Genomic DNA, 72,089 nt, shown 5'->3' on the forward strand with positions numbered 1-72,089 from the left:
ATAAAAGTTTTGGGAATCTATATACAAGGGTACGTATCTAAGGAAACAGAATATTTTTTCAGATTTTTATGCATATTTTTTCGGCTAAATTCCATAGCAACGCTCTATTTAAAGAGATTAATTTGAATTTTTTGAAATGTGAAAATAAGGGACACACCAATGCCTTTAAAAAATGATCCTCAGTTATATAGAAATACGGTTTTTAACAAGATAGGGTATGATTAAATCACTAAGAGAGTAAATTTAAAATCCATTTGTGGTATCAAAACCATGGCAACAATTGCCAACCTATAAAAAATATTATATTTCGCCCTTGGTATATGTTAGAAGGATTTCTTGTCTATTATTTGCTTGCATTTGAACCTATAATTGTTTTTAATCTTAAGTGTATGACTTTATAAAATTAAATGAACAAAATTATTATATCTGAATACTTTGTTTTCATAGTAATGTATATAACAGTTGATTTACCAAACAGGTTTATCATGCATTTAAGACACCAGGCCTTCAACTTTCAGAAACAGTCATTGCCACTTGTTTGCTTTGCTGCAATCGTTAACTGTGGGACTCTGGACATGTTGAAAAATGGTATTTTTCAAATTTTAGGACATGCTATGGTAACCATGGCACGTAGCAACCAATTTTTGCCTGATCTGAGTTTACGGTATCAAAGACTTTTATCATAGAGAGTTTGGAGAAATTCTGAGACTATGCGTGCCACAACTCCTATATAAAAGTTGAAGTCATTACAGAGAATGGCTCTTAAGTATTTATAGTATATATGTACACTCTTATTATAATCTACTCTTAACCCACTTGTACATATATTGTACATATATTTCTGTTTTGTACTCCTTTGTACAGATGACTTGAAAAATTGGTAAAGAATGGAACTGAACATGTATCACAATTCTCAGAATTATTTGTTTTCCAACTATAAATATGTCTATTTTGATCAATGTTCTTTATTTTCACCTTTTTCATTAAATCAATGTTTTATTGGTTTGCCTTTCTTTTCTTTTCATTGAAACACATTAAAATTATTTATATGAAACAGAAATCAGATGATCAAGTAAAAAAAAAAACTGGAGGTATTTTTGTATTTTATATATATATTTTATATATATACCCGGGGAGACAGAAGACGATTTTCAAACAATTAATGTATTTTCAGTATATAATCAATAGAGCTCTGTCTTAGCTCCTGAAGCGTAGACCCAGGGGCTGAGAAACTCACAATTTTGGAAGAAGCAACCTTACTCATCTTAACCATACACTAAGTATATTTGCTAAATACCCAGGGAAAGAAAAGATATCATTTTCACGATATATGCAACAGAGCCCTGTCTTAGCAACAAAATCCTTGACGCAGGGGCTATGAATCTCATAATTTTGTAACAGGCGTCCTTACTCATCAATACCATACACCAAGTAAATCTGTAAAATACCCAGGGACAGAGAAGTTATTTTAAAAAAAGAATATGCATTTTCAATATCTGATATATAGAGCCCTGTCCTAATACTAGAACCCCTGGCCTTGTAGGGGCTTTTAAATTCAAATATTTGGAAGAGGCACCCTTGCTCATCATAACTATGCGCTTACTTTGTTTGCATAAGACGCAGGAACAGAGAAGGAGATCAAATCAAACAAATTGTCATTTCAGTAAGATATTCAGAGGGACGTACTGTACTGGATTTCTTTCTTAAGTGAAAAAGCTAATACCATGCTAGAAAAAAGAGTATTCCATACTATTTTTTACCGCCCTCAAACAAAGCCTAATAATTAATTAATTGATCATGAAATGAAATTATTTTGCCATCCTTACTCACATAAACAATGTGAATAATTATCGAGGGATTTATTTATGAATCAGTTTTAATTTATAGACAAGTAATTTAAAAAGTACATTTATTTGAAAAATAAACATTTGAAAATATCGGGAATTCTTATGTCTTATTTGTTTTGTTTGTTGTACTTTGTGTTTACCTAACCGATTAATAAAAAGCAATACAATTGTATAAAATGGTGTCAACACCTGACGTTTCAATCGCCTTTGGGCATGATTAGCAGAAAGTCAATGCATGTTATTTGGGTATCAGTGTTACACATCACTGAACATGCTGATCAATAATGTCACTAATTTCAATCTATGTACTGCAAAATATCTTTGTTTCAATAAATATGTATAAATTTATTTCGGGATTAATTAATTTTGAACATAATCTGAGAGTCCCTTTTGCGTAATTTACAGATGTACACTCGAATGCTTGTATAATAAAACACTTAAAACTAAGTGTTATTGTTTTCTGTTACATAGAGAATCTAACGATAATTAATTTGTCAAGTTATTGAAAATAACCATGACTGAAAAATAATATTCGACAAAACTTAACAAAGAATTTTTCAAAAGCTCCAATACTTAAGAAAAATGCGTTCAGTGTATGGGAATCGGTCTTGCTCTATAATCATAAGATACATGTATATTTAGAGCTAATTCTGGTAGAAAATAAACAATTCAAGGTTAATTTTCTCTTTAAAAAAATAAATAAATATGGGTTTCAAGATCAATCACAGAAAAAAAAAGGATTTATTTTGGTGAAAATTTAAAATAACACACAATTGTGTTTAAATACTCATGTTATTTAAAGGTGTGAACGTCTTCTTCGTTCAATTATTATTTTTTGTTTCTATACGCGTACTGTGATTTTCTTAACAGTTCAGAAATGACTGTCGCGTAAGAATTGTAAATATTTGTTGATACTACTCAGAAAGAAATGCATCATCAATTTCAACTGCCTTTTATAGTTACATTGTTTATTGGTAATCTCATTTTTGAGTAAGCTCCGCCCATTAAATTAATTAACCCTGCCCACTGGGACTGCTTTCTGGGACCGCTGTGGGACTGCTCTGGGATTGCTTTAGCAGTCTCAGAAAGCAGTCCCCGGGACTGATCTGGGACTGCTCTGGGACTGCTTTTTGTCAGGTTGGGTCTGGTTGGTACTGTAATGAAAATGATTTGACATTTGTAAACAGGTGTAGCATGATATTGAAATTGCAAAATAGGACGACATTGTGACAAAAGTACAGATACAGTAACACTATATAAGTATCACCTCCCCGCTAGATACGTGTGCTTGTCGCAAAGCCACTGGGGTGGACTATTCGTAATGAGAGCCGCCTTAAGATCTGCAGACCTTTATTTCTCGTTGAGTCGAACAGTATCAAGGACAGCGTCCCGATTCAACCTCCCCGAATGTTAACAAAATTTTGTATTTATAGACATGATTGGTAATTGACAAATTTGAGTAACATATGACATTAGTTATAAGTGCAAAAGTGTTACTAGATTTTGTGACTTTGTAGCCCTATAGCGTACATGTAAGTACACTTTCATAAGTTATAAACATAAGATCTTAATATTCATGTGTTAGAAGGCAAACCTTTATTGTCAAATATTTCAGTAATTTAAAGCATTATCTACGCATGGTTAGCATGACCTGGTTTTTTTTTTGTGTGTGTGTAAGGCTAAGCACGTGGTTTGTGTTGAAATCATTTTCTGAGATTTACACAATCTAGTCACTATGTTATACTTGTATATGTGAATTTGTAAGGATAATTTGTTGATTTCTTGCTGAGTTATTATTACATGCCGGTTTAATTGCTTATAAGTTGATTGCTGTTACATTGTAAAAGAAAAAAGTATGGAAACCCGGTTTGGTCATAAATGTAGCATAACAGAGTCAATGTTTTAAGTCAGTCATTTTGTATGTAATTTCTTATAACCTTTTTTGTAATTTACAGTCTTTTACTACGTCGATGCTGAATAAAAACAATGAGTCAGTACAGGAACTGTGTCTAAATTGTTATTTTGTAGTAAGTATTTTGAGTAAATGATCTTACATTTACTTATATATTTTATTTCACCTGTCAATTAAGGTTAATTTCAATCTTTGATTTTTCCCAATTTGACACAAATGTCGATGATTTTCCCAATTGTAAAGGCCCAGGCCCTGTTTGAAAAATGTAGAAAAATCACTGTCATATGTAAAATTAATGCAATATCCCACAACATAAAAATTAACTTATTAATCTTTTGCATATTTTTGGTCACAAGGGTTGGGTTGGGGGATGGAGGTGGGTGGGCTGGGACCCCCTCTAAATCCGCCAATGTTTTTAATGTATTTTGCATTATCTGCTTTGTAACAATGATCTTGTGAATATCTTCATTACCAGCTTTTTAACAACGACCTCTTTCCTATCTATTAGCAGTATGAATTAAAAAAAAAGTATCTGTATTATCAGAAATAATGTTAAGATTCCTGAATTATCGGTTTTCTATTATAAATATGCATTATTTGAATCTTTTTTATTTTAAAACTCTAAAAATATAATATGCACATATTTAGAAAACATATTTTTTGACAAGTATGGTGCGTCCTTTATCCAGCAGTTAAGATCAGTGTTCTGGAGAAGCTCGATAACAAGTATACGAGATCCACTCATAGTCCGAATCAAATTCATCCAAACCATTGTAAGACTCATTCCTGATCCAGATCATAGCTAAACTATTGTAAGATCTACTCATAGTCCGGATCAAATTCATCCAGACTATTGTACGACTCATATCCATAATCCACATCATGTTCATCTTAATAATTGTAAAATCATCTCGGACATGTAGTCCGCTTCAAATTCATCAGAACCACTGTAAGACTCATTCACAGCCTGGGTAAGAATTATACAAACATTTGTAAGACCCACTCATAACCCTTATCAAATCCGTCCAACCATTGTAAGACCCATTCTTTGTGTATATCAAATTCATCTATACACTGTAAAATCCAGTCAGAGTCCTGGTAAAAATCATGCAAATTATTATAAGATCCACTCATACAGTAGTACAGAAAAGAATTCTTCATAAACATTGAAAGACTAATTCATATAATTATGTAGTTCAAACCAAATTCAAGATCCACTAATGATCAAGGTCAGATTCATCTGAAAAACGTAAACATATGATCCAGACCAAGTTCATCAAAACCATTATATGATCCACTCTAAATATGGGTCAAGTATTTATCCGAACAGTTGTAAGAGACAGATAAGTCTGGATCAAATTCAAACATTTCATATTGTAAAATTCCTCTATGTCCTATGACCCTTATGCTCAGAGCATAATTCATCCAAACTGCTGAGAGTTCTGAATTATTTTTGCTTTCCTGTAGAGGGTCCTTCTATAGTCCGTTTCAGATTTGTCAAACCCATGGTGGAACCCACTCAGCGTTTGAATCAAGATCATCCAAAGTGTTATAGGATCAAATTGTAGTTTACGACAAATTCATATTAGTCCCGGTTACTCCTAATGGTACAGTCCCTGAAACGTTCTACTTTCCCACTTGAACGGTGAGCGAACGGCGAACGAACGCTGAACGAACGCAGAGCGAACGGTGAGTGAACGATGTGTGAACGCTGAACGCAACTTGGTGAACGAAGTGTGAACGGTGAACGGTGAGCGAACGCAGAACGCGAACGGAGCGCGAACGCGAGCGCAAAGTGAACGGTGAACGAACGGTGAACGCAAGATGAACGATTTATTCGGAATGCCTCTGATCTTTTCCTTGCATTGAAACTGTTCTATTGTATTCTAATGCCTGGTGCTAAAAAATAAATAAATAATAAACAAATTAACAAATCAATGAAAATTGTACTAAGAAAGACGATACATACACATTAAGCAAAATTATTATTCTAGCTAAGTTTCTTACAATACTTTCTGCACATATGTACGATGTTTAAATTCAACTTTTAATAACACGATTTTTATCGCTGTAAAACATTGTAATTGTTACCGAACGCTGTAGTATAAAGATAAAATTAATCTAGTTGTAAAATAAATATGTTTATTCTTATTTGATAAATAAAACCATTACAAATAATGTGGATTTTAGAAGAGAAAACTACAGACTTATAAAATGAAATGCAACGGTTGTAACAACCATACATATATTTCCGTGCCAAGGCGATTCAGTGTAAAATAATGAGAAAAAAAAATTAAATATTTTACAAAGGTATGTGGACGTTTATTGCATAAATAAACGAGTATTTTCAAATTTTAATTCAATAATATATTTCGCGGCTAGGATAAGGCTGTCCGAAGAATGTCACAGTGTACAAGCAGTAGTAACTTCTCTGAACTACCTAGATATGACGTCATAATGGCATATGATGTCAAGTCACTGCAGACATGACGGGGAAAGTGCCATAACTTTTACATTCCTTTCACATGACATGTAGAATTATTTTTACGTTGATGTTTAATTCATGTGCCTGGATTGTTGTTTTAAGCTGCAGTATGTTGTTATAATGGTGAATATTTGCAATATAATATCGTTATTCCTTTATATTGTCTGACATGTACGTATTCAAACAATTACAGAAAATGAATGTGGAATGCTCCCCTTTATACGTCCGTAGACAGAGTCAGAATTTATAAATCGTGCATAAATTAGACTGGCACAAGTGAATAATAAGTATAGATTAAAGATGTTCTCTGTGAATCTACTAGAGAAATATATCCTCTAACTGAATATTGCTGGGGGATTGTATGTAAATCATCCCATGTTGTATAAATTGCAACGAAGACTGAAAAATACCCCCTTGTATGTGGGTAAGTTTAATTTCTTGTGAAACTTAAGAAATAAAATTCAGACTTGCCCCAGCACTTTATATATACCCAAGGATATGTTGACTTGATTTATGTAACAAGCCGTTCACAATAATTTTGTTTTTCACTTGTGCCGATGCGATTTTTGTGCAACATTTAAGAAAATTTGTAAGTGTCCGTGATCAACACAGTCATGTGACATCACAAAAATGCTTTTTTATAATACCTTATTCAACTCTCTTAACAACTTAACTGTGCATGTATACATAGATTACAAATTGAAATCAAACATAGCTCAAAATTAGATAGTATATATCTTATGCATATTAAGCGTTCGGACAGCCTTAACATAGCTGCGTTATGTGTCAGTTTTATTTTTTATGATGATTTATTGAGTAGACTTTTACATGTATCTGTAGACATTTCCCGGCAGTGATTATACTCGGACAAGATGATACAAAGAGGCATTCATATTATTTGTTATAGATTAAATTTTCACAACTTGATATTTTAGTAATATGCTGTCATAGTTTTTATTAAACAGACAAATGAGAGAAAGAGAGATAGAGAGAGAGAGATTCGGTTTTAGCCACCCCCTTTCCTCAAATGTATGTACCAATATCAAACAAAAATTCTTAATTTATTTCTAAATATATCAGGCAGTGAAAGTAACCATTTTTATCAACAGTTTTACAGTCATAATCGTTTTTTATTTTCCTGCTTCAAGTTCACTTGAAGTCCACGTGCTTGACCTGTCAATCAAAATCATTCGACACTGTGCAGGTGTGAAAATCTCGTCACACTGAAGGCAAAGTGTTAATATTTCCAAGAAGTTTTAACATTTTTTTCTTATCATTTCTTATCTTTTCTAGATCTGATTCCAACATTTCTTAAAAAAAAAAAAAAGTAATAAATGAATAAAATACTTTGGGAATAAACACTTGGAATGATTAAGCCGCTTGAATTTGAAACATGCTCCTTGCTAATTTAAAATATCAGCGCCGGCACATGTATATTTTGAACTACTATTGTTTAATGACTTTGTTTAGATGCATGTTTGTTTTGAGACTGAAATTTTTGTGATATAAAGCACATTAACTTCTTTTTTAAATGTTAATTAAGATATACTGGAAATACTAACTAAGTAACCGATTTAGGGGAAAGGGGGGAGGGGCTCTTAATCATGTCGAATGCCAAACATCTACAGTCCCTGAAACGTTCTACTTTCCCATTTTTCCGTTCGCTCACCGTTCGTTCACCGTTCGTTCAGCGTGCGTTCACCGTTCGTTCAGCGTGCGTTCACCGTTCACTCTCCGTTCACAGTTTTGCGTTCACCGTTCACCGTGCGCTCGCGTTCACCGTTCACAAAGCGTTCAGCGTTCGCTCTTCGTTCCGTTCACTTTGCGTTCACCTTGCGTTCAGCGTTCACCTATCGTTCAGTTGTCATTGCCATTCGGAACTCCCAAGTGGGACTTATCTTTTTGTAGGTAAGGAGTTACAGATTTTTTTAATTTAATACTAACATATCGTGTTCGAAGAATCATTATTTCATGGGGGAAAAATCTAAGATATATATTTTCTAACTTAGCTATTAGGTTATTTATTAAATTACTCTGGAAAAAAAAATGTTGTTATAAGCACATCCTGTACCTATTTAGAACGATGCTGAAATATTAAATTTAACTAAGGCCAATGTGCAAATACTTCAAGCACTGCAACATTTTGATGTTTTGTTAAAGACGACAAATCGTTAATGGAGATATAATTATCCAAGTCAAATAATTACGCAGCAAAATTACGAAAATATTTATTTCTAACGCGTTTTTTAATTCAATTACTACAGAAAATATGATAGAACTAGTTCTGAGAGTTATACATAGTACTGCGGATATCCTGTTAATTTATTATCTTTGGAGCGAATTAAATTGATAGTGTGTTTAAAGGAAATATTTATTTAAAATGTAATGCACTACAGAATATTCGCTACTATAATACATGTATGTAAAGTCTATAGTTATAGAGAAAAAATCTTTCTTCACCGTAACGTTATATGTTTGCTATTCGATATAATTAATACCCCCCTCCTTTTCCCCTAAATCGGTTACTTAGTCAGTACTGTATTTCCAGAAAATTTTAATTAACCTGTTAAAAAAAAGTTAAGGTCTTTTTTAGAACAAAAATTTCAGTCTCAAAACAAACTTGCATCTAAAAAAGTCACAAAACAATAGTAGTTCAAAATGTACACGTGTCGGCGGTGGTATTTGAAATTGGCAGAGAGTATGTTTCAAATTCAAGTGTTAATGCCCAATATATTTTATTCACTAATTATTCAAATGTTGGTATCAAATCTACAAATGATAAAAATAAATGTTTTAACTTGTTGGAAATACTCGCACTTCGTCTTCGATGTGACGAAACTTTCACACCTGCACAGTGTCGAATGATTTTGATTGACAGGACAAGCACGTGGACTTCGTGTGAACTTGAAGCAGGAAAATAAAAACGAGTAATACTGTCAAACAGATGGATATGATTTGTTGATAAAAAAAAGTTACTTTCACTGTCTAATATATTTAGAAAAAAATATAAGAGTTATTGTTTGATATAGGTGCAAACATTTAGTGAAGCCTGAAAGGAAGGGGGGGGGGGCTGAAACGGAATGTATCTCTCTCTCTCTCTCTCTCTCTCTCTCTCTCTCTCTCTCTCATTTGTCTGTTTGATAAAAATTATAACAGCATATTACTTAAATATCAAGTTCTGAAAATTGAATTTATAACAAATAATATGAATATGTATCTTTGTATTATCTTGTCTGAGTATAATCACGGCCATCTACAGATACATGTAGAAGTCTGCTCAATAAATCATCATGAAAAATAGAAATGACACATAATATATTATTGTATTAAACATTTTAAAATACGAGCGTATAAATGCAAAACGTCCACTGACCTTTGTAATTAATTTTTTTTATTACTTTACACGGATATACATATATGAATGGATGTTACAATCGCTTTAATTCATTCCAAAAGTCAGAAGTTTTCTCTGATTTGTTATCAAATAAGAATAAACATTTTTATTTTCCAACTAAAAAAATATCTTTTATACTTCAGCGTTCGGCAACAATTGCAATGTTTTAATGCGTTAAAAATCGTGTGATTAAAAACTTAATGTGCATGAATCGTCTTTCTTAGGACAATTTTGGAGAATTTATTTTATTTATTTATTCATTCATTTATTGATTTACTTATTTATTTATTTATTTATTTATTTTTTGGCACCTGACATTATAATACAATAAAATAGTTTCAATGCAAGGAAAAGATCAGAGGCATTCCGAATATATCGTTCATCTTGCGTTCACCGTTCGTTCACCGTTCACTTTGCGTTCGCGTTTGCGCTCCGTTCGCGTTCTGCGTTCGCTCACCGTTCACCGTTCACACATCGTTCACCAAGTTGCGTTCAGCGTTCACACATCGTTCACTCACCGTTCGCTCTGCGTTCGTTCAGCGTTCGTTCACCGTTCGTTCAGCGTTCGCTCACCGTTCAAGTGGGAAAGTAGAACGTTTCAGGGACTGTAATGTTACGGTGAAAAATATCATTACTGGAGAATTGGTTATATTAATGATAATCATGTTATAAAGGCATTTCTCTCTCTCTCTAATTAAAGACTTTATATATGTAAAGTAGAAAAAAAAAATCTATAATGTATTACATTTTTAACAGATATTTTTTTTTTTACCTTACTATCAATTTAATTCGCTCTAAAGATATTTAATTAACTGGATATCCGCAGTACTGTTTATAATTCTCAAAACTAGTTCTAACATGTATTTCTGTATTATTTTTAAAAAATGTGTTAGAAATAAATATTGTCGTATTTTTGCTACAGTTGGTAAATTAATTGACTCGATTATTGTCTATCCAATAACGATTTGTCGTCTTCAACATAACAACAAAATGTTGCAGTGTTAGTATCTGTATATTGCCCGTATTTAAATTTAATTTTTCAGCATCGTTCTACATAAGTACATACACTGTACATGTACTAATAACAACATTTATTTTCCAGATAAATATAATAAATAACCTTAGAGCTAAGTTAGGATAATAAAAATAAACATTGTAGATAATTTTTTTTCCCATGAAATAATGATTCTTTAAACAAGATATGTTAATTATTAAATTCAAAACCTGTGAATCCTTACTTTAAAAAGATAAGTCCTTTCATTTTGGAGTTCCGAATGACAATAAAGACTGAACGATAAGTGAACGCTGAACGCAAGGTGAACGCAAAGTGAACGAACGAAGAGCGAACGCTGAACGCTTTGTGAACGGTGAACGCGAGTGCACGGTGAACGCTGAACACAAAACTGTGAACGGAGAGCGAACGGTGAACGCACGCTGAACGAACGGTGAGCAAACGCAAAAATGGGAAAGTAGAACGTTTCAGGGACTGTAGGACCCCTTAAGGTCTGGATCAAATTAATCTTAACTGCATGTATATTACATGTCATAGATCATTTCAAAATCTGAATTAAACTCATACAAACTATAGGAAGCCTAAATCATAGTCAAGATCACATTCATTAAAACAATATTAATAATTCAAGGACCGAATTCAATCCAAATCAATTTTTCCCCATATTAGTAATCCATGATCCTGTTTCGAATTTTTAAACAGCTAGGATTGGTAATGTATTTTTGGGAAGTACTATTGTTAGTGAAGCATGTAAAGAAAAAATTTAGATATAATTATCTGCACGATTTGATCATAAGCTCATTAGAATCAATTTTTGATGTTACTGTTACAATAAAACAAGAGAATATTATTGATCTGTTCTAAGCTCATATGTCCAATTTTTCTATGTTATTCTAAGGGAATCCAGGAGAACTCCCTCTTGTAGGAGATTTCTGATCAAATTTTTGTGTATATCAGAACATTTTATTTTTTTTATCATTTATAAGGGGGGGGGGGGTATACAAATCAATGTATGATATTGTGCTTAGACACTGTTAAGCCAATCTGTTATTGAGGAGTATGTCTTTTAATTTTTACTCTCTTGCGGTTTTCAGTTTTTTGCTTTGATTCAGGGAATCATTTATCTGAAAACAGACGATGATTATGCACAAGACGACATCATGAACATTAACGGAGTCATCTTTGTTATCATCACCAACCTGAGCTTTAACAACATCTTCTCTGTTCTGAATGTAAGATATTGATTTGTGCATAAAACTAATTATAGTATATTATTTGTATAGTTTTTAATTTGCTAGTTATTTGTGAATTTGTGCTACAATTTCTCATAAATCTTTCAATATAGGGAAAGTGATTTTGGGGCACAAATGTTCAGATAATTTTAAAATTTTTGACTAGAAAAAATTATTAAAAAAAAAAAGAAAAGAAAAAAAAGAAAAAGAAAAAGAAACAAGCCACCTCCCTATACATTTTATACAATTTTTTATTGATCATTTCAATGTAACTTACTGTGTGAAATACTTTTATGATTAGGTTTTTCCAATAGAGGTACCCATATTTTTAAGGGAGTATGGCACAGGGCTGTATGGCGTAGGAGTCTATTATATGAGCAAAACACTAGTAGAGGTAAAAAAAAACAACTTCAGAATTCCTTCATTTTATTTTTTGAGTACGATTCAAATGAAATATGTGCTTAAAAAAATTAACATGTTATTCCTTCCAACTAAGCCTCATTCTAATAAACATATTTTCATACAATAAATATGGAATCCAAATAGGCTCCTATCACATCATCACACTATCGAGTTTTGGGTCCAGTGGTTCGATAAAGTGATGGTACGATGACGATGGTGCGATGATGACGTGATTGTGCGATAACGTGATGACAATGATGCGATGGTGCGAAACTGCGATGACGATGATGCGATGGCACGATGACGATGAAGGATGCGAACTTTAGCGTCATGGCATCATCGGACTGTGGCACTATTGCGTCATTGTTATTGCACTGTCGCGTCATTGTCGTCGCACCATGGCGTCATCACACCATCGACTATACGAAAGTGGATGACTTGATGGTGCAAAAATAACTATGTAGCCCTATTCAGATTCATTTCAAAAAACTTTGAGTGCGTCCTCCGAAGCATGCTTTTACATTAAGATAGCAAATTTACACTCTATCAGAAGAAAATATATGCTTTAAATAGTTGCTTGCTTATAATTTACTTTTTTGCACATTCAAAAGTAGTTACCATTATACAAAATTTTAAGGTCAACTGTTTCACTCAGGTTCATTTTCAGCTTCCTCTCTGAAATGACTTAACCAATTTCAGTATATCGCATTGATGACTAAAGGAGAACAAAAATTGTTAACATCTTAATCTCTGCCTCTTTGGAGCATAAGGGATGTGACCAAAACAGCCACAATTCATGCAATATTCAAAAATCTTCCTTATTCCTGCACGTCTAGCAGGCAAACTTTCACCAAAATTGAGAAATTCATTTCCCTTGGGTTGGGGTTCAGACTCTAGGGTTGGGCTTAATTTGTCATATATTGAAAGTGCATTTATATATTAGTAAAAGATCTTTTTTACGCTTGAACATCTAGCACACAAACTGTTTGTATTATAAAAATGAATACTTGGCCTTTTGCATCAATAGTGAAGTGCATTTCCCTGGGTCCGCGACTCAGGCCCTAGGAAGAGGCTTTGTTGGTAATAAATTGAGAATATATTTTTTTAAAAACTAAATTTCTTCACCTCTTCAGGGCATTTAGCAGACAAACTTTTTCATAATTATAGGTAACAGTTAATTTTCTACCACATTTGTGATCTTCCATAGGGCAATGTTTAGTGCTTCCAGAAGTGGTTAAGTTGGTCATATATTTTATGTTTCACACTAGCTTGGTCCAGTGTTCAGGCCTCTTGATAGGATTAATTAAGTTGGTAATATATATAAAATATTACAGTTTTGAACATATTCTTGTTTACTCATGGAAATGAAGCAGACATACATTTGCATTATAATTATAATAAACACTTTAGCTCTTCATCAAAATTAAAAAAAAAATCATGGAATTTTTTATTACTAAATTTATATGTTTCTTTGTGTTAGTAAGAAATAGGCCTGTTAATTATATTAAATCAGTATATATATATATATATATATATAGGAACGGCAATAAATCAGTATATATATATATATATATATATATATATATATATAGGAACGGCAATGGGTACAAAGATGGCCCCTACTTATGCCACCCTTACACTAGGATATCTAGAGGAGAGGATGTATGAAAAAACTACTCAGTACTTTGACCAACAGACTTCAGAAAATATAAAGAACAATTGGAAAAGATACCTTGACGATTGTTTTATCATTTGGAATGACAGCGATGCGAATCTAGCAGTTTACCTAAATATTATAAACGATCTAGATCCTGACATCAACTTCACAATGGACGAAAGTTTACAAAGCATTCCGTTTTTGGACGTCCTTATAGCAAAGCATGGAGAATGTATTTCGACAGACATATACTACAAACCGACAGACACACATCAATATCTCCATTTCAGTTCCTGTCATCCAAGTCATACGAAACGTTCAATCCCTTACAATTTAGCAAGAAGAATCTGCACTATTGTTAGCGACAAGAAAAAAAGAGATGAACGTCTGAATGAATTAAAAAAATATCTGCTTGAACAATGCTATCCTCTTGGAATCATTGAGGACGGAATCAGAAAGGCTATAGAAATCGACAGAGATAAACTTGTTAATTCTTCAAAAAGTGACACATCAGATTCTGCAATATTACCGCTTGTAACTACATACAATACAAAGAACAGGAATATAACCTCTACAGTGCGTCACCTCAACAACATTCTACAGACGGATGAGAAAATGTCCAAAGTACTGGAAAAATATAAATTCATCAACAGTAAAAGACAACCTAAAAACCTCCGAAGAATATTGTGTAAATCTACATTTCACCAACGGAATTTGTATGTGGTCAATAAATGCTCTGATTCACGTTGTGGAACCTGCCAGTATATTAAAGAGGGAAGTACTTTTACACTCGGAAATAAAGAATTTACTATCAATGCAGATATGACCTGTGCATCTAAAAACGTTATTTATTGTATAACATGCACTGGATGCGGACAATTATACATAGGAGAAACGGGGACCACACTACGCACTCGTATACGCATACATAGACAACATATCAACCAACCCGAGTACAGAAAAATAAAACTCAGTGAACATCTTGCTGTTTGTGGACAGGGACAATTCTCAATTTATCCCTTTTATAAACTCAAAACAGAAAATCTTTTAGAAAGACGGGAAAAAGAAAAACATTTCATCAAGATTTTTAAACCGTCCTTAAATAGTTTAATATAGACTGTTTCATGACTTTATTATTTATTACGCTATTAATGAACAAAGTAATTTTACTTAGACTCTATAATTGTTTCCTCTATAAGCATTGTGACGTCATTGCATTGTTGTTGACGTTATCATCAGGTAGCGTTATAACGTCACATGTTTGAATTGTTTTGAATTGTAAAACGTCTGAAGAAGTATAATGAAAGCGCTTACGTTTTATTAACATTGTTGCCTTGTTATTTTTAATTTTCATATATATATATATATATATATATATATATATATATATATATATATATATATATATATATATATATATATATATATATATATATATATATATATATATAAAGCACTAAAAATGACCAACGTTACGAACAATAGAATTTGTCAATTTTTCGGGACGACGTGTCCCTTCCTCAGGACAAAGAAAAAAGTTAAGAAGTCATACAAAACAAAGGAAACAGAGAAACAAAAACAACTAGCACTACTACTTTACTACCAAACACTAAATATTTACAGTGTTACATTTTTAATTTGAAGTTTATATAAAGTTGTGAAGAAAAAACTCCGGATAGCTATGAATTGCGTCCGGTCTATCGGGTGTACTCTGGTGAGGCACTTCACCAGAGTACACCCGATAGACCTCTTTTGTCTCTCTGTGTCCTTTGTTTTTATGACTTCTTAACTTATTTCTTTGTCCTGAGGAAGGGACAGGTCGTCCTAAAAATTTGTTACTGTGCCTATATATATATATACGTATGTATATCTTTTTCACGAAAAGTGGTAAAACAGTGAAGCCACAGTGTTTAAAGATTTTGATTGGCAATTTTCTGAGTCTGACGTCAGTGTTTAAAGGTGCTTCCGAAGAAACCTCTGTAACGAATTTTTAAAAATTTCCTGTCACAGTATTTTTGAAAATTTATTTGCAGCGTAGCTGAGTGTGTGTTTATTTGTGTTTGTGTACATTCTTATTGAGATGTGCAAGAATTGCAGTAAAATCGCAGAAAAAAATATCCACCTGAAGAAACGATAATACGTCAATAATTCATAAAATGTATTGTTTATTTATTGAAAATTTCCTTGCCAATTTAAATAAGGTAATCTCGGCTCTTCTTCAGCAAAAATCCTTGCACTCAGTAGTAGTAGTTGTGAATTTCAACAATATGCAAGTTACTGTCAATCACAGAGTGTGTTTAATAAATCAGAGGTGCAAAAACTTACACGAATTGAAGGCGTCAACGGACATGTAAGTGAGATCTTTGCTATAGCAAATCCCAAACTCGATCAAGGTATATTGGTAATAAACAAATTTTTGACATGCAATATCATTATTTATTTTCCTATTTAGTATTACTATTACTATTTAGGGTTTGTTTAACATCCATTGGTTGTCATGAGACTATTATTTTTATGACCTTCTTTAGTACACGAATTTTGTTTTGAACTGCTGATACTCACCCAGTGAAGATAAACACCAGGAAACAACAAATCCATGTATATTCAATTTTTCAAATCGGGGTGATTTTTGTTTTAAGTCTTACATGTATATCGATACAATAAATGTTTGTTTACTCATTATGAGTTCAACATGGTTAAAATAAGGATCCTCAACCCCGCCCACTCCCTTTCTTGACCTGACATCGGATCCGCCCCCCTCAACCGGTATCGGACGTTACACTTGTTCAAGGATACTCTAAATATTGCTTTAAAAATTCTTATGAAAATTATGATTTGATTGAGGCTCCTTTTTTGGATATTAAAAATGTTTAGTACTTTTTTTTGCTTCTACTTTGAACAATTTCTCATTAAATTGTTCTAATTTACATGTAGGTGTTTTTGCCTGTGTATGAGAATTCTGCATCAATAAAATCTTTTTATGAAGTACCTTGAAATTCTGTGTAATTTACAATTACAAAAACCAAACTGCACAGACAATTGATAAATATTTTCTCAATTTAGATTAAAATGGAAAATAATCCATGGAATTAACACAAGAAAATTATATTTGACTTGAATACCCTATAATAGAAGCACTGTATGTTTAAAAATATGCATTATTTATTTGGAACATTTTAGTGGAGTTGGAATTTCTCTAGAAAAAAAATTCCAGAATGCATGATGGAAAAAAAAAATTAAGATGCAAAAACAAAGTTTAATATCATTGGTTTTATACCCTGGCGCCAAACATTTAGACGCCAAGTCTTTCAAGAAAGGCAGAAATGTCTGATAGGATGGTCACATATTAAGTACATGTATCTGTAGTCTAACAACTATTATATAGAAAAGGAAAAAAGCACAATAAGTCACCTAGACGAGAAAAAATTACTGCTAAGTACACTTATTTGCAGGTCAGCCCTAGACTACTTCGCTGTAACTTTGAGACTCAAGGTAAGTAGTCGTTGGTGACAAGTAGACGTAATAAATATATGGCAATTACATGCATTGGAAAATGGAAATCCAAAAATAATTTCATAATTTTAAGAAACCTTCCATTGTCAAAATTTCAATTACCAACGGAGATTTTTCCATTATGCATTTTCCTGGGTCTGCGACTCAGGCCTAAGGAAGGGGTTTTGTTGGAAATAAATTGAAAATACATTTTTGAGAAACTAAATTTCTTCACTTCCTTAGACATTTAGCAGACAAATTGTTTTCAAAATTATAGGTAACACTTAAGGATAAATAACACAAACGTTTTTTTTTTCAGAAATTAGCAATATTTCCCATAGATTAATATTCAAAAAGATAACCTGAATGATGTTTTCTAGGTAAAGTGGAAAAAGTCTGTAAGATTTTGTCACAATGTCAAAAATATGTGCAAAATTATGTATAGAATGAAATAGAAAACAATACGCATATCTAAGTACCAAAGAAAACCTACGATTTCATTATATTTTAGGGATTAATTATTTATGCCATTTCCATTCAAAATCAGTCAAAAAATGTATATCAATCCATATATATTTAAAATAGTACAATTTTGAACATATTCTTGTTTTCTCATGGACATGAAGCAGACAAAAAAATTGCACGATAAACAGCTCTTTATCAAAAGTGAAAAATTCATGACTCCTGGCTCATTACCCCAGGCCCTAGAGTGAAACTTAATTGATTATTTTGAAAGTACACTATTTCTTTGAACAACAGTTTAATTATTCAATGACACTTGGCAGAAAGTTGGCAAGATTACAATGAGTACTTACCGGTAACTTAAATGACATGCACATTAAACTTTGAAATATCTTTTTTGAAAGACATATAGTGGGCAAACTGATGAAATAAAATTACAATTAATTCTTAATACGTTACCAGAATAATAACATTCATGGTTACTGGGTCTAGAGTCCATGCAGGCCCCAGTATTGGAATAATTGGTTATACATATGTGTTTAAAATACATTAAATCTTTGGAAATCCTCTTTACACATGGTCATCTAGCAGAAATTGTTTGCATGATTAACACTTCATAAACAGATAATACATAATTACGTTAACGAGTGAATTATTATTTACTATGGTACGTGTGTAATATTGCATGATTATGAAGCCAGATAAATATACTAGTAAATACATAGAGGATATTCAATGTTTTGTAGTTGGATATGAAATTCATTTCACGTGTTAGACAGGATTTTTTGACATTTTTACGAGTGCAAAGCACGAGTGAAAATGTAAAAAAATCCTGTTTCAGAAGTAAAATTAATTCCATATCCAACTAAAACACATTGAATTTTCTGTTTATTCAATTTTTCTTTTATTTTCCCTTTGCCTCTGTCTTTTCTTAACACGATGTCATAGGCTGTGACGTCATAATTGAGACGTCATAGCCTAGCAGTTGTGAGATTGAATACGTTGTAAAATGGATTTTAGCAACATATTTGGAAAAAAATGGCAGTTTTAGTCTCTATCAAGATGGTTCAGTTACTATATCTTATTACAAGCCAGATATTTTTTTACTACTTTGCTATCCTTTCACACTGTGAGAGAATATTACTTTAATTCAATAAATAAAACACAACATTTCATTGTTGAAAATGTTATAAAATTTCATCATGTCTATCTTTACATCCAAATTTATACGAATGCAACAAAATTTACATTCATTTGTACTGTACAATTTTGTATTTTATGCATGTTAGTATCTATATTCCTATTAACGGTTTTATTATTTTATGTTTTAATAAAAGATGTAAACATTGTTTTTACAGATACCCTTTCTAATCGTCATCAAAGTTATATTTATGTCCATACTCTGTTGGATGAGTGGTAGGTAAACTGAGTGAATTAGAAATTAAACGAAAGTGAATGATAGTCTAATTTAAATAATAGCTTTATTTAACAAATGAATAATAGATCAGAAAATGCATAACTAAATAAATGATACATACACAGTATCTGGGACCGTTTTCACAAAATATCTTACGACTAAGACATTTTTTTTTCAATTCTTCAGTTTCTCAGCTATAGTAGACCTCAAAAAGTTGACATTTCTATTAAAATAGAACATATTGTGAATAATACTTTAGAAAAAAAATTAACAATTAAACAAGAAAATTACAGAGTAATTCTGATCTTTGTCATTCGATTTTTTGTGAATAGAACTCCTGTTCCATATAAATGATAGGAAATACACCCTTTTCCTGGAACTTCAATCTTTTAAGATGATATTTTAACTCTTTTATTTGACATTTTCAGGTTTAAATCATGACGGTTGCGCGTTTCTGGTGGCGACGGGAGTAGCGATCATGATATCAAACACTGCCGCTTCATTTGGTATGCGTTTTTGTTATTTTCAATTTCGGCTCTCTCTTAGAAAGTGTTCATTTACATGTCTTTAAATATTTTATAAGATGGTGTTTAATTCCATTAGGTTACGTGGTGTCTGCAGCAGCTCCAACAGTCACTGCAGCTCTAGCAATAGCCCCAGCTCTCATGATATTATTTGGAGGATTTTTCCTCACCAGTGGGTGAGCAATATATATATTAAGTACTCCTACATGTACATTTACATATACTTAGTGGTTACCAGTTAGTAAAAAAAATCCAAATATTTCATTAAGTAAATAAACTAAATCATTTAAACTAAATACTGAAAAATGTACACCTACTGTTTTGGTCTTCAAAAAGATTGTCATCTTCATGCACTAACCTCATGCTGTGCTTACTTTTCTTTATCATTAATTTTGCGATCGTAAGGTGTTCAGTTCGCTCTGTATAGCAGTAATATTAGACCACTTTAAGATGATTTCCTCTTGCATCTTATGTTAAATTGGAAATTTAATCATTCTTAACATCTTTCCTTGTAAGGTTCATCCCTGACTGGCTGATATGGTTTAAATATCTGTCCTGGTTTACATATTGAAACGAAATGTTGGTTGTAAATCAGTGGGAGGATGTGAACAACATAGGTGAGGAGTTCATTACTGACCACACAGAAATAGATCATATATATATATATATATATATATATATATATATATATATATATATATATATATATATATATATATATATATATATATATATATATATATATATATATATATACCAGTACTGTATCCTGGAACTGGACTAGTACTGTATACTGTAACTGTAAATAAGTACTGTATTCTAAAATATAGGTATATACTGTATTGAAAAGAAAAAAAATATAAGTAAATATCAGTTTTGAGCAACAACATCACAATATCTTCAAACGTAATAGTCTTTTTTTTTTTTTTTAAATAAATAATTTTCTTCTGTCCAGCTCTTAATGGTTCAGTAGTGAGAGAAGATTGTGAGAATGTTTGTTCTTCTCATAATTTAAAGAACTTAAATATTATTCTTTTTTTACTCTATTTAGCATTATATATGTAGTTAAGTATTTAATTGTACATCACTTTGTCTATTTTCTATAATATAGCAGTAAATCAAAATACAAAGAATTGTTATTCTAGCCTGTACGTCCAATTCGACATGCATTCCACGTAATGAAGTAGTCATTAAGAGCCTAAGTTTTGATAAGGTAAATTAATAATTATCACCTGTGGTTTTATTCATTTAAGAGATGAATTTAATTTTTGATAATTCATGAGGACATGAACTATGACTCTTCACGCCGGCATATTTCATGAAGCGCGTTCGCGCTTCATGATAAATATGAAGGCGTGAAGCGTTGTAATTCATGTACCTCATGAGTTCTCAAAAATTATATACATATCTTATATTAACATTATTTTTCTGATGACTTGACACATATTTTTGCATTCAAAGACCATTTTTGAAAAAAAAAAGTTTGCACTATTTTTGAACTCCAATTACGTCACAATAGAAATATTCTTACTCATCCCACGGTAGCATATGAAAACGCGAACTTTTTCTAATTTGCGAAGAATCTTAAGGAAAACTATTTGGAAATGTTAATATTTTCATATATATGAGATATCCAGTCAGTAAAAAACATACAGAATCTATTTCAGTGTTCACACACACACAAAAAAAATAATATTTACATTTTGTTTATTTTCATTTTTCATTGAATGACGTTAAATGAAATATGAATTACTTTAATGGAGTTATATTTACTAAATCGGATATTTTTTATTCTACAGTACAACTTCTATCTAGATCTGGGACTACTCTTTGCTCTATTTATAGGATTCAGACTGATTTCCTTTATTGTCCTGTTTATTAGGGCATAAAGATCATCATCATAAGACATCCATTGCCATACAGTATTTTATTAATTATTTTGTACTATTGCTTTCAATAACTTATTCATTTTATTCTTCTTGTATAATTAAACATGTGATATAGTCTTGTATCTTTACAGAAATCCGGTAGACACAAATGTACAATTATTTCTTGTTTGTTGTTTGTTTGTTCGCTGTTTAACGTCTCTCTTGAGAATTTTTCACTCATTTGGAGACGCCACCACTTGTTCATGGAGAGTTGCAAAGTTTGACCTGTACCCGGCACTCAGGGCCATTGAGCAGTGAGGGATCTTTTTCGTGCCAGCATCTACTGCGAAACAGGACCTCGGTTAATACGGTCTCATCCGAAGGACCGGTCTTTACGTCTTACATTGGGATTTGGACCCGCGACATAAGGATCAACTCCTTACTCCGCAACTCTAGAGCAAACGCTCTAACCACTGCGCCACGCGGGCGACGACATACAATTGTAAATGAAGTCTTGGGAAATTTAGATAGGGTTTTGCATGAGTTTATTGGGTTTTTTTTTTTTTCTCAGTACAGTTTCGTAAAAGTATTATACATTTCTATGACATTTATCCATTTATAGAAATTGTTATTTTCCGTACTGTAATATCTGACTTATAGAAAGATGGTACTTGTCTTATAAATGAACATGTATGTGTAACTGAACAATAACGAAAGTTTCCTTACGAAAAGGTTAAAATGCATATTCACATATGAGATAATGTGTCCATTGCTATTAATCACTTATTTTGTACCTTAGACTGGAACCTAAATAAACTCGTTAAAAACTGATTTAATTTGATTGTTTTAAAATTGCAGTGATGAAGTGTAGACAAAATCTGATTTTTATATTCAGTTTCACTGCAGAATAACACATGTACAGTTGCTTTTACAGATAAGTCGAGATTCACAATACGTAATCGTTAAGTCAGTCAGCAACTATGCAGCGCAAGGTACAATGATGGTATGTAAAAAAATGTCTATTTAAAAACTCGACATTTAGAAAATCAGTATTAAGCTATGCATTTTTTTCTCAGAATAGTTATTTTCTAAGTTAATTTATTTACAGTACATTAAAAGATATTTATCTTACTCAAATCATTGTTAGATTACTTGAAAGATTAAAGAGTCTTATTTTTTTAAATTCTTTTCAAAAATATATCTTTCTTCAAAATTTTGTCTTCTCAAGATTCTTTTTTTAAATATAAATGAATTACTTCAGGTTAATGTTGATTAGGCTGTTTGTATTTATTTCACTTCTGAACAATTTCCTCGCTATATGTCTTTGTTTGAATTTATACAAATATTCATCTTTGTTACACGTGTGTGGTTTTGTTTGACTTTATCCTCGATGTCTTATTTTAAGAAAGTACACATAATTTGTACTATTTTTTTTATTTATAATAATTTTTTTATTACATCTGTTAAATAATTTACTTATAAAAAATTAATTTCTAAATTTACGTTGTTTCTTTGTGTTTGAGACAAATACGTGTTAAATAATTTCCTATCAGTTTATTTTGCATCTCTTTATGCCAACAATTTTTAAATTTATTTTCTTTACTTTCGGAAGAAATTTAACATATACAGTACTAACCAGACCCAACCTGACACCTAAGCAGTCCCAGAAAGCAGTCCCCAGGACTGCTTTGGGACCGCTGTGGGACTGCTCTGGGACCGCTGTGGGACTGCTCTGGGACTGTTGTGGGACTGCTCTAGAAAGCAGACCCAGCAGTCCAAGCAGTCCCTGGGACTGCTTTCTGGGACTGCTTTGTTCACTCATGCATGAAAAAGGTTCTCATTGACATGATAGCTCCGCCCCTTGTGTATTCTGAATTTGCAGGCTCCCTGTTGTTTTGTTTACTTTCAGCAGAGAGGTGTTTAAGATAAAGAATAAAAAAAAAACAAGGATTTCTTACAACATTTTAATAAGTAGAGATAGATATACAATTACTAAATGTCTTCAGGGGCTGTAAATTTACACAATTGTAGTCTAGAATTAATTTTAAAAAATGAAAGTATAGTTAAAAGGGAAGTCAGGAGATGACTTTTATCCCTTAAATTAAACTTTCATACAGATGTTTGAAAAAAAAATATATATATATAGGCCTATTTAATTAATTAATGCTAATTAAAACTTTAATGCAGGTGTTTGTAAAAAAAAAATATCTAGGCCTATTTAATTAATTAATGCTGTCTAGTTACGGTATGTACTCAAAGTTTGCATTAGCACTATTTAAAAAAAACACAAACAAACAAACTTGTCATTACAATAAGATATTCAGAGGGACGTAATGTACTGGATTTTTTTTTAAATTCAAAAAGCTAAAACCATGCTAAAAAAGAGCATTCCATGCTACTTTTTACCGCCCTCAAATAAAACCTAATAATTTATTAAATGATCATGAAATAAAATCATTCTACCATTCTTCAGTCATTTAAACAACTATATTTGTGAACAATTATTGGGGGATTTATTTATGAATTTGTTTTTGATTTATAAACAAGTTATTAAAAGAGTAAATTTATAAACATTTTAAAATACTGGGAATTGTGACATTTCTTATTTGTTTTGTTTGTGTTTTCCTGGCCGATTAATAAAAAGCAATACAAATGTATAAAATGGTGTCAACACCTGAGTTTTCAATCGCCTTCGGGCATGATTAGCAGAAAGTCAATGCATGTTATTTGGGTATCAGTGTTACACATCACTGAACATGCTGGTCAACAATGACACTAATTTCAATTTATATACTGCAAAAAATCTTTGTTTCAATAAATGTGTATAAATTTATTTCGGGATTAATTAATTTTGAACATAATCTGAGGGTTCCATTCGTGATTTACAGATGTACACTCAAACGTTTATATAATAAAAGTATTATTGTTTTCTGTTACATAGATAATCTAACGATAATTAAAAAGTCAGTGAAAATAATCATGACTGAAATATAATACTCAAAGAATTCTTCAAAAGCTCCAGTGCTTAAGAAAACTGCATTCAGGGTATAGTATGGAAATCGGCCTTGCTCTATAATTATAAGGTCTATTTAAAGCTAGTTTTGATAGAAAATAAATAACTCGAGTTTAATTTTCTATAAAAAATAAATATATAAATATGGAAACCAATATCAATCACAGTAAATTAGGAAATTGATTTATTTTGGTGAAAAATTAATATACCACAGAACTGTGTTTAAATATTCATGTTATTAGTAGGTGTGAACGTCTTCTTTGTTCAGTATTTATTATTTGTTTCTATACGCGTAGTGTGATTTTTCTTAACAGTTCAAAAATGACTGTCGCATGAGAATTGATACTGCTCAGAAAGAAATGGATTATCAATTTCAACTGCCTTTTATAGTTACATTGGTTATTGGTAATCTCATTTCTGAGTAAGCTCCGCCCATTAAATTAATGAACCCCGCCCCTTGGGACTGCTGGGACTGCTTTCTTGGACTGCTGGGACTGAGTTCTGGGACCGCTGGGACTGCTGGGACCGCTGTGGGACTGCTCTGGGACCGCTTTGTCAGATTGGGTCTGGTTGGTACTGTAAGTTATAATTGAACTTTTGTCTAATTATTACTAGTATATCTAGTATGCCATCTTTCCCAATACAGTGGAATTGACAAATGTTTGGTGTCATGTCAAGACCCTTAAATGGCCTTCTTGCCGGAAAACCAATTTCCCGACGTGCACTGAACACCGTTTTGCCAAGGTTTGAAGTTTTTGAATACCGATGGTGGCCCGAAAGGTTGCATCAGAAGCAGTCAATTATTGGTTGGATGGTTTCATAATGGGAATTCTCTCCTCGACCTTTTAGAAGGACACTTTTCCGTATGAGTGACATAGAATCCATGTATTTGGTTAACTGGGTGTTGCGAGGACTCAATGCATTCATCACACATCTTTGGTAGCATCAATATAAGAACAGCAGTTTTGTCTTAGAAAATAAAATGCCAAGAAGAAGAAGGGTTCCTTAATGTCATATATGGTTGATAACTGAATGTTTTGATGCATTTAAACATGTAAAATGTGAATATAAGGAATGTTTAAAGTTTAGTGTGAATTATTGGTGTGTAAATCACACAGACTTGCACGTAGGCATATTTTCATGAAGCGCTAGCGCGCTTCATTAAATATGTCTACGTGACAAGTATGTGTTATACACCAATAACTCACACAGAACTAAGAAACATTCCTTAATTAAAATCAGATAATAACTATAGGAGGAGTAGCATTTTGAAAGTATTTAACAGAAATTCCTATTTTTAGTAACCATGGTAACTCCTTTATTTGAGATCAAAAACCAATATATAGAATTATGTATCTTAGTGTAGTCTGCTTGTGTGATAAGTTATATTGAAATCTGACCAAAACTGCAGGATGAGTAGCATTTTGAAAGTATTTCACAGAAATTTCTATTTTTAGTATCCATGGCAACATCGTTCATCGAAATCAAAAACCGATACACAGAGTTATGTATCCTAGTGAAGTATACTTGTGTGCCAAGTTATATTGAAATCAGACCAAAACTGCAGGAGGAGTAGCATTTTGAAAGTATTTCACAGAAATTTTTAATTTTAGTATCCATGGCAACACCGTTCATCGAAATCGAAAACCGATACAAAGAATTATGTATCCTAATGTAGTCTACTCGTGTGCCAAGTTATATTGAAATTAGACTAAAACTGCAGGAGGAGTAGCATTTGGAAATTATTTCACAGAAATTTCTAATTTAAGTATCCATGGCAACACCGTTCATCGAAATCGAAAACCGATACAAAGAATTATGTATCCTAATGTAGTCTACTCGTGTGCCAAGTTATATTGAAATTAGACTAAAACTGCAGGAGGAGTAGCATTTGGAAATTATTTCACAGAAATTTCTAATTTAAGTATCCATGGCAACACCGTTCATCGAAATCGAAAACCGATACAAAGAATTATGTATCCTAATGTAGTCTACTCGTGTGACAAGTTATATTGAAATCAGACTAAAACTGCAGGAGGAGTAGCATTTGGAAATTATTTCACAGAAATTTCTAATTTTAGTATTCATGGAAACACCATTCATTGAAATCGAAAACCGATACACAGAATTATTGTAACGAAAATATGCTGTGTCTAGATGTTTGTATTAAACCTGGTATAAATAATTACTTTTCCTATACTCTAAAGCACTTCGTTATAATAATACGTGGGCTCTGTACCTTATGACAGTCAACAAAACAATTTAAGAGAAAGTCTTTGTATAATAGAAACATATTATAATTTATTGTATAAAAGTAAATAAACAAATGCGATATTTGGAACTTCCTGGTTACGTAGGGAAGTAGTAAAAATAAAAGGTACACCACTCTGGAAGCGAAGGGGCGTAGCAGACGTTGCTAAGGTAAACAGAACTCCGGAAGGAGAATATGCTGTAACTCTGGTAACTAGAGAATGTGTGCATTATTACAAGGAAATACTCACCTTCTGTAATTTAGAAGGGATGTTCAAAGAGATGTTCACGATGAAACGATACGAACATGTGTCTCTGACGCAGATTTATACCTTGTTAAAGAGGTTCGAGGATGGCCCGACTGGTTATCTGCTGGAAAAGGCGTTTGGTAGACCAACAAGAATGAAGACAAACTGAAAAGTCAGAAGCTGGTCGTCATACATGGCGACCACCGTTTAAATATGAAAGCAGTTAGATGTATTCCTCGGTCAAACCGGATCCCAATTTACCGCCCGCATGCGCGTCCACCGTCAGCAAATCAATAATCCGAGCATCAGAAACACGCCATTCAGTGAACGACATTTGCTCTCAAAGAAACTACTGTGTCTTTCCACTTTATAAACTTAGGAACGATTCAGCCGTAATGAGAATAGTTAAAAAGAGAACTACTTTATAAATCTATTTCCATCAAAACTGATACTGTGTATCGGTTTTTGATAACGCAGCTCTGTTAAGGCTGCATAAAGGGGGCGGGGCCTAATTTTTACGGGAAAAGTTTACTGTGACATCACACAATTATAGCAATTCCTCGCAATAACAGAAAATGAAATAATCTGCAAATCTAAACTGCATAAGAGTAATGAACTACATCAAAACTTACCACTGCATTCATTTTTGTCGCTAGTTAAATCCCACACAGCAAGATATAAACAAGTCACTGATCGCAATGCACTTGTCGACATGACGTCATCATGGTAAAGTTTGACACATTTTATGTGCAGTGAGAGGCGGATCAAGTAATTTTTTCACAGTGAAAAATGCATTTTATTGTTAAACAGAATATTATTTGCAAATCTTAGGTAGACCATTAATACAAATTTGAAACGTTTGTTTAGTGCCATTATTTAAAAAAATATCGAGAGAATGTATTGAATTAATTCTACCGTGTTTTTGTCTACAGGGTGTGCATGTTTCACGCCGAGGTGCCTCATTAAATCGCCTTTTCGCAAGGGCATACACTTAATAGATCTTGACCATTTTTTGAATACACATAACGGACATATTCCTTAACTTGAAAAGCGCTGCTGCTTTCCTGAAATCGATAGCATAACTTAATAAATACATAAAATGATTGGTAAAGGTCACACATATTTCGACATTAGCCAGATAACTTGAAATTTAAACTAATAAAATGTGAATTCTATTTAAAGCAGCAGCACTTTCCATAAACTACAAGTTATGTAGAAACAATCTATTACTTTAATTTTTAATTTTAACTAGGGTATGCCCTTGCGATATTGAAATTTGTTTGTGACCTACATACAGTACACATTACATGCATTTATCACGTGACTATCAAATAACGTGACCAAACCAAATTCGGTACAGAGCGGGGTATACAATGTTAATTCAAAGAATGTTAAAGTCATAAAATAATATAGTACCTTTACAAAAATAAATTCAGTTTAAAAAGGTATGTATTTGCGCATGTTTATATCCTGTTGATTTCTTCGAAGTACGCCTTAACAATGCTGCGAAGTTCATGTCTTTCTTGTATAATTAATTTCTTAAATGAAATATATGGAGATAACGAACAGTATTCAAGCTCAAAAGTCCATTATACAATACAAAATAGGAGCAGAGCAAACACGGCCCTCCAAACATCAGAGGTGGGATCAGGTGCCATGGAGGAGTGAGCATCCCCTGCCGACCGCTCACACCCGCCGTGTGCTCCTTGTCATGATCGGGAAATAACGGAAAAATCCGTCGACAATTCAGTGTGTAAATAATGGCCTAACAATTAGTATGAAAAACGTCAGTCAGCATTTGACTCAATGATAAATTGTATTTGCTGACAAGGTCATTGTATCGACCATAGAACTTACGAAATGATGACTTTAAACGAGACAGCTGATATTCTTGTTTCATCAACTTATTTTTCAATAATTTACCTCGTTTTAGAAATTGTACATACGTAGAGCATGCTCTTGCGTATCGAATCAACTGAGAGATATATACCCCGTATGCAGGTGATGAAGGTATATTGCTGCATAAGTAAGGGAAGTTGACGATTGAAAAGTTAAAGTCATCGCGTTTATCATAAAGCTTGGTTGTTAGATTACCATTAACGTCTTTTTCAAGTAAAATATCCAAATATGAAACAGATGTGTCAGACTCTGTGGTATCTTTTATCTCAAGTTCACCAGGATATATCGTATCGACATAAGAATGAAAATAGCCATTGTTAATTGACAATACGTCGTCGATATATCTAAATGTCGAGTTGAACGCCACAGCAAGTGTTTTCTTCTTTTCACGTACAAGATTTTGGACAAATTCTGCTTCATATGAATACAAAAAAAGGTCTGCTAACAACGGGGCGCAATTGGTACCCATAGGAATTCCAATAGATTGTTGGAAGACCTGGTCTCCAAAAACCACATAGATATTGTCAATCAGAAACTCAAGCATCTTTTTAATGTCAACTTCAGAGTACTTGTGTGTACAATCAGAATGTTTTTTAACAAAATAATTTTGCAAATGACCAATGACAAGGTAAGTATATTTACGAGTTCCATTTTTATTGAAAAAGCAGCTGTCAATGATATCAAAAAGCCTGGACTTTAATTTATCGTGGGGAATGGTTGTGTATAAAGTTATATAAATATAAATATAAAGTTATATAAATAAATATAAATATAAAATTTATATAAATAAGTTATATAAATACTTTCTTTATTGAGACTGAGAAAATCATGATTTATTGTCCAATTCAATTTTCCCTAACTTTTACGTTATACTATGACGTCATGGATTTATTCCTTCCCTGCAAAGACACTCATGACGTAATAGTTAATGTTACCAAACAAAACAAATCAGTTCAAAGTATGTACACCTGAAGAAGGAATGTTAAATCCAGAAAGCGCTTGTGTTAAATAATTTGGAAACTGTGCACTTTCTTTTTCTTTTATGATTATTTTTACTGTTTGACATCATCTTTTAAATACTTTTGAATTATATATATATATATATATATATATATATATATATATATATATATATATATATATATATATATATATATATATATATATATATATATATATATATTGCCACTCAACATTTTTCAACATCAAGCGGAGTGCATTTTGTAAAAGTTTAAATTCAAAATGTGAAAAATGTGAATGCATCGAAATTCGTATCATGAAAATGTCTTCAGCCTTAAATTAAACAATCTTCGCATTTATTACTTAAATCTGATATGTTTTCGACATGAATAAACAATTTCTTATCATTTACTTTTAGAAACATGCACAGAAATTTGATGTAATATAGACCAAACCCAATTTTTTTCTTTTATTGACGGCTATTTGTGATCTTTAAATCACTCGACTTATGTGATCGATGTTAAAAACAAACATCAGAATCATAAAATGAAATGATAAAAGTTACATCAAATCACATACATGTATTTAAGTGATTTTATCTTAGGCCGCAAAATGGCCTTTTTGAGAATCATCCTTTAATATCATTGGTTTTATAACCAAACTTTTTGACGCCGAGTCTTTCATAAATGACAGAAATGTCCGGTAGGATGATCACATAAGTATCTGTAGTCTAGCAACTATTATATAGAAAAGGAAAAAATCACAGTAGTTCACACAGACGAGAGAAAAATATTCCTGAGGACATGCATTTACATGTCAGCCCTTGCCTACTTCGCTGTAGCTTTTGAGATTCTTGGTAAGTAGAGTTTGATGACAAGTATACGTATTTACATGGAACTGACATGGAAAATGAAAGTCCCAAAATAATAATTTCATAATTTGAACTAACCTTCCATTGCCAAAATTTTAATAAACATGGAAATTTTTCCATCATGGATTCCCGTGTCCCAACACTCTATGAAAATTCCATGTAGAATACATGTATGCATACAATTTACATTCAAAATAATGGGAATAAATGTACATTGTCTGATATTCACATCTACGGATTAGTTTTATTAATGTGCGAATACTTTTTTTCAACAAACCTCCGAATCGTTTTCAAAAACTTATTACTTGAATTATATTCTAAGTTTATGCATGTTTTTACGTTTTTCCATATAATATGACTTATTTGGTAAATCAAGGAGAGATGACTCTTTGCCTTTGATAACAATCTCATTTTTTCAATATAGAATTTAGTGGACGACCCCTGCCGCCAAACGAATATTCCTTCTTCATTTAATACAAATTAATGTAAGTTTAGCAGCTATAAAATAAAGCTTTTGTTATTACCTACCAAAGTAGTGTGAAAATATTCACTTGAAAAAAAAATCATATATTCCAAGAATGAAAATTATATTGTTAGAAACTTATGTTGCTAATTTTTCGATTTTTTGATAAAATGTCAACTGAGCCATTAAGAACCCTCTATACACTGCACACTAAAGAATTCAAATTCCATGGTGTTTTTATGCAGTTAGAGTGATCCGCCCTTAGATCTAAAATGAAATAAATTGGAATCTAAATTTATTATTCAATTTGTAATCAATTCAAACATTCTAAACATTTCATTTGGTCTAGTTGAATTAATTGAACACCTTATTTGCATGTATTTTTGCCATTTAAGTAAGCAACAGTGATTTCAGTTCACCAACAATTCATTGTCTTAGAATATTTTTCCTGGGGATAAATGGCAGGTACCCTATGTTAAAAATTAAAAAGATAAACTCAATATTTATATCTTTATATGGTTTAATTTTCTCAGAGCCTAAAAAACATTTTTCATTGGTGTATAGAGGGTCCTTAAAAGTATTGTCCTCCTTATGATAGGTACATCGTTGTTTACGGAGTCACGTGGATCTGCTATAAATGTTCGTCTTGAGGTGATCGAAAGACAGTCTGACGCATTTGACAAGTTATCAAATAAATCGAAAGAAAATGTAGATTGGGTATTTTATCTCAATAATCAGGGACGTAGTAGCGTTTATAAGACAAAACTTGAAGTGGCAGCAATAAAAGCATGAAAAGTGTCTGAAATACTTTGATAAGAAAAGAAAGAAAGAAACTTCTCCAAACTGATGAGTCATTTTGTATGTGTGTGTTGGGGGAGAGGGGGTATCTCTTTTCTTGGCAAAACAAAATGTGGGGATTAAGTAATCTGACCGTTATGTACAAGTTTTTATGCGAAATTACCAAAGAAAAATAAATCGGAAAAACTCGGAAAAAGGAACTACCTTTCCCCAATTTACACGTATTATATGCTTGGTAATATACGAAGGTTGCTAGAAAAGTTCGCGGACAGATTGAAATTTATTGTGTACTTTGAAGATTGACGTACGTCTGATTAAATTCTTCTTTCTTGTTTATTAATATGTAAAAAACAGCATCTAAAAACCATTTAGTGTCTTTTGGGCATTTTTCAGTCTGCAGACATTTTATAATTTTATAACTGCTCGGTGCCCCAAGACATTCAATGACGTAACCATGATTGAAATTGTTTTTATGCATTGATCATCTATCATTAGCGATAAAGCAGTCATAACCCCCCACCCCACCCCCACTCAATTTAATTCAAAATTCCGCCAAATGACGTTTAATGGCTATTGCAGCGGCAGGTGAAATATCATAAATTTTTATGCACTGTTGCAACCACTATTGAAATAACGACCACTGTTGAAATAATTATTTCAATAGTGGTCAAGGGGCTCACAAATACCATTGCCCAATGCCCGTTGCTAGTGAATTTTAAGGATGGGCAAGTGGAATTTTATCAACCGCTTGCCCGTGGGCAAGTGACTTAAAAAAATAAACTCCATATGCAAGTCATAGATCTAAAGCTTTGAACAGGTGTTTGCATGATCTACTAAGTATCGTATCCCATTTTCTAAAAATATATAAATATGATAATAATTTTATAAATATGATAATAGTTTATGGTGGGACAAGCAAATATTCAGATGGAGCAAGTGAATTTGGACCATGCACTTTCCCTTGGACAAGTGCCTAAAAATCTTTTTGTCAGCCCTTGAATTATTTACTGCGGCAGCGTAACAGCTATTGAAATAACGTTCACTATTGAAGTAATTACATGTATTTCAAAAGTAGTTGAAAGTGCATTTCAAAACCAAACACAGGTTGCAATCACTTTTGAAATAACGTTCACCATTGACAATGATCATTTTGATATTTATTTTATTTAATCTTTACATTAATACAATAGTATGAGAGCTTTTTTGTTAATACGCCTTGTTTTTTGATCATTTGTCATAGGATGTATCCATGGTGAGTATGGTGTACCTAAGTATAAATTCCTCTTATATTTGAACCTTATACGAACCCTGCATCGTTTTCTTTAGTTACCTCGTCTGGACAATTTGTAAATAAAATATTTTAAACGTTTGATCAGAATTCTTTGGGTCATTGATTCAGTACAACTAAATTTATTTTGCTTCGTCTAGAAAGAAACGTGGACATCATTTTGCAACGAATAGAAAGATCACTAACAGGTAAAGTAAAATTCTTTTGTTGAGAGTGAGAAGAAGGTGGTAAATGAGGATACTATCTTTTTTCAATAGTATACTTAACTAAAACTGCTATATAAAAACCGTATACTTTATATGAGCCCTAATTTTGAAGCTACATGTACTGTACATTAATCAGATTCATTAAAAAAAAATTAAATTACCCATATTTGATACGCTGTAAGAGAAGAGGTAGATATTAAAAAGCTTTCAGACAAACCACTATGAAATTTATATTAAGAGGACTACATTCAATCCATTTTCAATATTCTTTATTTGCTTGCACTTATATAACTCGGCATTTCACAGGAATGACTGTATCTGATTAGAATTTGACATATTATTTAAAGCATTTCAAGTTAACTACAATTGTTATGTATTTATATAAGTAAATATATTTGTATGTTTCATCATTTCATTTAGGAATTTATGGATTGAAGGGAGGGGCTTTGTTTTATCTTTAAATAAACTCTCCACTAGTTAGGAACAATAGCTCTTGAAAATATCATTTATTTGAGTAATTAAAAATGAAGCTTCAAATTGATTTAGGAAATCGATAGTCGGTCCAGAAAGGGCGAACAAACACTTTTGGAGTCCTGATTTTGGGGAGGGGATATAAAATCAAAACATGAAAAATGCCAAAGAGGTCTACAATCCATGTATTTCTTTTTCAGAAAAAAAATATTAGGGACATCATTTACCAATTCTATACTGTACATGAAATCATTTTAATTCCCCTTTTATGGAAACTTGGATACCGTTCCGTTTCTTTGAACAATTTCATAATAAACTGAAAATAATAAAGTCATAGTGCCAAGCTTTATATATCCAAAATATTAAATTCTTACCTCTAACAGTTCTCAAGATACAAGGTGTGACAGACGGACGGAAATACGCCGGGTAAGTGATCCCAAAGTGTCTCTCTGGTTTGCATAACATCTTTTTTTTTTTTTTTTTTTTTCTTTTTTTTGGTTAATAGCATTTTGAAAAATAAATCTTGAAACCGGTTTGAATGACATTATTATGGTTATAAAGTTCCACTTATTTGTAACTTTTTAAGTTAAATAATTACTTATTTACTGTGGATATCAGGAAAACCAATATACATGTATAATAAAAGAATAATAAAAAACATGAATAAAGATATATGTAGGAGGTATGAGTTATTGCCCTTGGCCTGAATTTAATTGAATAAATAATTAACTATAGTATATTGTTTTTGTTTTTTGTTTTTTTGTTTTTTTAAAAACATCTTTTAATGAAACAATATTTTAATAACGCCCTATAAAAAAAACAAAAGATATATTTCTATTGAACACGAAATTAAGTCAATGAAAGATTTTGTTAAAAACTTATGACATCACAAAAGGGTAGAATTACGTTAAATGTGAAATATAGCACACAGAGTGTCTTAAACATGCTTTACGATTATTTCAGATTTCAACGTGAAAAAAAAAATACAGATAAGGAAAATGTTCCAATCATCTGCTTTCTGTTTAACGTTTTTGATTTGTCAAACATCTGGGTTCAATATTTCACGGCTGATGACAATCTATATCGAAGCCTGTGGAGAGAAAGACCTGTGTTTTGATTGGCCAGGTATGACAAATTACGATCCGAACGTTATACTATCTCGATGTCCGCCATGTTCCTGTGAAGAAGCTTGCTTTCAAGACTTGAAGTGTTGTCCTGATAAGTTCTTTCAAAGACCATTAGCCATATTAGATACCCCTCACATTCATATGGAAAAGCAATCAGAATTAGTGATCAAGCCCTTGTACGAAATAATCACAAAATGTCCGGAATATTCCACAGACGTAGAAATACAAAATTGTGAAAATGCCTCTGAAGATTTTGACTTTAATAATCCAGTTAGCTCTGTTGCTAGTAATTATTCGTATCGCAATGTTTTCTGTGCATATTGTCACGGAGAAGACGAAAAAAATCTAGTTACATGGAACTTGTCGATAGATAAAACCCCCGATGCAGTGATCTTCATCAACTTCATTGAATCTTATGAACAACTACAATTCTTGTCAAAAGCTTACAAAACAACTGTTCTTTATTCGCCCCCAAATAATATGGTGGAAATTGTTCAGCCAGTATATTTACATCCAGATGAGTATTTCACTCAATCTTGCCCAGATCTTAAAGAGTTAGATATTGCTTGTTCATCCTCTTACGTCAATCAATTTAGGCTTCATAGGAATATATTCTGCTATTTGTGCAAATTGAAAAAGATGAAGAGACCTGGGCCTGTCATAGACTCCTGTCCTTTAAAAAACAATGAAATGGTTCAAAAATGTCAACAAAGTTCTATTTCAAATTTAACATATCCTTATAAAAATTTCTACTGTTTCCAGTGTAACTCTCTTGTAGGGAATCTAAATATTTCGGACTCTAAGCGTTGCCATGGTAGTGCATGCGAGTAGGTCTTTCGTTATCACTTTTCTGACTTTTCAACAGTTGCAAGTGAAATGTATATTCCTATAAAAAAGAAAAAAAATTACTTGAAATTTTTAAATGCAACATTTGGAAGTGATTCTGTTCTTAGAATGATTAGAGATTCACAAAAAAAACAACATTCATTTTTCATTTGAAGCTATGGAAAAGAATGACAGTGTCAGTCTTAGCCAACTTTCAAATACAATTGCAGCAATTAACCCTCAGCGTCTTTGTAGACAGGATCTCTTACCGGAGAGTGTTCGAAACATCACTTCAAAGCAAAATTGTGATTGCTCATATTCCTGTTTATTTCTTGGAAAGTGCACTTGTTGCATTGACACAGCAATGCTGCATCCAGTGGAATGCATCGACCGTATGTCCCCGTTCTCAAAAACACATAAAAGTGGAAGCATCCTTGTTGTCTCAAGGTGCTACGAAAACATATTGAAACAGAAATCATCAATAGAGTATAAGAACGTCAAACAGTTATGCGAAGAAAATTCTCAAAATTATCATGTTCTAATCTTGTCAAGAAACATAACATACAGAAATATTTTTTTGTTTTCTTTGTAATACAAACTACACGATAGAAGACGAAACTCTATTTCACGATCCCTATAAAATTGTCGACTTCAACATTAATTGTGAAAAGCAATTAAATTTCCTTTATTTGATGAATTTTAGCCAACTTATGCATCAGGCTAAAACTCAAATGTGCGACATATTGTATGACACGTCCGAACTGGTCATATGTGATCAGAAAACTTCAATTTCAAAGTGGAAATGTCCACGAAATGAGAGAGACCAAGTCGTGAAATGGATGTGTGAAAGTTCAAGTCCCCAAGCATTTATGCCCATTGGTAATTCTAAAAACGAATTTTGTCGTATGTGTAATACACACGAATATGGTGACATAAAAGCATGTAATCATTCAATTATCTTGGATGTAAGATTCAAAAACGCCTGCTTGACTTTACCAGACGTTAGAAATCACCCATTTGTTCATCCGTTCAGAAACCAGTTTTGTTCCTTTTGTGAGGAAAATGAGGCACAGACAAAACAAACAATCACGTTCAGAACCAACTGTATGCCGATGTATGGGAAAGACGAAAAATATTTACAACCTTTAATGAGAGAATTGTTCTTTCCAAAGATAGTTAGAAATCTGAAACTCCTGGAAAAGAAAATCAAGGTAACATAAAAAAAAAAATCAAAATTCACGATTGAAGTCTTATTTGCATGATTTACATTTATATGCCCACGCATCCACAGTTCTATGCATTACTAATAATTGTTTTCAGAAGACGTACAGCTCAGAAAAAAACTTTTTACACCAACATGCTTTTGTGAACTAATTAACTGCACATTTTGAAAATAAATGTAAGCACAGGCATATTTAAAAGATATAAGTTTTTTTAGATGTATATTTGTCGATGATGTTAGAAAATCGATAAATAAGATGTTATGCATATAAGACAATATGCTAAATTCAAAAAAAGTTATTGTTTCCTAGAGCTTGAAAAAGGTTTTGAGTCGGGTATGTTTAGGCAGTCGGTCGGGAGAGGGCAACCATACAATTTTTAAAGATGGCCTTATTGTTTTCTGTCTGCGTAATCGGCTTCCAGGCATTAGTGCAAACTGGAAAACTCCCCTTACACCTTCAAACACTATGTACTTTTCTGTCCGAGTGCCTGGTTGAATGTTTGTATCTATAAGACAAAATCAATGGTTAAATTTTATTGTTGAATTAAGTGCTTTTTGTGCAATGTGAAGAAAACTATGTATCCTTTTATATAGCCCTTATTTTCGAAAAGTTTATAACCCTATAACCTCCTGACTACAGTTTATGCATATGTATTTAACATTAAGGGTAAAATTTTACATGGAAGATTTAAATGAATAGTATAATTAACTCAATTGTTATTCTAAATGTAATGTATTTTTGTCTTACCTCTAAGGTCTTTTGTTGAATGTTGTAACCTTCATTCCAGGGACCATAATTTTAACACAAACTATACATGGGAAATTTGATCTTATTTTTTCCAACACAATTTTCCTAGTGATGTATTCTCTGCCTTTGATAGAGGACTTATCACTATTTGAATAAATCTAAAGCTATAATGCTTTGCAGTAACGTTGTTCTAGCTGTTTTGGGGAAGTCTATATAATTGTTATATATGGGGTTATACGAGGGGCATTTGAAAAGTTCTGAGAACTGGTTGATAAAATATTAACCATATTAACCATAAAAATTGTGTAATTTTTATTACGTAATAACTCCGAAAATGACGTCAGAATCTCGAATGTCTAGCATACTGACCATAAAAATGACGTAACAAGAGACACAATTTCAGTGAAGTAAAATTTTAAAGTCCAGTTTTGTTCATTACTCGGATGCACACTAACGGACACAACTGCCAGCTGGAAAAAATTTTTCACAGACTTAAGTCTATCATATGAACTTATATTCAAGGGCTCCTATAGTTCTGAGATGGTTTAGGAGTGTGTCAAACGTAGCATGTTATTATCGAATCTCACGCAATACTAGTATATTGGGTAAAAAATACGCTGCTGTGAGAAAATCACAAAGTTGACAATCACAGGAGAATAGTGGATGGTGTTACAGAGTTGGCTGGCATTGATTCGTCAGGTGTTTTAACCAATTTTGCGGGAACGATTAAACCTCAAGAGAGGTTAAGCTAAGGGTGTCCTATATTTTCTCGTAAAAACTAAAATGGCGCCGGTGTAGTTCTGACCCTACTGTAACTCGATATGTTCGATTTTTTTAAATCATGGAAAATAAATAAGATTGTACATGGTAATGGAACTCAGATGTATTTTTTTAAGTCAAAAGGAATAGTGAGTTTTGGATCGCCGAAGTTGAAATAATATGAAAAAATACGCACGGAAATAACTCCGGGGGAAGACTTTTGTACGTCTTATTCGTAAACGGTAAGGGTCCTGATACTCAAGATACATTTGTGGAAAACAGCATTGTTACACATCAGTTTTATATAGAATATCTTTTATTTAATAGAGTGGAGAGCTAAATAATTGACTGAAAATCCAGCTATGTCGTATTAATAAAAATCTTTTATGAACGCCTATGATAACATTACCGTGCTTATTAACCACGCAAAAAAATAAAAGATGGAAATGCTAATTTACCGTCCCATTCTTACAGTCTTACTCTACCTCCTTGCAAATTTTCTTTGAAATATCATTTCAAATAAGTCTTTGACAGCACTTTTTCAATCCTCTCATGTGGACAAAAAACGCGACTTTTCAGTATGCCAAACATTCGAGATTCTGACGTCATTTTTGAGTTATAAATGTAAGAAAATTACGTCAATAGGTGTCAATCTTATTAACTTCCGTGAAATGGTAAATATTTTAGCAAGCAGTTCTCAGAACTTTTCAAATGCCCCTCGTATAATTGTTGACAAAGATCGGGTCAGACATGGTATTGCTGGAAAACGTCAATCAGAATATCTTTGAAACCTTGGATTAAAAATAGTTATCTTATTTCAGACGATGGACATCTGCTATCCTGGGAAGATTTTGGTTGGAAGTGCAAACCGGTCATTCAGTACCCAAAAGGAATTAATTATTTACTGTTTATATTATGTCTACTGAACGTCACATCGATAAGCAATGATACTAGCAAGATTTTTAATTCAGTTGCTAATTCTGTGAGAAAACACTTAAATGAAAAGTTTCCAGCTTTTGAAGCAATTGTTTTGAGTGAGTTTTACTTTTTACCAATATATCCTATTGTAATCACTCTTAGAGAGGGATACTTTCATTTTACACTCCAAGTCAATTTGTATGTCGGCTTGTCTTATTTTAAACACTTTGACAGGGACCAGGTGGAAAGAGATCTTTTAGCTTTTCCTGCCAACGTGTCTATAAATGTTAAAGAACAAGGGCATGAAAATATTTCGATCGATTTAAAAGGTAAAGGATTATCCAGTATAAGCAAACTTCTGAAATCAAAAGAACATTTATTTCCCGATGCATATGCAGCATTTGCCTCTCGCATGTATAGATATCTAGAATTTCCATATCCCTCAGCTTTTGTTGTTGTAAGTAATTTACTTTTATGTCGTCAGAGAATATTTAACAAAAGCGAAGTAAAAACTGAAAACACGAACGGTCAGATCATTGTAAAGAAAACCCAGGAAACCTTTAACATTGGCGACTTTGTTTTAGATTATGACTACAAATATCGAGTTTGTGTCCGATCCAGCCAGTCGTACATAAATGATTTTGATCATGATTATGCTAACACACTTGAAACTTTAACAACTGTTTTAAACATTATCAGTATTTTATCCTTGTAGACCTTGTTTGTGCTTTACATGATAGTTCCCGGATTATGTACACTCCCTGGTTTGAATATTATGAACACAACTTTTTCTCTTTTTTGTATGCAAATAACTTATACAGTAGCAAATGTTTTACAAAGGTCGACTTTGCTTTGTAAGATAACGGGTGTTATTTTACATTATTTCTGGCTTTCCCTTTGCTGTTGCCTTTTTATCTGCTCTTTTCATATGTTCAGAACCTTTTCAACGTACAGACAGAATGCGAGTAATCGTGGTCAAAATATAAGAAGTACTTTCACCTTTTATGTTTTCTTTTGTTATCTTACTCCTTTAATAATTATCGGTGTTAATATTACTTCCACGATTTCTTTACAAGGGAACATCGGATACGGTAAATACTTGTGCTTCGTTGAAAATTTCATTCAAAACATTGCCACTTTTATCGCCCCCTTAACTGTTACTTGTACGGTTAATATTGTCTTGTTTATTTTTACTCTTCTTAACATCAGATTTGCTAAAAACATCCGAAAATCGAAAGAAAACAAATCGGAGCTCCTTATTGCAATCAAACTATTCAGTCTGACTGGAACAGTATGGATTCTCCAGGTGTTGGATGGTCTTTTGCAGATTTCATTTTTTTTCCTTTATTGTTACTTTTCTGACGTCTTTACAAGACTTCTTCATTTTTTTGAGTTTTTCTACTTCTCCAGGAATTTTGAACTTCTTAAACACCTTCTTTTGCAAAAGAAATAATAACCAAATGGGAGAAGGAGAAATTAAATAAGTAGCTTCAAATGGTTGTTTACGAGGGATTGATCCACATTAGCTGGAAAAATCAATCAACTACAGATCTACCGTATCTCTTAAAGGGTTGTTGCATGTATGTTGTGTGATTGTGTTTGTAATTATTTTTGCTTGGCATTGGAAAACTTTGTTTGTGCTTTTATGTTGTGGGTGTATGGAGAAGGGGGTTATTGTTGAACTTCGTTTAACACAAATTCTATAATTGCGTATGTGATATGATCCAACGGATTTCACCTTGTTTAGAATAAATCTTCCACTCCAGATAGATTCATTGTTATATTTAGATGTTTCCATATGTGTACGTTTGTGTACGTTTTGAACATGTTTTCAATTCCATCGACAAGTTACAGAACTTTTATTGGCCGTTGTTGTAACATTGTTTATAAATTGAATAATTAAAAAAAAAGGAACTATTGTGTTTCTTTTTATTTAAATTTTATGGACAAAAAGTTCATAATCTTTTCATCGAAGCCTTGCCCCCAAATGTACTTTAACTTCTCGGTTTTTGATTACTCTTCCAGTCATTACCATTTTCTTCCTACAGATAAAAACTATCTTCTCAACATTTCTACTTACGATTGTTGTTGTCATATATATTTATAAACCAGATGTGAGGTTATCGTTATCAGCTGTATTTTATCATAGTTTCCGGTGTAATCATGAGTAACCAGTAATCATGCATTTTTGCTGTTTACATTTTATTATAATTTAATCAATTAATCTGAAATATTCATATAATTCTGATTACTTTTTAGTTACTTTTCTGATTAAAATGGTAAAACAGAAATATATTAAATTATATTCATTGATCATATTCATTTGATTAAATGTGCTATTACATGTAGGTATATCTTCTATATAAAAAATAATAAGGTATGTTGATCTCTCTGAAATTCATATAGCACTAAAATGCCAGATGTAAGCCTTTATCAACTTATAAATTTAAATTTATGTGACTAAAATAAATAATTAAGGTATATGTACCAGGCCGATTTGAGTTTGTATACGAAGGTCGTTCAAAAAAAAAAAAAATGCAGTTTATCATAATAAATGTAGGATCACTTAATTTTATTTTTTCACAGTCGAGAGGAACTATTTAAGAACTCCTAATCATTGAAAACCCCATGCTTTTCCCTATGGTCTTTGTAAAGATATTTGCCTTCTTACTTGAGCATGGTCACAACAATGAACAGAAAACTGTTTTTAAATGGTCTCTGCCAAGAAGATGAAAATAAAGACCTATGTGAATCTGCGCCTCATTACAAAAACTGCTAAAGAATCAATATGAAAAATGTGTTTTTGATATCTGGAAAGACATATCTTTTACGCTGTATAGTCTTCAGAGGGATTAAGAAATCCATGTAAAAGGACTGTTACAAGATCGTTGAAGAAGTTGAATTGGTCGACCAAAATCTGTATGAGACAGCAAAAATGTCGATGCCGAGAGCAACACGATATCAGTAATTGCCAGGTTTATCGTAAGAGACGTTAATAAGACACTAACATTTCAACATCACAGTTTATAGAGTTCTGACGAAGAAAAATGAATCTAAAAATTTTTCTATATCAGATGAGTTCTTTATTTTTATTTCCTTACAGATGCCAAAGAGAGCACATGCTAAAATGTGCAAGTGGTCTATCAAAAATTGAACAAGGAATGATAATTTTGGGTGATGGGTGTCCAAACAACCCTGCACTTTTTATTGCATGACAGAAAGAACACATTATTATTATTTATATGAGACAGAAATCAGATGATCAGATAAAAAAAAAGGTATTTCTATATTATATATATTTAAAAAATCTTGTATAATTCTCTTATTCAATTGACCTTTTAATTACATTATTTACAGTGATTAATTATCAAAGATGAATAGCAATGGAATAGCTTCTCTCAGTTTACTACAAATTAATAGAGGCCTGCCTAGCAGCAGAATACTTGACCAAGTGGTCGAGAATTTCTAAAAATCTGATAAAAATACGGTCGCTTATTACAACGTTTGTACTCTGTTTGCCTCCCAGATGCTTAGATACGGAGAATAAGATTTTCAAAGAATAATGCATTTTTGACACAGCCCCACCTTAACACCTGAACCCATTAAGCAGGGGCCATGAAATTCACAATTTTGGAAGAGGCAAACTTGCTCATCATAGCAATGCACTTTGTTAAATACCCAGGAACAGAGAATAAAATTTTCAAAGAATTAAGGTATTTTCACTTTATAATAAATAGAACGCAATCCTAACTCCTGAAGCCCTAGACCCAGGGGCCGAGAAATTCACAATTTTAGAAGAAGCACCTTTACTCATCAAAATCATACACTAAGATGTTTGGTAAATACCCAGGGACAGAAAAGATTTCAAAGAAATAATGCATTTTCACGATATATTCAAAAAAGCCCTGTCTTGATACCAAAATCAACTATGCACATAGTTTTTTCTGCTTAATTCGCAAGAGCAGTGAAGATTTTTCAAAGAATTAATGCATTTTCGGTACATTGTATATATTCCATAGAGCACCACCCTAACACCTGAAGCGCTGACCCAAGGGTCATGAAATTTACAATTTTGGAAGAGATACCTTTGCTCATTGTACATGTAAGCATGCACTACTTTGCGTAATACGCAGGAGCAGAGAAGGAGATTTTCAAAGAAATAGTGCATTTTCACTATATAATTAACAGACCTCAAACCCACACCAGATCTCCTGATCCTGGGGACAGAAATTTCTTAAATTTGGAAGAGGCATCCATACACCTAGTTAATTTACTTAATATACTGGGGAGAGAGAGAGAGAGAGAGAGAGAGAGAGAGAGAGGAGGAGATTTTTCAATTTTTAAATTTTAAATTTTAAATTTTTTAAAGAATTTATGCATTTTAAATGTATGATCATAAGAACCCCACTTCAACTTCAGAACCCCTGATTCTGGGGCCATAAATTTCACGATTTTGGTAAAGGGCTTAATGTTCATTACAATCATGTCAACATTTAACAGTTTGACTGCTCGATGTTCTCGAGTAAAGAAGATTTTTAAGATAGAACTAATTAGGATATAATTATGGGATTTTAGCCTTACCCCTCAGGCCCTAGGGGGACAGGGACCATGAAATTCAAAACTTTTGTACTCCTTCGCCCATTGATGCTATAGGCCAAAATTAGTTGGAACTGGTTCAGTGGTTCAAGAGAAGAAGCCGAAAATGTTCAAAAGTTTACGACAAACGCACGACGGACAACGGACGACGAACGACGACTAACAAAAACAGACAGCAATATGTCACATGAGTGACTAAGGTGACCTAAAAAGTCACTAACATGAAAAAGTATGACATTTCTACACTTTATACAACCATTCCTCCATTCCTCATTTGGTGGATATCATAGACAACTGATTCTTCAATAAACATAAAACTCGTAAATTTTCATATTTTGGGCTTGGTCTTCAACAAAAACAACAAGAGGCCCACGAGCCAAAACGCTCACCTGAAAAACTTTGGCCCTGCTGTTCTTCACCAGACAATCTTCTTGTAATACCTATTGTGGCCCCACCCTACCCACGGGGGTCATGATTTTAACAATTTAAGATCTACACTACCCCAGGATGTTTCCATATAAGTTTCAGCTTTACTGGCCAAGAGGTTCTTGAAGAGAAAATTTTAAAGAATTTTCCTATATATTTCAATGTAAAACTTGGATTTCCTATTGTGGCCCCGCCCTACCCCCAGGGGTCAAGATCTGAATAGTTTAGAATTTACGCTGCCCCAGGATGCTTCTACAAAAGTCTTAGCTTATCTGACCAAGTGGTTCTTCATCAGATTTTTTTTCTATATATTTCAATATAAAAATTGGATTCCCTATTGTGGCTGCGCCCTGCCCCCAGGGGTCATGATTTTAACAATTTAGAATCTACACTATCCCAGCATGCTTCCATATAAGTTTCAGCTTTTCTAGCCCAGTGGTTCTTGAGAAGAAGATCTTTAATGATTTTTTATATATATTTTAACGTAAAACTTGGATTTCCTAGTGTCGCCTCGCCCGTCCCCCGGGGGTCATGATTTTAACAATTTAAAATCTACACTACCCCAGGATACTTCCACATAAGTTTCAGTTTTTCTGGCCCAGTGGTTCTTGAGAAGAAGATTTTTAAAGATTTTTCTATATATTTCAATGTAAAACTTGGATTCCCTATTGTGGACCCGCCCTTCCCCCTGGTGTCATGATTTGAACAATTTAGAATCTACACTACCCGAGAATGCATCCACATAAGTTTCAGCTTTTCTGGCCCAGTGGTTCTTGAGAAGAACATTTTTTTATTGATCAAACCTTTTTTTGCCTTTTCTTGATTATCTCCCCTTGCAAGGGGGTTTGGCCCTTTATTTTAACAATTTAAACTCCCCTAACTCAAGGATGCTTAGTACCAAATTTGGTTAAAATTAGCCCAGTGGTTCTTGAGAAGAAGTTGAAAATGTGAAAAGTTTACAGGCGGACGGACAGACGGACGGACGACGGATAACGGGTGATCATCAAAGCTCACTTGAGCTTTCAGCTCAGGTGTGCTAAAAATTAATTAGTGAAAAATTAATCTGATTCTACACACAAGAACTCTGAAGTTGATATTAAAAGGATGCTGTAGTTCCTCATTAACAGCATCAATGTAGTCTTTAGAGACCAGATCTTCCGACGAACTGGTCGAATTTCAATGGGAGCTAATTGTGCTCTTTTATTAGCCGATCTGTTTTTATATTCCTATGAAGCAGAATTTATTCAAACACTTCTACATGAGGAGAAAACACTTGCTGTGACCTTCAGACCTTCAACTCGACATTCAGATATCTCGACGATGTTTTATCAGTTAACAAAAGTTCCTTCCATTCATATGTCGACTCATATATACCAGTGAACTCGATGTAAAAGACACCACAGAGTCTTCCACATCTGTTTCATATTTGGATATTTAACTGACTATAGACGATAAGGGCCAAGTGTTTGCCAAACGAGATGACTTTAGCATTTCCACTGTCAATTCTTCTTATTTATGTAGATAGACTGTAAAAAATGTGTTTACAATTCAAACACTTTTCTAAACACTTTGTTGTCACCTCCTTTTTTATATGTTTAAATCCTAAACATGTAATATTTCTAAACATGTCTTAGAAAGTGTTTAGAATTTAAACACTGGTGTGCTTAGATATTAAACATATCTAAATACATAAACACAAGTGTTTAAATTCTAAACATATAACAACAGAAGTGTTTAATATCTAAACACATCATAAGTATAATATGTACCTGCAGAAAAACCGTCTCGTAAATTTAGGCACAAAAAGTATATGTTTTTCAATGCGCATAATTGTCAAAATTTTCAAAATATGTAACCGATATTGATTATCTTCCATAATGGCACAGAACGTTGGGATATGTATTTAATTATGCAATAAAATGGATACTGTGCAATGTACCTAATTTACACAAATAATGTAGGAGATAGAACTGTATAGATTTAATTAATCTCAACAATGCAATCAGAATGACACATAATTTATAACGAACACATACATAACAAACTTTTAATCTTCAAAATTATTAAGAAAAAATATTAAGCTGACAATTTAATATCAAAACATTTTTGAATATTTCTAAAAGGCTTTATTAAAGAATTTTTAAATTAAAAATACAAAATGTGTAATCATATCTATATTTATTATAATCATTTATAATTTGAATCGGCTGCAGTTTTCTCCATGTCAATCACAAAAATATCAATTTTTTTTTAACCTTCAGCAAGTCCCAAAACGACACATATTATAGACTATATCCCATCGATAACTGCCAGAAATAAATCCATTTCGAATGCATGAGGATAATTGTAAACACTGTCGAATTAACTCAGTAGTCTCCACAAAATGAAAATTCAAAGTGTTGATTATGGAACAACAAAATTGCACTTGAAGATGACATCAGTTACTCTGCTAGCTGTATATATTCTGAGTTCGATCTGGACTACAGTACCTGTAGGAAAGAAAGCCAGATTGTAGTAAAAGTACACTATCACTGATATTTTACATTACTTAGAAAAACAAAATTGTTCAAGTTTTAGTGAAACTATACTGATATAAATATAGATGATTTTAATGACATTTACTAACAGTATTATTTCCTCTCCTGCAAATCTATGAACGAATTCAAGATATCCCAAGTCAACTTTATTTACGTTGCTCATCGTGGTTAAATTAATGCAAAGAAAAAGAAAACAAACCTTTAATGTATTGCAGTAATAAGATGCCCTTTCACGTATTTCACTATTTCTTCATGGTTGTCCCTTGAATTGGGTTGTCATAACTTTCTTTGATACATCACCTTAGCTTGTTGTGTTTTCTTTGTTTAGATAGCCGCTTAAATTAACGTTCAAATATATGTGTGTGATTTCCGGGAAGATAACTCTGCATTTTACAGTAAAACGTGTTTAATTTCTAAACGCGTTTAGATATGTTAAGACATAAGTGTTTAGTTGTTAAACACAATTCTATACACGTTTAGATCTAAACATGTAACAGAAGTGTTTATTTCCTAAAAACAATTTTTACAGTGAATTTTATTCTGCTATCACCTGCATATGGTGTTTATGTTTCCCAGCTTATTCGATACTCAAGAGCATGCTCCGAGAACGATCAATTTTTAAAACCAAGGCAGGCTACCGACAGATAACTTATATGACAGGGATTTCAACAACCTTGTTTAAAGTCAGCATTACGTTAATTCTATAGTCATAATAATGACTTTGTTAGTGAATATAGCTTATTATTTGCTCGTATTTTCACTTATACAATTCATACGAATTGTCTTTGTTTTTAAACTTAAGTTGACTACGGAATATTCCGTCTATCTGATCAATACATGAGGCTCACGACGTGTGTGACCGGTCTACAGGGGATGCTTACTCCTCCTAGGCACTTGATCTCTCTTCTGGAATTTTCGGGGGTCCGTGTTTTATGCCCTTCTCACAGATTTGTATAGTTTGTAGTTTTTTTCATATCGATCAGTCTTCACCTTTTACATATATACATACTGAAATTTTATTGAACAGTGTACTTTTTCAATCTGTTTTGTTCCTGGACATTTAGCAAGCATTCCGAACAGATCAGTATCTTTCTTGCATATGAAAATCATATACGGTACCAATTTTGATGCACCAGATGCGCATTTTGACAAATGATGTCTCTTCAGGGATGCTCAAGCCGAAACATTTGAAATCCAAAATATTTAAATAAAAAAGACTTGGAAGAGCTGAAAAAATGTACCAAATACTGGATCAGAGCTATGCATGAGGGAGATGATCCTTAATTTTGAAACAAATTTCTAAACTTTACCACAGCAATTAAATATAATATCCGTATTTTTAATATTATATATATGAGGCACTAAAGGTTGTCATTGGTAAAGAAAGCAATCAATATGAAAGATTTTTTATGGGAAGAAAAACTTACATACATTCCACAAAAGAAGGTGAAGCCTCTCTTAAAATGAAAATTTGTCCAAATTCTACCTTCTTACTTTCTGTTAAAATAATACAGAATCAAGTTTTGCTAAACATTTTTATTACAAAAACTGTGGAAAAACCAGAAAGACTGTTTTAAAGTATTATGTTTGTCTTTTCTTGTCTATGTTGTTCTAATATTGATCAATACTTGATAACTGCATAAAGAAAAACCTTCGCAATTAACAATAATACATGCAATACGAAGGATCCTTTTGCTAGAAAAAATGAAAGAAATGCACCAGAAAATTTTTTAGTATGATGTGAGCGTTCGAATGGAACTTGGAAGATTTGACTCCAGATAGCACAACCCGACATAAAAAATGTATATTCAATCAAATTCTCATCTTAATCTTCGCTATTTGGAAGTGAAAGTAACGAATTTTCAGCTGATGCTTTAAATCTGATCATGAGACCCCATGTCCAAGAAGGCGTTGGTTCAATGATGAAAACTATCTAGTATTGACCAGAGACTTCATATTTATATACATGTAGCTGCATGGTAACTTCTCAATACGAGTGATTAAAGTATCATGGGACATTGAACTATACACCATAGTGTACAAAATATTCGTATATTAAGATGGATTTGCCACTACTTCTTGAATATTCACAATTTAAACACCGTCATTTTGGAATGCCCAGCTATATGCACTTTCAGGACTTGATTCATACATCTCGCGCTATATACGAGTACTATGCAGCCTTATGATCAGTTCTGTGTGATTTTTTTTCACTTTTTAATACCCAATACAGTCGTAACTACATAACTGTAGCTTACTAATAACACGCATGGTGATTATCTCACCCTTTTATTAAATTATTTCCTTATGCATGTACATGTACTGCCATTTCAGATGTTGAATTTAACCTCTATGATTGCCACACCCTATTTGAAAAGTTCAGAGACGACGTATTAGACAGGGAAACAAAGGCAGAGACAGTTAGACGACGGTCCAACTTACGGAAAACACCCTTAGGCCAACTTTAAATAATGTTTCTTTGCCCTCTCCCGACTAAGAACGAATAAATTGAGTCGGTAAGTACATGAAGGTGAGAAATAATTTTTTTCCAGAAAATTTCAATTTCAATGCTAAATTTTCAAAATTTATTTTTCCAGAATGCATGAAAAAGTAATTGTCCTCTAGAGGTTAAAAAATTGAGTTGGGCAAATTTTAGCCAGTCGGTCGGGAGAGGGCAAACAAACAATTTTTCAAAGGTGGCCTAACAATGTACTTTTGGGCCATTGGATCAGGTGAGCTAAAACAATGCTTTATAACGTCTTTGCACTTTAAGCCATTTTTATTGTACAGTAAATCATTACATATACATACACACTGCCAACAGGGTCACTTAGTTCATTGTGAACATCTGAACAAGCAGATTCGCTAATTTTGCACCTACACCAACCTCGACTGTTTAAGTATTCTTTTAAATGTAGCATAAATAATTTGATTGCGCCCATGGGAAAAGGGCCCTTATGGCAGTTTTTACACATTTTAAGGTTTTCATGGATATTAATAGAGCAAGGTTAGAAGTTGCCAAATCTGAATTTTTATGGCCCTACGTCAACTCTAAGTAGTTTTTTTCTTCATTTATATCAATGATACTTTAACACGTAAACAATGTCGTCATGTTACTTTCGCACCAACGTCAAAAGTTTTCAGAGTGAACTTGACTTTCACTTTGCATTGTAATGTTACTACGGTAATAAACGTATGTTATTGAGTATTTCCAGAAACATTTTTGAGTCATTGTCTCTTTTAATAATTATATAATATGATAATAAATAGTTGTATTAACTATTATCCATCATGCAGTGGTGTATAGAATTATGAGTGTTTGTTCGTTCGTTTGTTTTACATTTAACTATGCTGGAATGTCAGGAAAACCCGAGAAGCAAGAAGCTTCTGTTCAATATCAATTTATTCTCTCAAAACCAAAGTATTTATCTCGTGTTATAATCGTTTGAGAAACCTGTAGAATTTATTAAAAAATCATCTCATTTTAAGCATGGCTCTCGATAGGACAAGATGTCATTTTTTGGGGGGGAGGGGGGGGGGGTTGAATCCAGTATAAACGATATCTCTTTCAAAATGTGAAGTTAAAAAATATTTCAAAAAAATTCTCGGGAACAACAATAAAATAGATGCTGCTGGGTGGTGAAAATTTGTTGTTTTTTTTTGTTTTGTTTTGTTTTGTTTTTTTTTTTTTGTTTGTTTGTTGTTTTTTTTTTTCTAAATATAATTAGACAGAAAATTTGTGAAATGTAGTGAGTTACTGTATACGCTGTACAACAATTTAAGGACATTAAGGTGATACACTGCTTGTTAAGCAATATTCGATAAAAAAAATTTCAAACAAAAACTCAGGACTTCTGCCCGCATGTGGTAACAAAACTTCTTCTTCTTTTTTTTTTAAATTGAAATGATACAATTTTTTTCAGTCACAGCAAGGAAAATTTTTAAATAATTAATTTAAGTAAGCAGGTTGATAAATTATAAACAAATGGATGAATTATAATTCACATGCATTTAAAATGAAAGGAACAGATCCAGGATGACCAGTGGTTGGATTGTGTGTATGTGTGTGTGGGGGGGGGGGGGGTTAAAAGTTAAATGACAGAAACATGCAATACTTGTAGTTAACATGAGTTTAATAGCATACGAGGGTTGTCTATTTTTAAAATCTTCCTACATTTTAGGTGTGCAGTGGGGATGCCTTCCCACCACCAACCCCATAACCTCCAAATACATCATTTGGTTAGGTTTGAAATATTATTGAAATAATTCCTCAATTTATTTTTGCACCTTGAACTTCTCCTTACGTACATGTATTCATGTATGAGCAGGGTCAATTGCAAAACAAAAGCGATCATGAGCTCCACATGCCTGGAAATGGAAACTTAACTGTTATCAAATCTAGTTAATCATGAGAAAAATTGCGTCCTAGAATAACGATTTTCGTTTGATTTTGTAAAATTAAATGGTTTTAGAAGTACATGACTGTATACACTGCGTATTAATAGATATCGGGTATTTTATTGTCATTTCAACAAATTTTATCTGAACTTTGAATGAAATCAATATGTCATTTTTTAAAATTAATATTAAATAGATTTTTCTAAGAAATAAATCATATATAATTATATATATGTTGTCGTTATGAATCAATGACATGCAGATTAATTAATAGATTTTTTTCGGCTGGGGGGGGGGGGGTGTAAAAATTAATTGAAAGTTTTATATATACAGTCAGTTAAATGCGACTGGTTCATAATATTCGTTGACTGGCTGAGTTTTTAAATGACAATTTTTTACGATGTGGCACACATTTAGGTACATGTAAATATTGTTATGTGATGGTGTGTGTAGAACACCCCCCCCCCCATTTCTCGCGGCTTCTTTATCGTATGAAATTCTAATGTTATTGTTTTCAAATGTTATTGTATATGAAGTTTTACAATATAAAAATTCCATTCTGGCCCCATGCCAGAGACTTGGATATGCTTATCCTTGTAAAGCTTTACAGATAAACTGTAAAGTAGTTAGGTTCCGGTAATATAAAATGACCCTGGCCCTCTTCCCCGGTCTCCTGCACTGCCACAAAAATAAAAACTTGCAAACATATTCTTAGTCTTTTGTGCAGTATATTTTTAGCATTTAATGTAATTTGTACAATGCATGTTTAAATACAATTTGATCTTAAAAAGGTTTATTTCAATAAATCCAAATAACAAAAATCAGCCCGTTTACATAATTCAACGGCAAGTTAAGCAATATCATACTAAACCGATAACTGAGATTATTATTTCAATAAGAAAACGAGTTTTAGATTGATAACAGAACTGTAATGACATACAATGCTGAGATTCTATGAATGATAAGCATTATATATATTTGACTTGTAAGTGACTTAAAACTGCAGATAAAGCTAAAACCTTTGAACTTTTTTATGCACAACACGTACGAGTACCAAGGGATAGAGATTTCTTTTCATAATACGATATTGTTGTGTTTTGAAAATTCGCCCTTTCATTAAAGTTTCACATTTCACATTGTATTCATAAACTGGATTTAATGTAACATCTCTCTCTCTCTCTCTCTCTCTCTCTCTCTCACACACACACACACACATCAGGTATACATACATGTAAACTTTTTTTTAAGCTAGAACAATTAGAACAATTTTATTTCATTCGGTAGTTTTTGTTTGTTTTCAAGTACTTATATCGGAAGTGGCAACAACAAAAATAAGACGAAACAATTTTTTTTAAATTTCATTTTATTTTATTTAAATTCATGATCATTATTACTGAAAAAAAAAAAAATTCAAGTTATTTTTAAAAATAATTTCATGTTGAAATAGATGCACATGTAACAAATTTAAAAAATAAATGAAAGTCTGTTCAATGTAGCATCTTTTCTTATTCTATATTTTTTTTTCCTCTTTCACTTTGACAGCAGCTAGTTCCATGAGCTTTCAAAAATACTTTTAAAGAAAATATAAATATAATACTTACAATTAAAACGTTTTTTAACTGATGATAAGTAAGATTTTTAAAAATATTTTTTATACTACGGGAGCAAATTTGTATGAGTATGTTGATTTTGAATGGTGTTAAAAAAAAAAGAAAGAAAGTCTCTCTCTGGTACCTCTCTAGTATCTCGCTTGTCAGAGTTACCTCTCTTGTTTTTATTTATAGTTCTTAAAAATAATATCACGTCTGTCATTCTTTGCTAGATTTGTGAAAACTTAAAAGAATACTTTTCTTTTCTGTTGGAGGAAGTGTGATCAGTTTCAATTTTTTGGCAATTAAAACATTTTACATCAAAAATTTATGCACGATGTACCAATGCTTCAATGTTTACATGATCGATGTGTTGAGAATGGTGGGGCGGATCTCATACAGGAAAACGATTTCCTCTGCAATATTTTGATAATATACACGTGTCTAACAAATAACTTCAATTTGTCTATATATCAAAATCGCATTCGTTCATCCACATTCAATTATCCAGAAAATCACCTTGTCTGAAGCTTCTATACATGTATAATACACAGCCCAGATATCAGAGACGTATAAAGCTACAATATAACATGTAGTAAAGAAACGGGTCTCGAATAAAAATCTAAATATTTTAATTAATATCAGTGGACTAGAAGATCAAGACGTGAATTAAAGATATAAATAAAAATAAATAATTATTTCAATGTTGAGAACAACGACAAAAGTGAGCTAGACGTGTCAAAACGTAAAACACGTGGATAAAAAAATCTGCGTCGACGCTCACCGTCTGCAACGTCATATCTTTATGACGTTATTTCTCTGTTTTAGCAAAATTGCCATAAGGCCCTTTTGTCATGGGCGCAATCATTTGTTATCAATCGTTTTTTTTTTTTAAATCATATTCTGAGTTTCGTTTAAAGCTGGACAATTGTAAATAATAAATTAGGTTTTGATAGAGTATAAATCTGTTTTAATTTGGTAAAGTATGAATCTGAACTTTTACGTAATTGTCATCGTTCATTTTCGAATGAATAATTTCTATGTTATTCACAGGTTTTTGAAAGTTTTCAATAGTATATATTCTTACAAGGTGAAAACTTATCGCCCTTCTTATTCTCATTGTTTATCAATGACTTGGAAGATTTTTTGATAGAAAAGAATATTGTCGGTTTGTCTAGCATTAGCAAAGGTATAAAGGATGAGCTGTTTTTGTTTATGAAATTGTTTATCTTATTTTATGCCGACGATACAGTAATACTTGCGGAAACTGCTGACGATCTTCAAAGAGCATTAAATGAATTTTACGTATATTGTGAAAAATGGAAATTGTGTGTGAATATTAAGAAAAGAAAGATACTTATTTTCTCAAAGGGTAGACAACCAAAAAATATTTTTACATATAACGGCAGTGTCATAGAAGTAGTCAAAGATTTTAATTCTTTGGGGATTGTATTTTCTCGTACAGGCTCATTATGTAAAGCAAGAAAACACCTATGTGAACAAGCAATGTGTAGTGTTATACGTAAAATTAGACAATTTAATCCACCCTTCGAATGTCAATTGGATCTGTTTGATAAAGTAGTTTTACCAGTATTGGTTATATGGCTTTGAAATATGGGGTTATGAAAATATTGATATTATTGAACGAGTACATTTACGTTTTCTGAAACATATATTGAATTTAAAAAAGTACTACTCCAAGTTATATGATTTATGGAGAAACTGGGCGGTTTCCATTATATATAAATATTTACTTAAGAATGGTAAAATATTGGGCAAAACTTGTGTATGGAAAAGAAAACAAATTGTGTAGAATTGTATTTATGTATTTACGTAAACAATATGATAAAGGAGAAATGATAAACTCCTAGATTTCATTTGTACAAAATATTTTTGACAGATGTGGTTGATCAAATATATGGTATGAGCAATATTTCTATAAATAAATGTAGAATGGATAACTGCTACAGTCAAACAAAGATTAAGAGATCAATATATTCAAAAGTGGAATAGTGAAGTTCAAGAATCTTCAAAAAGTTTAAATTATAGAATTTTTAAAACCAATTTTGAGTGCGAAAAATATTTAACACTCTTATCATGTAAATTTAGAAAAACTTTAAATTTAGAACCACAAACCACCACCTTCCAATTGAAACAGGTAGATGGAATGGTACTCAAAGAAGTGAAAGATTCTGTAGCTTATGTGATGGTAATCAGATCGGAGATGAATATCATTATATTTTAGAATGTAGTGCTTTAAACCAACCGAGGAAAATGTTTTTGAACCAAAATTTTTGTTCTAAGCCAAACACTATGAAGTTTTGTGAAGTCATGTGCCAAAATGATGTTGATTCTTTGAAAAAATTATGTACATTTATTACTAAGATTAATGGTATGGTCTGTTCTCCCTAGCTAGCTGAATTAATCTCATCTTTTGCTTGACCCACTGTATTATATGTATATATATTTTATATGTTTATGTACCTCATGTACTATTTACATGGTTTTTGAGTGAATAAATTGAATTGAATTAACCTATGAACGGGACATTTTCGTGCGTATAAATTTTCAAATTCTCAAATTTTGTGTTGGTATATTTTAAATCTGTACCAATCTGCATTTGACATTTTAAAAATAAGATTTTTGTGGATTAGTCGTCTATTAAATATATGATTATATTAAAAATCAGTAACAAAACAACAGATAAAACAACAATTATCAAAAACAAACCCTAGGAGGCAAGATTTGCCATGTGTAAGAGACAGTTCTAGAAGAGGGAAGCATTACTCAGAGTCACCGAAGCTGTGACATCAAAAAGATTTGAATTTGGGTATACTTTATGTAATATTTTCAACGAGAGATTGCACACAGAATAATATACGTTTATGTATCTTTATTTCTTGTTATTTATTGGATTGGACCAGAGCATATTATATTTTGTGATTTTAAATAACAGAGGAGTAAATGGGGATTCTACATTTCTTCAGATTTGAATTTACTGTTTTGTTTTAATGAATATATTTCGATGTGAAATCAGATTTTTTTTTATTTATTATATGAATTGTAATGACTAAACTATAGAACGTTCCGATGGTATGCCATCGAAATATTACTATTAATTCTTCTATACACAAATTCATACCTCTTTTTTCTTAAATATTATCATAAAATTGAATTATCAATTAATAAGAGGGAGGAGTGAGGAAAAAAGAAAGGGGAAATTAAGATGAGAACCCTGGAGTACATTTGTACACCAACAAGTATGCTTTACAACCCCCTATAGCTTATAAAGGATACAAAGTTTTCCAAAAGCTGGCTACAGTTAAGAAAACTAATTAAATTCATTAAAATAAGACAGTCTCAAATTCACTCTCAAGTCCCTGCAGGAATCTCGCTATAATTTATTACGACCCTCCCATCCTTCTTTGCAAGTATAATCAAACCTGTCCAGATTTCTCTGAATCAGATGTATGACCTCAGATTGTGGTCAAGCGTGTTTTTTTTCACGAATGACGTAAGAATGATTAAATTTCTCTTTTATGAATCTTGGCCCTTTCAAGAATAACATTATTTTACTATCGATAAAATAATCATTTAAGCATAAGATTTTAATTCCACGAGCGCTGTAAAACTGTTGCGGTGAAGATGAGAAAAGCATAACTGAACAAAAACTGATGTTACTGAACAGAAACCAGAATTCTAAAGTTAATCTTTTAGCATAAAAAAGCTACAGTTTTTACTGTAAAAGAAACCCGTGATTAAAGACAAATCTTTATCTTGGTCGTTATCTGCATATCTCAACCAACACTATTCTAAAATTATAAGTTTAAAACAGAAACCAGAATTCTGTTTTCATGAAAAGAAACCGAAAGTGATTGTGAAAAAACAATTTATATCCATAAATTTTTATAACTGTTACTCATGTCAAAATTGGCAATATTCAGTTATAGTTTTAATATGTTGAATGACAACCACGTAAACAATATTTTTTTTTGTTGTTGCAATAAACCAGCAGATAATTCTGGTTTAAGGAGGTTATGATGCAAAAGCAGTACACGTACTCTAAGTCAAACATGTTTTATCCTTTAATTAATTGAATTGTAACATAGTTTTCTTTGATAAATTATTTAGTCTTGATGTGTGGTATAGAGAATGCATGGAAAATAAATATGAAAGAAAATTCATAATTTATTCATAATTTATTTTCAATAAATAATCAAAATGCGAACATTATAAGGAAATAACTTCTGGTTCTGGTCAGTCTATGAGAATTAATAAGTTACATGTAGAGGGAGCTCCTCCAATTTTTGTGACAACTGCCACCTCTTTTAATTTTATTTCTACGCGACCCCACAAACAAGAGCTCAATTTTAGTAATATAATGGTCTTAGATTATATAAACATTGTGAATACATTTCAAAAATGTCATTAGTCTGTCAGGGACGAGATACGTCTATCCTTCGCAATCGCATATGCTTACATGTACTCTTCCTTAGTGATACTGAAATAATACAATCCAAAAGACATCTGTGTTGATAATAATTTGAATAATTTGTATGAAAATAATGAAATTTTACCCTGGAATTCAAGGCTGATTGTAACATTGTCCTTTAGATAACAAAAGAAAAACATTTCAAATTTATTCATTACATCTACAAATGAACATGTCATCATTTCAAATTTATTCTTTACAACTACACACGTGCTCTTCCTTCGGTCAACTGCCAACATCGTAACCTTGATTCAACTCATTTGGAAACAGTTGTAGCATGATATTGGACTTGCAAAATAGGACGACTTTCTGGCTAAATTAAAGACACGGTAACACTATATAAGCAAGGGTATCTCTCTAGAAAAATCACAAAGAGTATAGCTCACTCAAATTTAAAAGTACAATATACATGTATAATCCATGTACTGGTACATATATTGTGTAAATTAGATTAATAATCTGAATATCAATATCATCTTGACACTACAATTCCCTCTGTGTGACCATCATCTCAAAATAATTACATAATACTTCATACTCCATTGTATTTGATGACGTCATAAATAACACAGTTAAAACCTTCGGCACAAGCGATGGTTAATTAAGGCACAACAAAATTTGACCTGAAATATAATTCTATTTATAGGAAGTGTTTCCAGGTACAATGTACATGTACGTAGTTAGTAATAACATTTACTGTTATGAACATCTTACTTTATTGAAATAAATAACTTATACATGTTTATTAAGGCAAACCCAATCTGAAAGAAAAGTAGTTTAATTTTGCAAGAAAAAAAGTACATTTAGTTTGCGTAAATTAAGATGCCAAGGCTATATATGTAATACTTCGCCGTAATGAATAAATAATTAAATCTAGTCTATCTCTCTCTAGGATCTCTCTCTCTCTCTCTCTCTCTCTCTCGTTGTACATGTATAAACTGTGTACATGTACGTTGTTTACGGATTTAATTATGGTTGGTGTCCAGACGTGTAACTATAAATAGACAGCAATCGAAATGGATTAAAATTTAAATGGACAGTCGACCAAATGGAATTTTTTTCTAGGTGATTTCGATCTCCCATTACAATCCATTTCTCAAATATTGGCTTAAAGTGCATAGCCTCGCGGCGCTAAATTGTTATTCTCTTAGCGCCACATCGAGGCAGATACACAGCGAGTGCAAAACGATGAATTAGACTCGTTCTCACATTGATTTTGATCTGTTGCGCCCATTATATTCAGCTTGCTTCAAGATTCAAGGGCGGTGACCTCTGATTTCTTACGAATGGTGAACAACGCATGGTTTTGTAATAGTCAGTGTGGCGAAATATAGCATAGCGGATTTAATTGTGCTTGTGGTATGGCTCTTTGATCGAAGTAAGTAAGTACCTAAATATATAAACAGTTCACGCGTGTTTTTAGATGCAACATGCTAGCTTTCTCTAATGATGTACATGTCAAATGAATGCTATCGCTGCTGAATTAAATGTATCAGAAAAGGGGTTCAACAATTACTTATAATTACATGTATGTGTTTTAATATTGTATCGTTTTCAAAATGAAATACTGAAGCGCGATATCATTATTTCTTATGAACAGAAATATTGATTTTTGTCTGGAGAAAACAGTTTATTGCAGTATTCTGGCATTGCATGGAGCTTCTCTATATAATACAATTTCATCGATTGTATTACCTAATGCATGTATAAAATAAACATAATTATGTAATCTTTGTATATTTGATATTAAAATAAAAACTATCATGACTATTGTGGAATATGATATGGCCGTAACCCCCCCCCCCCCCAAACAAAAATGTTATTAGGCTGTGCCCCCTGAAACTGAACTTGCTTCCTACGGAGCCTGATTATGAAATTAAGACGACCAAGTTAAATGTAGTTATACAGGACTATGTCCATGTGGATTAAGAAGGCGTGCCGTGAATGATTTGATTTTCCCTGTCATAAAAAGTCATGAAATAAATTGAAATGTCAGATAATTTTAGATGACTCTGCGTGTAATAGACAGATGTTATGAATGTGCGTCGAATGGTCTTGTTTACTAAAAAGTTTGAAAAATGGAGTCGGTTTGGAGTGTTGTTTACATCCACTACATGTATACATTAAATTTTTATGTTAGAGTCGAGATTTATATAAATAAGTGAAGTTATGAACTCTGTTCAATGTGAAATACACGTACATATGATATTTCCAAATATAAATTATACTTATCTATAATGGTTAATTAATATTAGTTCTTACATAAATTATCGATTCTGTGTCAAATGAAGTGAGAAGCACGTTGTGGAAATCTCGCCATATTATGTATATATGAACAGTTTAACCCGTGAATGACCTGTAAATCTAGCCATTTCATTCATACCATAAAGGTCAAACATAACCAGAGGCATATACATATATCACTAGATCGTATACTAAAAACAAAAATATATATGGCGCCTTGGTCTGTCCAATATCATTTTATCATTTTTTGTCATATTTGGGGGTCTTAGTTGATAAATAATAAAGAAGAAAATTAAAGTAACACAGAGTTAATAAAAATATCATTTTGTTTATGAGCAAAAGTTATGGAACTAAATGATGCCGTTTTGTATTGTACATGACAGCGCCATATATGTTTACCTGTATAATAAATATATCATCATGTACTTCATACAAAACTCTCATACGAGCAATATATATATATATATATATATATATATATATATATATATATATATATATATATATATATATATATATCTTCTGATGCTTGTGTTAGTTTCTACAATGTTCAAAGGTGTAAGGTTAAATGTGTTTTAATTAATTAGGAAGGCTGTATACTTCGTTGACTGAATTATTTTGTACATTCCATTATATTTGTTTATAAATCATGAATAAACATAAAGGTTGAAACACCTATCGGTGGTACGTATATTAATTATTCTGTTTCTCATCAGTCAGGTTACGGAACAGTGAGTTCCTTCCCTTTAGGATATTACTGTGGTTACCATATTCCGATAAATGCTCAATTATCCACAAACATGGACACAAGGCTTCATGTGAGGTGAGATCTAGACGTAAAAAAAGATTTAACTGATTATCTTTAGTATTAATCAATATTGTTCTTAAAATCTATATATTTATTCATTATGAAATTTTTATTCAATAATAACGCTATGTTGACGTTAGAATAATCCTGTGTTGCTAAAGATAATTTTTAGTTTTGTTAGATTTCACATGTTTTCAATATTTATATTTACACATGTACATGTTAATTTTTTGTTGATAAAATTTCCCCGTCAACCGGAACAATTTTAAGCCGTTTCTCTCTTTCTCTTGGCGGAAACATAGAACATCTGTTTTTAAATTACCAGGTCTGTCGATTAACATTTGAGAGAAGGGCAACTTTAATTAAGTTAACTTTATATCTGGTGACAACCAAAATCGCTTTCCTGCCGATGTTTATCGTCTTGTTGATGTCTATACTAAGGCGGTAATGACGAATGTTCAATGTTACAATAACAAAACGTTTGAACCAACATTAGGTAAGTGAATTTAATTAACATATACACCTTAAGTAATAATGATTGTCCTTTACCAGTTGTTGACCCCTTACACGTGCACGACCTCTATTTATTGCAAGGGAGCTTTGTAAGGTTTAAAAAAGCAGACATTCACGTTTTCACATTATATAATACTTCCTGTGGAAATTGTTTGCAAGATATCGATCTTTACATACGAGGGTATACGAAGGAAAGGGCGACTTAAATTCTTTATATAAGCAATTTCCTCCTGCCTACTTCCAAAACTGTCTTATAAAAAGGTTTTTTCTTTCATTTTTCTATAAAATTAAGGAAATTTAAGATAGAAAAGGATTTTTTAGAACAACACCTGGGAAATAAAAGCACAGAACCACTGGAATTATACTTTACTAGAAATCACACAAACACTGAATAAAAACTTCATCCTCTCTATTTATTCTCCTGTAATTCCATTGGAGATCATACATTGAAAATAATAAAAATAATTGGTTTCTTTAAGATTACATGTACTAATGAAATAGGAAAATAAAAATAAATGGTCAGTATGTAGGATTTTTTTTTATTTTTCACTATTTTATTATTTTGAAGGCATTACTTTGAAATATACATTTTGAAAGACAGTTTAAAGATTAAACCATGTTCAAGATAGCTTTAAAAACAGCAGCTTCTTAAACAAGACCTGTTAAAGCTCTATATGGCGTATCTGAGCTAAAAAAAAAAAAAATAAAATTACGAGATTGCATGATATATATTATTTACGTTCAAATTAAAATTTTCACCGATTTTGAACTTGAATAACCTCATGTTTCTATAGTTATATTGACTTTAAAGTGGCTGTCATTTAAATGCGGAGTCGGTAAATAAATCGGTTATTGTTTTAAATTTCTAATATCTTTGAAACGTGATTGATTTAAATTGTGTAATTTACAGGAAAGTCCTATCTTTATATAAAGTAATAAAACAAATAGACAGATCTTTTTAAGTTAAGTTAGTCTGAACTTATAAAAAATACGCCATATATGACTTTAAAAGTGTCCTTCTGACCTACATGTACATGTATAGTATGTTTGAAGGAAAACATACATACCCCTTTTCACAGATTAAATTAATATGTTATAGTAATTAAAGTGTGTACAATTAAAGCGTGCAAGTCATCTCGAGTTAGGGGAGGCCCCCTCCCCCTTCTTTCCTTATCAATTTTTAAATCTATGAAAAGTTGGCTGATTTTAAGTAGTTATTTTTAAAGAAATTCTTATAATAGACTAGAATCTATACTTAAGAATAAAAATATTCATTAGAACAGTTTATTGTTCATAGCGGATGATGAATATATGCTATGCAATATTCGAAGTTTTTGAGCAAGTTTCACTGACGAAGGTACATATATTTGGGTATTTTATTTCAATTAAGAATCGGAGAAAAATTCCCATAAGTTATGGATCAGCCAGACGGAGAATAATGATATACCAAAGTGGCAACAGGTGACGTTATCATGGCATGACGTCACTGTGTCCTCTTTATCCAGACATGGATGTTGTAGGAAACGGGGGAATTCTTCCCGCAAACTTCTCCTGAATAAAGGTAGGCTATAAAGATCTGCGTGTACCATTATCAGTCTCGAAAATTTTGAATATTGATTTAAGTATATATATATATCATCGGCTGTACTACATTTAACTCTTTAATTAACATAATAGTTCATAAAATGGATTGTAGATAATTCTTTACGAGTTTAATTAATATACAAAAGATAATCTTTTAACAGAATATTATATATATATATATATATATATATATATATATATATATATATATATATATATATATATATATATATATATATATATATATCTCCCATGCAGAAAAATGTTCAAAATTTCATTTTTTAAAGAAACCAGTTAATCTTATCCGTGCAAATATCTTCAATTTAACCAATATAAAGTAGTCATTGATGCACAATTTTAATTATTTTTTTTTTTATTCTTTAATTTTGACAGTATGTGGTGAAATCAGGCCTGGAAAACTTGTAGCCATCATGGGAGCAAGGTAATATAGAAAGAGTGGTTCGATTTAAAGAGGTTTGATTTTTTTTTTAAAGAGACGACAATAATTTAATTACAATATGTCTCAATTATTTACTTTCTTAATCTATTTGTTTATTTCAGCGGCGCCGGGAAAACAACTCTGATGAATGTTCTAACTTTCCGAAATGTACATTCCCTATCTATTGACGGAGACATAAAAATAAACAACCGAACTGTAAACAAAGAGGATATGAACAACATGTCAGCTTATTTACAACAGGAAGATCTATTTTTAGGAACAATGACCGTGCGGGAACACCTTATATTTAGGGTAAGGAAACACTGTAACAAAATTTACATGTAAGAAGATAGGGTTTCTGGTCGTAAATATATGACTGCGTTTTAGAGAAGACAATGTCTTTTTTATTTTTCTAGAGAGAGAGAGAGAGAGAGATCCTCAGGCACTTGGGCAGGACCCCTCCCCCCTTTCCATTTTTTTCTTTTTTAAATCTGCGGTCAACACACCATTTTCATATTTTTGTACTCTAATATGCACTACCTGATATCGATAATGTAATCTCTTTTTATGTATCAGTCGAAAACGATATCTTTAAAAACAGCTTATTGAGAACAAAAGAGTTACATTATGGATATCAGGTAGTCATATTAGAGTACAACAATAGGAAAAAGGTGTTCCGACCCCAGATTTAAAAGAGGAAAAAAAATGGAAAAGATGGGGTGGGTCCAGCCCCCAAGTGCCTTTGGAGAAATCAGGAAATTGAACTGCATGTTTCTTTATTCATTTATTCTTCGTGTAATACTCTGATTATTTGATCTTGTGAATGAGATGAGAAACCAAACGTTCTTCGTTTTTCCTAGGACCCTGATGTGAAATAAGGATAGTACATGCCAAACTTGAAATGATTTTCTTGAATAAAATTTACAGCTTTCTTCTACAGGCATGTTTACAAATGGATGCAGATTCTAAAGCTAGAGAAAGAAAAGTAGACGAAGTGATAGGCGAGGTATGTGTCCTGTCAGAATTTATTTGTCAAAAGAAAATCGTCGATGTCTGGAAGGGTTTATTCCCAAGACGGGGGCATGTTTATATGTAGATATTAATAGAATATTAAAGTTTCCTTCAATATTTGCTCGCTACATGCATTTTGCAATCATTCATTTTTAAAAGAACATAAAATAAGGTATAAATGACGCGACCAGATCGTAGAAGCTTTTGAATGGTGTGCAGGACTTGGTTGAATTATTTGGTTTTTATGAAATTTTCATGAATCATTCGTTATATGTTTTAGCTGGGATTGTCCAAATGTGCCGACTCCATTATAGACATGCCATATTCTAATCAAAGAATATCAGGAGGGGAAAGAAAAAGGTTGTCCTTCGCCGCAGAGGTGAGATATATCTCGTATGACAAAGATAGGGCAAAAGTCGGGATAATTCAAAATACTTCTTTTTTAAAAGGAACTTTTAGGGTCTTAAAAATAGTTGTTTCTCTCTCCAAAGGGGACCTAAGAAAATGTACAATTATGAGTATAGAGAAAAAAATATACATGATCCGTATTATTGTAATCGCAAGACTTAGATACTGTTATACATGTAAGACAGAATACCCGCACATAGGTGTTTGCCTCTATGTGTACTTACCTTCATAGTTCGGTAACACGGGAATCAACCACAATAATTCTATAATTTACAAAAATGTCCGTTTTCGACCCCCAATCGCTTCCAGGGTGAACACTGAACTCGAAACCGAAATACACATCTAGAGGATACCCCAGACTTATTCAAAAAGATGACCGTCAACGTGAAAAAAGCAAGAGGAGTTCAGGGAACCCAGTTTTGTAAAAAAAAGTTTTTTGACCCCAACTTGACTCCTAGGGTGAAGTTGAAAATTCGGAAACTCACAGGGTGAAAATTTAAATTCTAGAACTACTTTGCACATCTACAGGACACTCCAAATCATATTCCAAAATATGTATAGGCAACTGCAAACAAAATGTAAGAGGAGTTCAGGAAACCATGTTTTTGTAAGGAAAAAAACGACGTTTTTCGACCCCAACTTTGCCCATATAATGTGAAAATGAAAATTCTGAAACCTTGTTGCACATCTACAGACACTACCAACCATTTTCCGAAAGATGATGTGGCTACTGCGTAAAATGTAAGAGGATATCAGGGAACCTGGATTTGTAGGAAAAAATTACTGTTTTTCACCCGCATTTGGCTCTTAGGGTGAAAATAAAAAAAATTTTTGCTCATTTTCAAGGCACCACCAATCATACTGCTTTTAAAATGTAAGAGTAGTTTGAGGAAGAAGATAGTGTGACAGACGGATGGGCAGACGGACATAGGATGACAATAAAATACCCGAACTTCCTTTAGAAAGTTCGGGGATAATCATACCTTTGCGAAGAAATTGACAAATGGCATAATATCAATGATCAGTCTTAGTAAATGCACACTAGTTAAGAAGTAAAACTTTGAGAGATCAGCAAAAATTAATATTGAATGTGCTTATACGGAACAGCAGCTCATAAAAATATTTTAAAGAATTGAAGGAAATGATTGACAATCCCTGAGTATCACATTTTAACTTTTTTACTTAAAGGTTTTGAAATATTTTAAAAAATGGGTTATCTCTTTTTAACAGCTATTGATGAAACCTCCATTGATGTTCTGTGACGAACCAACTTCCGGTTTAGATTCCTTCATGGCGTCAAGCGTCATTCAGAGCTTGAAGATGCTGGTGCATAAAGGTCACACGGTTTTATGCACTATCCATCAGCCTTCTTCCGAAGTATTTGCTCTTTTTGACGAGTAGGTACACAAAATATTCAAAATTTTCTCATACTGGGTAGTTTATTAGATATTCAGCTTCGAAATAAATGTATATCATACGGTATATATACAATCATGTAATTCAGTGTGCAGTACATGTATTTGTACTTAGTGTAAATAAAAGAGCGTATTGGGAATGCCCTTATTATAGTCTGGTTTTACAGAATTTACCTTCTGGCCGAGGGACACTGTGTTTTTACTGGATACACAATGCATGGCTTGGACTTTTTTAAAAAGTAAGGAAAAGATCAGCTTCTACAAAAGGAAAATCATAACAATTATTGTAAGAACAATATACTGTAGTAATCACGTTTTCTCCCTCTCCTAAATAAAATTATTATTGCCAGATAATTTTAGGATGTTTCGAGCCAGTTGGGCCAATTTGTCACAATGTATAGAAATTCATTTACATGTATAAAGAGAGATAGAGAAAATATTTTCATGTTCATTTTTTCTCTTCATATATGTACGATATAACCTTTCTCTTGTTGCACTCAGTAGATTTATAAAAAGCATGTGCTACTGTTTATAGATACTGCTATTTATAGACATGGCTACCCTTGCCCAGTAAACTACAACCCTGCTGACCATTTTATCCTTACTTTGGCAATGGTTCCTGGACACGAACAGGCATGTAATGCAAAAATACAGGTAGGATTTTTTTTTATTTGCCTAGATGCATTTGTAAACTTGATACACAATTTTATAAGAGTTTACCAATATATTTGCAGGAAAAATATTTCAAGAACCATTTTCAGTATGATACTTCTTGAACAATTTTATGCACTGCATAAGGAGATGGAATATCTTAACACAACTAGCAAGTAAATAATATATATAAAATAGTTTGATAATCTTTATTTGTATCCTCTAGAAATTACGGAAAGAGTTTGAAAAAGCCAAGACACTTCAACTTGAAAATGGGAAACAAAACTCAACAGATTCCAATGTAAGGGAATTAAGTGAGATTAAGTTTTGAACGTGCGTTTTTAATAAAGCAAACCATATGCATCCAAAATGTACTGCTAGGTCTACAGAAATACTCAACAATTAAGAAATGGAAGTATTAACTGAAATATGTTGGATTTTAAAACTACCGAAAATTATATTTCAAACGTGCTTCGTTATTTTTTTTTTTTTTAGATTATTTGCAACGGGTTGACGACATTACCAAATCTACCTGGAAGAAGTGGTATTCCTAATATAAAAACTATAAAGGTAAATTTCCCTGTTGTAATTGAAATACTATCAACATTGAAACAGTTTTACCCCCTTAAATTCGTAAAAACACATGTATTAATTTCTTTTATTGTTCATTTTTTAACTTTAAAAACTTTAAATCTACTTTCAAATAAATATAAACTTGTAGTCTTATTGCAAATACATTGTTATTTCAGTAAAATTACGATTTAAAATAAAATATTATATAAATGATATATATAAATGATATCCATATTTTAAACAGAATAAAGAATATAAATGATATATATAAATGATATCCATATTTTAAACAGAATAAAGAATCCTTACCAAGGTAAGTAAAATTGTCGTATTAATTATTTTTGGATAAGATACACTGTAGTTTTCAATGAGAAGTCTGAATTCAAAACGAAAATAATGAGTTTAAGAGATGATTTCATGAAATTAAGGGTTTCTCAAACACTGGCCGTGCATCATGTATAAGCATCATCAAACTTTATATATATGTGAATTTGTTTTCAAATATTTTTAAATAGAATAATTTATTTCCATCATTTCTCCTTATCCTCTTATATTTCTTGTTGTAGTTTTTACCTACAAGGTATCCTATTTTGAACTGTATGCCTTGATATTTAGTACTTGTTTTTAGATATCAAGCACCATTCTTTAAACAGTTACATCATCTTCTTTGGAGAAGTTGGATCACTAATATTCGCAACCCAACCTTGGTGAAAATTAAGATTGCTGAATCTATAGTAAGTATTTTAAAGAATGTAAGGAAACATGATTATAGCCTGACCTTCAGTTTCAAAGTTGGTTAACAATCTGAAAAGATAAACAGCAGACCATGATCATTGAAAACAAATTGATTTAAATTTAAACTCTCAAAAGGAAAAAAATAAAATTAAAAGTCTTTAAGCTAATAAATATTGACTTGGTTGCAAAATATACACTTTATAAAATATTGTGGATGATTTGGTCTAGACAAAACCGAAATGTCCTTTATGAGCAGAGAGAGACCATGTCTTCCTACAAACTGCAACTGGGCAATATTTTTGCTCCTTTATTAGCCGATCTGTTTTTATATTCCTTTGAAGTGGAAATTATTCAAAAACATCTTCATGAGAAGGAAAAAAAGCAAAGGAGATGACTTTTCTATCGTCAACTTTCCTTATTTATGTAGTATTATTCAGATTTACTTGCATATGGTGTTTATAATTACATCTCCCAACTTATATATAATTACTTGACACTCAAGAGCATGTTCTGAGTACAATCAATTTTTAAACCGAGGCAGACTACTGACGGATAAGTTGATGTTACAGGATTTTAAACAACCTCGTTTAAAGTCAGAATTCTTAAATTCTTTGGTCTTTATGAATAAGAAAGATATTATTAACAAATATAACCTATAATTGGGTCGTATTCTGGCCTATGTTTTTGATACCAAATTTTAGGCTCTTGATTTTTATACTAAATTTGACTACGGAATATTCCGTCTACCTGATCAATACACAGGTCTCCCGTCAGGTGTGACCGGTTAACAGGGGAAGCTTCCTCCTTCTAGGCACCTGATCCCACCTCTGGAATTTTCGGGGGTCTGATTTTTATGCCTGTTCACAAATTTGTATTGCTTTTAGAGTTATTGAGATACAGCAGTGTTCATTTATCCTTACCTTTTTCATTCTTTTTGTTCTACATAAATGTAGGCCATTTTGTCTTTTAATTTTCTTACCATATTTTAGCAATAACTTATAAATGATTCACCATGTCCTTTTTGTTTACTTGTAGCTGTTTGCTGTTATACTTGGACTCTTTTATTTGAAGACGGACAATGATTACAAACAAGATGACGTCATGAACATTAATGGATGCATTTTCTTTGCCATAGTGTCATTAAGCTTGGACACTATTCTACCTATCTTAAATGTATGTTGACAGTTTGATAATTGATATACATTTACCATATGAATAGTATAAATATTGCAGAGATCTAAAACACCATATTTTTGTGAGAAATCATGTGGTGTAAATAATGCACATTTAATCCATTGGAATAATAGAATATACAGTGTAGGACTAGTATATTCATTTTTACATCTATTAAATTGGGGCTTACAAAGAGCTCTTCTTGATTTTATATCGGTCATCAAACATTTAAATAAAGACGGTGTTTATATTGATGATAAATATTTCAGGTTTTTCCATGTGAAGTTCCCGTGTTTGTAAGAGAATATGGGTGTAAATTATACAGGGTAGATGTGTATTATCTCAGCAAAATTATGGTCGAGGTTGGTTAAATGAAGTGTCATGTATTTGGATTTTTAGCACATTTAATCAGCTTTACAATATATACTTTTTAATATGTGAATTGTAAAAAAAAAATTAAAATAGAAAATCGCACTACCATCTTTTTCACAAACAATGCTTCTTAAAATGAATTTAGACATGTATGTTTCATTTTCATTAGATTCCCTTCCTGATCATAACTCCGACCATATTCATGTCTATTCTGTACTGGATGAGCGGTATGTTTAAAGTATATATAAAAAAATAAACGAGACTTTATTCAATTGTTACATCTCATGCAATTGGAAATTTGAACTTTACTTAATATCCATATTTTCAGGTTTTGTATATGAAGTGATAAAATTTATCACAGCTATTGGGATATCCATACTGGTTGCGAACACAGCAGCTGGATTTGGTAAATAAAATATTTTTATTACTTAACCATCCTATCTGATGATATTTGAATTCCATAGTATAACATTTAGCTCAATTGAACCAAAAGCAAAGCTAAGGTTCAGTCCTTTTTATGTTTCATTTTCCTTCTGTGAACTTGACAGAATACTTGACTGAATTTTGACTTTTTTCGACATACTACTGCACCAATAATAACGTATCTGGCAAAAGGAATTCAAATTTATTCAATGGAGACCTATGTCCCTTGAACGCTATGGATATTTAGTGAAAAAATACAGAAAAGGGGGTTGGTAAATCACTGAGCTGGAAAAAAAACAATACAAGAGCAAAGGCTTCCTCAATGAACGTAGATAAAAACTTGTTAAATTAATGGCCTCTGGGGCTAGAGTTAGACCACAGTAGAGATCAAAGTTTACCTGAGGATTTTATTCAAAAATCTTTTTCTTAAAATCTTATCAGGAAAAATTGAGCTTCATTTAGATTATTTTGATTGACAAGCATTCTCATGCGATCATGATGTGATCCAACGATGGCCAATTAGAATAGAGTTAGAGTTAGGCCAGATTATTGGGTTGACATTGGCAAATACATAGGGAAAAACTATCTATGCACACTGGTAATCTGCATACTAGTATAATATTAATATGTTATACTTGACCAATTCACAAAATGCAGTGATTATATAACATTTTTTTGCAGGATATGTCATATCTGCCAGTGCTCCCTCTATCACAGCAGCTTTAGCTATAGCCCCGTTGTTAATCATGCCTTTGATGATGAATGGCGGATTTTTCTTGAATAGTAGGTAGGTATCAAAGAAAAAAAACACCCTAAAAAAATTCAAAATTATATTGATTAAAAATGATTGATTGTTAATTTCTGCTTATGTTTCTTCCACTATATTACACTATGATTCTCAGCATAATTTTGTGACTTTTTAAAACCAGTTTTAAAGTAAGATATTAGAAATGAATGTTATAAATTTGTTTAAATAAAAAGTGAACATGACTTAGTAGGTAGAAAATCTTGAATAAAAAGTTTTGCTTTCATATTAACTCCTGATGGACGATGTGTTCATTGATTATGTTCACTTTGTACGTAAATTTAAAACTTTCCCTGTGTTTATCATTGTTTACACGCAATGTACTAACGTTTCAGGACTGTACCTGATTACTTCCTGTGGTTAAAATATTCCTCATGGTTCATGTACAGCAACGAGTTAATGATTGTAAATCAGTGGACCAATGTTCATCATATAGGTTAGTGTAATTTAAAAAAGAGATGTTATTAATGGTGTAGTATGTGTCATTGGCTACACAAGGTTATTTAAACTATTTATAACCCATACACACAAAATAAACTGCTACTGCCGGACTATAAGTAACAGAGGAATATGCAGTGTAAGAGTAACCTAACTTACATGATAAGAAAATAAGAAAACCTTCGTAAATACATGAACGTTTAATTCCAATAAAAGTTTGAAAGTAGCTAATTTTAATAAGCTAATCATATATATATATATATATATATATATATATATATATATATATATATATATATATATATATATATATATATATATATATCTCAAAGATCAGAGATCTCTCTAGCAGCTACTTTAGAACTAGTTACAAGCATATTTGAATAAATAAGGATATGACTTTATGTTTTCCATTTTTGTAGGGTGCAATAACAATGCAACATGCATTTCAAATGGAAGTCTAGTCATTGAAAATTTAGGATATCGTAAGGTATGAACTTTTCAAAACTAGTAAATCTTTCACTATTGACAATACTTGCATTTTTGTAAGATTTAATTTGCCTAGAATTGTTTTCAAAAAGAGAATAAACTTTATACTTCCATGCTTATTTTTTATACTGTATGATTTTACATTGTTTTCTGTCTTACTAAAGAGGGTTTCCAAAATTTAAAAAGAAAAATTGAGTTAG

General features: G+C 31.9%; 1 protein-coding gene and 2 pseudogenes across 2 annotated transcripts in view; all 3 read left to right on the plus strand.

Annotated features, from left to right (window-relative positions):
* The first annotated feature begins 4,129 nt into the window (after positions 1 to 4,129).
* LOC133193908 (protein white-like) lies at positions 4,130 to 21,867 on the plus strand (annotated as a pseudogene).
* A 14,871-nt stretch (positions 21,868 to 36,738) lies between these two features.
* LOC133194030 (protocadherin-like wing polarity protein stan) lies at positions 36,739 to 41,732 on the plus strand (annotated as a pseudogene).
* Positions 41,733 to 58,991: 17,259 nt separating this feature from the next.
* LOC133194029 (protein white-like) overlaps positions 58,992 to 72,089 on the plus strand; it is a 13,344-nt gene continuing 246 nt past the window's right edge. The window contains exons 1-22 of one of the 2 annotated variants that reach the window (XM_061329950.1): positions 58,992 to 59,186; positions 60,773 to 60,875; positions 61,186 to 61,356; positions 62,764 to 62,934; positions 63,351 to 63,399; positions 63,519 to 63,708; positions 64,337 to 64,402; positions 64,688 to 64,786; positions 66,046 to 66,212; positions 66,398 to 66,469; positions 66,782 to 66,884; positions 67,108 to 67,182; positions 67,377 to 67,451; positions 67,748 to 67,767; positions 68,083 to 68,188; positions 69,225 to 69,362; positions 69,632 to 69,724; positions 69,904 to 69,961; positions 70,063 to 70,140; positions 70,839 to 70,944; positions 71,298 to 71,398; positions 71,823 to 71,890. In XM_061329950.1, coding sequence (XP_061185934.1) covers positions 61,308 to 61,356; positions 62,764 to 62,934; positions 63,351 to 63,399; positions 63,519 to 63,708; positions 64,337 to 64,402; positions 64,688 to 64,786; positions 66,046 to 66,212; positions 66,398 to 66,469; positions 66,782 to 66,884; positions 67,108 to 67,182; positions 67,377 to 67,451; positions 67,748 to 67,767; positions 68,083 to 68,188; positions 69,225 to 69,362; positions 69,632 to 69,724; positions 69,904 to 69,961; positions 70,063 to 70,140; positions 70,839 to 70,944; positions 71,298 to 71,398; positions 71,823 to 71,890 — 1,884 coding nt within the window. In that variant the 5' untranslated portion in view covers positions 58,992 to 59,186; positions 60,773 to 60,875; positions 61,186 to 61,307. Of the gene's footprint in view, positions 59,191 to 60,768; positions 60,876 to 61,185; positions 61,357 to 62,763; positions 62,935 to 63,350; positions 63,400 to 63,518; positions 63,709 to 64,336; positions 64,403 to 64,687; positions 64,787 to 66,045; positions 66,213 to 66,397; positions 66,470 to 66,781; positions 66,885 to 67,107; positions 67,183 to 67,376; positions 67,452 to 67,747; positions 67,768 to 68,082; positions 68,189 to 69,224; positions 69,363 to 69,631; positions 69,725 to 69,903; positions 69,962 to 70,062; positions 70,141 to 70,838; positions 70,945 to 71,297; positions 71,399 to 71,822; positions 71,891 to 72,089 lie in introns of both variants that reach the window. The other variant, XM_061329949.1, reaches the window with a different exon arrangement.

Source organism: Saccostrea echinata, unplaced genomic scaffold (assembly GCF_033153115.1).
Source record: "Saccostrea echinata isolate AGI-Se365-2 ecotype Australia unplaced genomic scaffold, CSIRO_AGI_Sech_v1 ptg000028l, whole genome shotgun sequence".
NCBI classification, from domain to species: Eukaryota; Metazoa; Mollusca; class Bivalvia; order Ostreida; family Ostreidae; genus Saccostrea; species Saccostrea echinata.